At 37.8% G+C, this 72,089-nt stretch overlaps 1 protein-coding gene across 1 annotated transcript; it reads right to left on the bottom strand.

Annotated features, from left to right (window-relative positions):
• Positions 1–45,425: 45,425 nt before the first annotated feature.
• LOC145571122 (uncharacterized) lies at positions 45,426–45,788 on the bottom strand. The gene has a single exon (XM_081630205.1). It carries the CDS (start codon positions 45,786–45,788, stop codon positions 45,426–45,428), a length of 363 nt encoding a protein of 120 aa, XP_081486331.1.
• Positions 45,789–72,089: the final 26,301 nt, after the last annotated feature.

Genomic DNA, 72,089 nt, shown 5'->3' with positions numbered 1-72,089 from the left:
TCCTCGTGACAACTTGACTACAACGTTTTAAAATTCGTGGTTTGTATTTTTGTCTTGTTGTCAATTATTTACTTAGGATAGGCAAAGAATATGGGGATATTCAATGGTGTTCATAGTGGAGCAAATAGAAGGATGTCATTCACCCGCCCCCTTAGCTCTAGCGAAAACCGTGCTTTGCTTGAACCGTCTTAGAGGAGATCAAACGAGAATGGTTTCACAGGAAGTCCACTCCTATTACACATACGTTTTTTTTTATTATTTATTTTAAAATCAGCGCAACTCTGAAAGTTGTGCTGGTCTTACTAGCGCAATCTTCCAGGATGAGCGTGAGTGGCGTGCGCGACTGTTTGTCTTGCGCGCGCTACCTGTTGTCGTAATGTCGCAAGCTAATTGTTTTTGTTGTTGTTTTTTAGATTTGGCTCATGGAGCACTTGCAAATGGTTGATTAGCCACAAAATCTTAAGGCTAACGGAGTGAGAACGTTCCCTGGTCGTCGTATTCTTTACAAACATAAGAATGAAGAAGAATGGACGTCCTTTTTCTATCACGGGGTTAATATACGCTTTGTGATTCCTTTGTGGAACATAAGTAGTATGATTGGGTATAATTTCAATTGTCCCTATAGTAGGCTTTTAGGCCTCTCTAGTACTACTTACATTTTTCCTTGCAGGGTAATGAGAAAATATGGGATGAAGCAAGTTATTCCTCTACAGGAATGTGAATGCTCCCAAGGATGTGAATTTTAAGCTCGAAAGGGTTCCTCGTTGGATGGAATATTGGTCTAGTCTTCCTAAGTGGGTTGTGAAAAATCCCACGGCGAGTATAGTGTTATCTTCCTTTACAAGGCTTGGATGAATGCGGTCGACAAGGGAGAACTAAACAAGGCTCGTCAAAGCCGCCTTGGCTCGCAATCAACCCAAGCCTTCGATGCAATCGGCCACCACTACCCCTCTTAGTGGCCAAAACAAAGGAGTGAGAAGTAAACAAAGGAGTGAGAAGTAAACTGGAGAACCTAAAAGGAAAGTTGCTCCTAAACCCACGCAACAAGGCATAATGATTAAGGAACCTTCATCAAATCCCCGTAAGAAGGCTCCATCAAACACCAAAGACAAGGGAAAGAGAGTTAAAGGGCCCCTAAACCTAAATTAAAGAACAACGTTTGGGTCAAAAAGAAGGGAGAAGTAAAAAGCTCTAAGGTCGCTGAAAGTACTGCAATGGAAACTACTCCTCCTTCAACTGTGACGATTGAGGACATAGTAAAACCTTAGGGTATTACACAATATTAGTAGCATAATTTTTTAAATAAAGTGTAATCACTACTAGTTTTTTTTTTTAATTATTTATTATCTAATGCTATGATGTCTTTTGAATAACATTTTGTTTGGAATAAAAATGAGCTTTTTTTTTTTAGTGTTATGACATAATTAAAAAGGTTGCTTACGTATTCATATTACGAAATCAGGTCTTTGCGTAGTTCTTTGCGAAAATTTTTAAATTTTTTTTTATTAATTTTTTTTAATCTTACTTGTAGAAATTAAATGAAAAATTAACAAAACTTTGTTTAATAATTTAAATCAAAGTTTAATTTTGTTATTTTCAGAGTATACGTAATGTTTGAAACACCCTTGTTTTATCGCTAGTAAAAATTGAAATTTTATTCAAGCGAAAAAATTTTAGGTTCGTAGTTCGTCATCAAATGGCGCACGCAACGTCCAAGGTTGCGCGTGCCTGTCGCGCGCATCTTATTTAGTTCCGCGTGACTTCCGCGCGCAACTCATTTAGTTGCGCGTGACTTCCGTGTGCAACTCATTTAGTTGCGCGCGACACCTGTGTTACGAGTGTTAAATTTTTTTTTTGTTTTTAATTATTGTTACCCCCAAGTGTGAAAGAGTTTTTCGTGATATTCGAAAAAATCTAAACACTTTGAATGGTATATATATATATTTTCTTGTGATTACCCCCCCAACTGTTATGAGCTTTATCGTATGATTCGGTAAAGTTCATAATACTTAGAATCTTTATTTGAATGCTAAGAGACATGATTGTGAATTATGAATGAACGAGTTTATTAGGAATTTTATATGTAATATTTTTTAAGTTGATTAATGTTTATTAGTTGACGAATTTCATCGCCACCAATATCCATTAATCTAACGGCTCCTCCTGATAAAATTTCAATTACACAGTATGGTCCTATCCAATTAGGTTCGAATTTCCCTCTTGGATCGGTTGGTGGACCCCTAAACTCTTTTAATACAAAGTCTCCTTCTTTAATGTTACGCGGTTATACCCGTTTGTTAAAGTGTCACACGATGCGTCGTTGGTAGACTTGTACATGATGCAAAACTTTTAATTGTCGTTCATCAAGGAATAAAAGCTCTTCATACCTTGCTTGTACCCATTCAGATTCTGGTAGCTTACTTTCCCGTACGATGCGTAGGGATGGTATTTCCAGTTCAACTGGTTGAACTGCGTCCATGCCAAAAACTAAGGAGTATGGATTTACTCCTATTGATGTTCGTATGGATGTTTTAAAACCCCATAGAGCGAAGTGTAGTTTGTTCGGCAAGTCTTTGTAATTTTCTGCCATTTTCTTAATGATGCCTGTTATATTTTTATTTGCAGATTCCACTGCTTTAATCATTTGGGGTGTATATGGGGACGAATGATGATGTTTTACTTTATAATGAGCTAAGCAAGTCTCAACTTCTGCTTTGAATTGAGATCCCTAGTCATTAATTAGTTCATGTGGAACTCCATATCTACAAAATATGTTTCGTTCAAGAAACTTTGCGACATGTTTAGAAGTGATGTTAACGTAATAAGCGGCCTCGATCTACTTGGTAAAGTAATTGATGGCTACTAGTACGTACTCGTGTCCTCCTGCTCCTATTGGAGAGATTTTACCAATTATGTCAATTCCCCAAGTCGAAAAGCGCCAAGGGGAAGTGAGGTTATATAGTTCGGATGGTGGGAGGTGTTGTAAATTAGCGAACGTTTGGCTCTCCGGACATTTCTTGACATATTGTATGCAATCATGTTCCATTGTGGACCAAAAGTACCCTTATCATGAGATTATCTTAGCAAGCATTTTTCCATTCATGTGAGGTCCACAAATTCTTTTGTAAGTATCCTCCATAAGGTGCGTGGATTCAGGTTTGTCTATACACAATAAGCTTTGACCATTGGGTCCCTTCTTGCATAATTGACCATTTACTAATCCATATTGGGCTACGAGCGTTCTCAAAGCTCATTGGTCTTTTGATGAAGTATTTGCAGGATATGTGCTATGAGTAATATATTGGAGGATATGATCATACCAAGGATTTTCTCCTTCGATGTCATTTATTTCCTCTATTACGTTGTAAAAAGCTGGTTCGTCTCTTCTATCAACACATAATGGAATCATATTAAAGTGATCTTGATGAGTGTCATTTATAACACTCATTTAGCTTCTTTTAGGATGATTTTTCATTGATTTTACATCTCTTTTATCTCCTTTTCTCTAGTTTTACTTGTATTTTCTCTACTTTGCATTTTCTTTAGTTGTTTTCTTATTTGTTTTTGCTTTTCTTAGTTTATTTTGCATTTTCTTCTTTACTTGTTTGCGTTTCTTTGATTCTAGGAAGTTGACGATGTTCAAGAGGCTCATTGGCATTCTCTCGGGGTATTAAAGGCCAAAGATGCATCCCAATCCCTCCTTTTGAAGCCCAAAAGCAAAGGTGTGCAAGAGTCTTCAAGGCTGCGCTCTCATGCCACGTGGACATGAAAAGACGGTGTTGAATCCCCCGTAATGGCTTCAAGAAATTTCCTTAGCATCATGCATCACCCAGAGCGCACGGGGGCAATTTCGGCCGCACTCAAGGCACATGCCCTGCTCCCAGGGTGCGGCCGCGCACGCAAGAGGAGCGGCTATTTCCGTACTCATTTTGTTGCCAAAGGCCAAAGGCTGCGTAGGTGGATGGCGCGACCACACACTCTCTCCCCTATTTCCGTACCCATTTTGTTGCGGCCCGCTTAGGGGTGAGAGGCCGTGCCTTTTGAGGTCTCTTTTGGACATCTAACTAACTTCTCCTTAGTTAGTTTTACTATATATAGATTTCCTTCATTTCTAGAGAGAGAATCATCTTAGAATATCATAGAATTAAGCTTTAGATTTAGTTTTTGATGAAATTTTAGAGGGAGAAGCTCTTGATTTGGATGGTTGTTCTTAGATTTTAGAGAGAGAAACTTGGTAATATTGATGAATGCTACTTTCAATCTTTTTCCTCTTTGATTTTGATCAAAGTTTTGTAAGAATTCTTTACTCTTTAATGCAGTTTCATGTTTGATTTTTGATTTGATTGAATTACTTGTTTGTTTTGATTTGGTTTTGATAAGTTTGAGCATATTTTGATTACTATGTTGATGATTAAATTTGTGATTAGATTAGCTTTGTTGTTCAAATTTGCAATGAGTAGTGAGTAGATTACTTGTTGGGGATAGGGTGAAGCATGTATGAGAGATAATTCATGGTTAATTGGGGGAATTTGATTGATAATCTTTGTGATTAAATTGGTTAGTGAAATTTGTGCATGTGTTTGATAAGTTAAGGAGTGATCAACCTCAACCATCGTGCTAGATTGCATAATAGGTTTCAATGACACAAACAATTGATTTGGAAGCTATTATTATCGATTGATCTCAATTTGCGATTTTCCTTTGAAGTCATTTGTAGAGAAATCTAGCTTGACCCTAGGAAATAGCCTTTTGAGTGATTTTGATTGCATTTCTTGCTTTCCCTCGCAATGTATGCTTGATCGATTTCTTTCCCAATTAACGTGCTTATCATGAGTGCATGTGAATCCCAACTCCCTAGCATTCTTTTTATCATTTTAGTAACCGTTTAATTGCATTGTTAGGCTTGTTAGACCAACCCTCATTTAACCTTCGGAATAGCTTAGCTTGAGACCGTAGTAAATACCACATTCCCTAAGGTTCAACCCGGACTTACCCCTATACCTAGGGTTGGTTTTGGTTGTAAAATTTTTGTTTTGATCGGGGAACTTAGTCTCCAACGACCTAGGTTTATCCCTCGTCAAAAATGGCACCGTTGTCGGGGAATGGCATGGTTATTTGCTATTGTTGATTGAGTCTATTCCATTTATTTGAAAAAATACAAAAAGATTTTCTTTCTTTTAGGTTACATTTGTAGCCGTGCTACTAATTGTTTCTTTTGAGATTGTATACATAGAGCACGTGGTCGTTCTCTAGTGCCAATTGAAGCATGGGAGAAAATTCAAGAGTGGCATTGAAAGAGCTAGGAGTTCTGGGAGCCTATAGGTATAAGAGTGGGATTGCTCTACCTACGTCACCGGCAACTGACTTCGAGAATAGACCGACCATGATAACTTAGATAGAAAGGCGTCAATATAGTGCTGCAAAGCATGAGAGTCCCCTCAATCATCTTAAGGAATTCGGGAAATATTGCAACACAATCAAGGTGAACGGGATTTCTCAAGAGTTTATTCGCCTTAAGATTTTCCCTTTTTCTCTCATTGGACGTGCATTGGAGTGGTTGGACAAGGAGGTGAAACAAAACTCCTTAAGGACATGGGATGAAGTGACTAAGGAGTTTCTATATCGGTCCTATCCTCAAAAGAAAAGGACCGAAGCGAGAGCTCTTATCCAAGGCTTCAAGTAAAAATCCAATGAAAGTCTTTATGAGGCATGGGAGAGGTATATTTCCTAACTCAAATCCCCTTCCCCCTTCTAGAAACATGTCTAGTGGTTATATGTTTTGTGATTTGTGTAAATCATATGACCATGATGCTTGAAATTGTCCTAATGCTTCTTTTGATGGATGTGATGATTATGTTGGCAATGAGAATGAACATGTGAACTGTGTGTCTAATAACAATGTTGGACCCAGATTTGATAATCAAAGAAATAATGGGAATAGGAACTATCATAATGGGAATTTCGATAATTATAACCATAATGGGGGTTATAGAAACCAAGGAAACCAAAATTTCCGAGGCAACTATAACCACCAAGGTTATGGTGGTCAAAACCAAGGGCAAGGATATGGGAACCATAATCAAAATTATGGTAATCATAACCAAGTTGGCCAAAATCAAGGTCAGGGTAATTGGAGTAACCAAAATAGGGGCAATTTTCAAAACAACAATTAAAGGGGTCCCCCACTCGGTTTTACTCCAAAGGCTCATGGTCAAAATGATAGTTCTTAAGCCCAATCATCTCCTTCAAGAGGAAGTTTGGAGGATGTCATTCAGAATCAAATCAAGGTGTTGAACTCTTACATGTCATCTAGTGATAAGAGGTTTAGTGATATGATGGCTCATAGTAAGATGTTGGAGAATCAAATTTCTCAATCGGAAAATGTTTTGAAAGAACATGCTAGCCCTTCTTCCCTACCATATCAAGGTGTAGATCCTAAGAGTCCAATTAATGCCATAGTGACAAAGACTGGTAGGATTCTTGAGAATGTAGAGCCTAAGAAGAGTGAGTCTAAGGAGAGTCCTAAGGAAGTTTTGGTTGAAGATGAGGAAGGAAAAAGCTCTTTGAATGAGGATGTGGTTGAAAAACCAATTGAAAAAGAAAAAGAGAAAGTGAGAGAAGTTATCAAGCCCAAGCTCCCATTGTAGGATTTTATAGGTACTACGCAACGGAAAAACATGAATCATATTCAATCAAGTACCTAATCCCAAGATCACGTGCATAACACACAAGACACATAATCATACCTTTGAAGTGTGAATTCCACGTAGCAATTTGATTGACAAATCAAGGAGAGAATAAAGCCCCAAGCGTTGCTCCTCTACTTAGTCCACGACCTTCGAACGAGCCGTCCACCAATACTAGATTGGTCGAGTGATTGAGGAAAACCGCGATCACCACCTTTAATGGACGAAGTCGACCACCACGATCCACCACCACCACGAACCACCACATTGGCGCCAAGGGAGGAGAGAGCCTTGAGATAGAGAAGAGTATGAGAGGGGTTGGTCTCATGTTTGCTAATTAAGATTTGATCTCACTGATCAGTTAATTGCATACATCAAACCCAAGGCACCTAGTCTATTTATAATCATATTATAACTAGACTAGGCTTAGGAAGCCCAAAACCCTTCAATCCACTCCATGTGGCCGGCCATACTAGAGGATGAGGCCCATCATGGGCCTTGTCCTCTCGTGCCCGATCTAGACCCTTTGTGTGACCTTATAGGATCCGTCCAATTGGGCTTTGGGCTATTTTACTAGCCCAAATATCGTTAGTACCTCTAGCTATGATAAAACGACGACCCAAATGTACGAACTTAATTATCTCCATAATTTGATCTATTTATATATCTAGTAATTGCACACGACGAAGACATAAATCCTTCAATCTCCCACTTGTCTGAGACAAGTGTGCAATATACAAATTCCTTAAGTCAATATGTGTTGTAGGGAATATTTCAAGCATTATGATAACCCCCAAACTTGAACCCCACTGTGATCATAAACTAAAGTACGATGGCGTTCCAAAGGGAAAGACAAAGAGCAAAAAGAGTCGCCAACAAGTTTTAAGGAACTTGTACCCAAAAGACAATCCAAAGGACCGTCAAATACTCCATAAGGTCTTGAACCAAATAGGGTCCGGGGATGAGGGTACGAATCCAATCTACAAAAGAAAGGACCCGCCCTATAAAATAGGCCTCTACTTTGTTCTGCTCGTATTCATGCGCGCTTTTCGAATAACATACAAACATTATATTAAACCTACCATGTTTATCTATGTTGGTTGAATATTAATGCACAAATAAGACTATTATTGGCGATCACTTGAATTAAAATCACATTAGCCTAAACCAAATTATTAATTATCTTATTAAGCGTGATTTCAAGTACAAATTCCCTTTAAGCATGCATAAAAGGCGTGATCAAGCAATAACAATATATAAAATAGATCAAGCAACATAATAATAAACAATAAATAATAAATAATAATGATGATAATAGCATGATAAGGCATAATAAAGCTTGATAATAATAGCAAGATCCTAGGCATGATACTAACAAGATTAATAACAAATCCTAGCATGTCACTAAACAATAAAGATCAAAGCTTTAAACCTATCATGGTACTAACATGATATTAGAAAGAGTAAAGGCACCCTAAACATGATACTAGAAAGCATAAAATAACATCCTAACATGATACTAGAAATTAATCAATAATAAACATGCTTTCTACATTGAAAGAGAGTAATAAGATTACATACTTTGAAGCCTCGTACCTCTTTCTAATAACAAAATACACAAGTTAGTAAACTTCAATGAAAATAAAAAAAGAATAATTAAAGAATCAAATTGAAATCAAATTAAACAAAGTTTTGACTAGTTTTGGACCAAACCCTCAGAAAATATCAACCTTTCACGTCTAGGGCGAAGGCAACTTCGAACTTGGTTAGATGACTCTAAGTCTAGTGAATGCGGAATATTGTATGTAAAAAGCTAGTTTTGAAAGAGAGGGAGAAATAAAGCAAATATTGCTTAAGAGAGAAAAGAGAGAATTAAGGAAGAGTTAATGAAAATTGATGAGAGTCGATGAAGGTTGATGAATAAAAACAGAGGTTCGGACCCTATTTATAAGAAAACAGTCCGGAAAATCATAGAATTTGATAAGGAATAAAACTCCACGCTGTCGCTAATCAAACCGACCTTGTCGCCAAATATTTATCTTGTCGCCAGGCGACAGAGTCTGTCGCGAGGCGACAAAACTGTCGTTTCGCGACAAGACAGTTTTTTGCGGATTTTGTTTTAATCATATCTTTTGATCCAGAAGTCCAAATAAGTCATATAATATGTCGTTGGAAAGCTCTTGAAGTCTACTTTCTAATGCAATTGGAATAAGATTAAAATATTTTGTAGATAAAAAGATATGGACGAAATAGTGAAAGGGTGTCAGTTTTGGATAGAGTTTCGTATATCTTTGATATCTTTTTCGTTATAGCTCGGATTTATTATTATAATATATCATTGGAAAGATAATTTCAAGATCTATCCAACCATATAAAATTGGATAAAAACAATGAGGCAAGAAAATAATATCTGACTATCTTTGAACAAGTTTAAATTCGAATAGAATTAGGAAAGTTTTAAAAAAGGAAAGTTTATATTTAAATCAAATTCTATGATCTTATCTTTTCAAAAAAGGATAATTAAGATATTTTAGAAACTTATAGAAGATTCTAATCAATCCTAATTAGTTTAAGAATAGGATTAAACCTTTGGACCCTCCTCATGATCATTGGGTCGTAGGTAAAATCCGGTTTGGGCCCAGTTTAGTATTTTGGCCATAACTTCCTCATTATTCATCGGAATTGGGTTTATAATATATCGTTGGAAAGGTCTTTTCAAGCCCCATCCAAATACACCATTATTGGACCCTTATCATGGACCAAAATAAACTGAAATGGACGTTTTTATAAAATAGAGTGGGTTTTCGAAAACAGAAAGAAGGATTTTAATAAAAACTAACCGCAACACTTGACTTTTCACACTTTTACCTCATTCGATTATGGTTCGACGTAAAAGGTATTCATCACTGGGTTTGGTTTTGGGGAGACACAAATGGGTGTCTACATGTGTCGATTTGATAATATAATTGAATCACATGTCGAGATCATATTAATCTACAAATCGTTTCTTGAAATCTGAGTTAGAATTACAAAACCAAATGATTACTGAGTAATGCATTTGAACGCGGCCACGTATTTTCAGAATTCTCCCTCTTCAAGCGGCCATGACACATTTCCTAATTTAATTGGTAGACTCAATCAAATCTTGTGGCAACTAAAGCTCCCACTCAACTCATGAAGTAACCGGGAAACACACTTTATAATCTCTAGTTACGGGGGCAGACATTTGAGTGTACCACAGTTAAATCAATCATTGAATGAAATCAATGTTCCACTCATGTCAAAGGAATCTACTAATATATCCGGAAGCTCTATACTTGAACTTCAAAGTAGGTCAATAGTTCGATCATGCATCATTCATGCATATCCAAGTGATTGACCGAGCATCACTATGCCCCTATAGCCATGAAACTGTGCTATCCAATCAATCTTACATGCTAGTCCATTTATTGAAATCATTTATGTCCACTTTAATGATTTCGAACTAGGAACTTAAATAATATATGAATTTTGTTCACCTGTGGGGTTTCATTCACCATGTCATCTACCGGATGAGCCCATCAATTCATAATTATTTTGGACATTTTATTTAATTTCCAAAACCATAATCAAATAAGAGAAATAATAATTTATGTTTAAACATAATTCTGCAAGTATATGCATTCCTTATGTAATATGTTTTCTTAAAACATATACAACTTGAATTACATGACTTGCTTCAATCCAAGTCTTTAATATGACTCTCATATCTTAGTCTATGGAAGGGGTTTAGTGATTTCTCACTCATAATAAAACTTTGCAGATCATGACATCCCGCTTTTCATTGATCTCATAAATGAGGTGATATCTCATATCTATTTGTTTGGATTTGTAATGTGACCCTAACTCCTTCGTTATGGCAAAGGTGTCCTTTTAATCACAGGACAATTTGATCCAAGCTTCCTCCTTAACTATTCTTATTGTAGCTAAACACACATATCCTGGTATTGGGTATGCAACAGTGCTCTGCTTTGAACTCTTCAAGCTTATTGTTCTTCTCCATTTAAACACAAAATGTATTTAGATCACCATCTAAAGTCATCTTGTCTATTTGGAAACTTACGTCCGTATTCACTTTTGATTACTTATTCACTTTTAACACCATTAGCTAGAAAAATTCCTTTAATTCTTCTCAAGTACTCAAGGATTTGCTCTTTGCAACTTTCAGTATGCTTATTCTGAATTTACTTGAGAACTTGCTACACATGCGCATATGTAACATCTTGCTTTGTACATATCATGGTACATATAATGGACCCTTTTGAAAAAGCATAAGGCACATTATCCATACAACTCAACTCTACTAGCTTTCGAAGGCACCGAGTTTTACTGAGTGTAATACCATGAAACATGGGAAGATATCCTCTCTTAGAGTCTTGCTTCATGAACTTGTCTAGAACCTTATCAACATAAGTCTCTTGATTCATTCCAATCATTCTTCAAGATTCACTTCATGGATCATGATTCCCAATATGTACTCAACATCTCTAAGTCTTTCATATTGAAACAACTCTCTAACCACTGCTTGACTTACTCAAGCATTGATATGTCATTTCATATGAACTGTATGTCATCTACATACATGACCAAGAAGACAAATTGGTCCCACTAAACTTCTTGTCTCTATAAGAATCCTTTTCATTCTTTGAGGAAATCGAACTGTTTGATTGCCTAATCGAAACGAATGTTCCAACTCCCTGATGCTTACTTCAATCCATTAAATGAATTTCTGAAGTTTGCAAAACTTTCTAGGATTTTTGGATTTCAAAATTCTTAGGTTGTATCATATACATGTCATCCATCAAGAACATTTCATGAAGGTGATTTTTGATCTCCATTGCTGAACTTCGTAATTAAAATTAGCAATCACTAGAAGAATCCGAATAGGCTTACACATCTAATAGGTTTGACCCTATTTGTAAGACTATCATGGACTAACACATCTTTACAAACATGGAGTCCGTACTGGATTTCTTGGCCTTAAGCCACTTACTGAGTTGACACTTATCCAAAGCTTGCTTGTAGGGCATGGATTCTAACCATTCCAATAGGAAAATTTTAGAATCCACCTTTTCTCAGAATTTCGACAAACTGTTTGTTTTGATCTTAAGTAACCTACAATAGGTATGAGCAACAATCGAATTATTCTCTTCAACTCTTTGAAGCCTTTCATTCAAGTGGGACGATAGAAGCCTCACTAGTGGAATTAGCTTGCTTCGACATATGGTTTATCAAATTAGATAAATTTATATGCCTTCATCTCTGATGTAGTGTTATCCACATCCATTTGTTGCTCGTCTCGAATCTCATCAAGATCTAACTTTTCTCCCACTTGGCTTTGTAGGAAGAGATTTCTTTCTATAAAGACATTATCGCGAGCAACAAACACTTTGTTTCTACGCAATCGTAGGAATAATACCTCTTAGTTTCCATGAGAAAACCCATGAAGAACTATTTGTCTGATTTAGGGTGCATTATGTCATCTTTGTAAACATTTTACATTGATTTCATAACCCTTAATCCTATTTAGAAAAGATAACTTTTGCAACATTTCCAAATCATAACTCTTATGACATCTTTTCTACTGCTTTGGTTAAGTTTCCTGTTTAGTATATTCGCAATTGTTGTTATAAATGCATATCCTCAAAACGATATTTGTAAATCATTAAAGCTAATCTAGGATCGAACCATGGCAAGCAAAGTTTGATTCCTTATTCATAAACATACATTTTAATTGTAATGTTTCTGGATTGTGAATTAATTCAACAATTCCCTTTTAGATGATCATTGATTTTGAGTTAAATATTTATCACAACAATCATATTGCGGTGTTAAATTGTTCAAGTCCAACTGATTTTACATTTTATTTTGGAATTTTGAACATTTCAATGATTCCATGCTTTACTTCATTAAGTAATTAAGGATATGTTTACTTAAATCATTAGTAAAAGCAATTAAATAGTTAAATCTCTTTACTAATCCTTGAACTTATGGTCCACACACATCATATGTATGAGTTCCAAAAGGTCATTAGCTCCTTTACCCTTTCAACTAAAAGGTAACTTGGTCATCTTACCTTATCAAGCATGACTTCTAATTCTCAAGTGATTCATAATCATATAAGAATAAGAATCCATCCCATGTAACTTTGGATGTGCAAATGGTTTATGTGACCTAACCTTACTTTGTTATAAGTAAGTTTACTTTGAATCATCTAATTTTGCTTTTGTGATCTACTTATATCAATGTCATAAAACAAATTTAACTCGTATCTAGCAAAATGAAAAAAATTTATTACCTTGGTCATGGATCAACACTTGTCCAAGCCAAGTAAAAACAATTCAGTATTCAAACTATACAACCGAAATATTGTCTCATCAAAAACTGGAAATTGTTCTAAAATCATGATAAATATTTAGAAATTAAAACTATGAAGCTATCTCTGGCCACTCGAACATTTCTAGTGTACCTTCAAGCTTCACTTCCTTGCTAACCTCACTTCTTTGCAGTTCCTGTCCAACATTAATAATGTTAAACACTGCAACTTGGTATCACATACCTAAGTGAAAGTTAAAATATTTATAATGTAATACCTGAGGTTGATGCTCCATTCTTCTTGAGGAAGTCAAGGTATTTCTGGCAATTGCGTTTCCAATGCCCCTTCGTCTTGCAGTAAAAGCATTCACTTTCACTTGCAGCCTTGGGTTTTGGATTCGCCTTAGGCTTCTCAAGAGCCTCGGAAATTTGCTTGCCCTTGCTCTTGGCACTAGCCTTTGGCCCCTTTTTCTTGAACCCCTTTCCCTTTTGAATCAAAAGAACTTCCTTCTTAGGGTCCTTAGGGATTTGCTTTTCAGCACTAACCAGCATTGCGTGCAATTGATTCATAGTCTTTGTAGTCACAGTCATGTTAAAATTCATGATAAACTTGTTGAAACTTTCTGAAGTGAGTGGAGAATGATGTCTGTTGCCATCTCATCACTATATGGGTGCCCCAGTTTCTCCATACTTTGAATAAGGCCGATCATTTTGAAAACATGATCATGAACTGTGGCACCCTTCTCCATCCTATAATCCAGAATATCACGATGGAGCTCGTACTGCTCAACTCTTGCTTGTTTCTTAAACAAGGATTTGAGTTCTTGCATGATTGTGTACGCATCCTAATCCTCAAAACGCTTTTGAAGGCTAGGTTCCATGGTAGCAATCATCAAGCAAGTGATAGGCACAACTCAATCATGAGCTTCCTTGTGCTTCTTGACTTCTGCCGTAGTTGCATTTTCTGGTAGAGGTCCAGACAATGGGGTGTCAATGACATCCTCTCTACCTTCAGATTTCAGAAGGAGCCTTAGCATTCTTTCCCAAGTGGAAAAGTTTTCTCCTGTCAACCTATCCTTCTCAAGGAATGGTCGAAGATTATAAATATTGTTATCATTGTGATTACGGCTACCCATCTATGTTAAAATAAGGCAAAGTTTAATAATTATGTTTAATTTAAAATTTAAAGTACCTTAAATGAATAATATAGGTAACTTTAAAACACTTTATTCAGTAATTAAATGATCCCAATTGAATTTTAAGTGATTCTAAGACCCTTTATTCATGCAATAATTGACCGGACTTTTGCCCTACCATCAACCATTACATTTTCAAGGTGAGTAAACTCTTTACTGATTACAACTCTTGTAACTCTTGGTTGAATAATTAACCATCACATGTTTAGTTATTTTCCTTTGCTTCAAGGTTCTAAACTCTTTAGGTAACCTTGTTGAGCATAACCAATTAAAATTGTAAAACTTGATTTACCCCAAGTCTTCCAAGATATAAAATGACACCCAACTTTGGCATGACCTATCATAAATATCAAGGGTTTGTCGGGTTTTTAATTGGAAAAGCAATCTCAATATTACTGGGACCTAGATTCATTTATGTTGTGATTATATAATGAACTTTAGCGCATCATCAATCAACATAAATAAAATCTAACATGCATAATCTACTAATGTAATAAAACATGACATAGCATGGCCCCTTAGTCCTAAGAAAACTAGAAATGAAAAGCTCCCACTTGAATCATCATGGATCTCCATCCACCTTGCTCCTTTGGGCCTTCACTTCATGGGCTTCTTTGGACTAACACTATTTAAATAACTAATCTATTTACATTAAATAAAAGTTACAAAAATACTCAACGGTATGCAAACCGTATATTAGATTACAAAAATACATCACGATGCGCAGATCGTATCTTAGAATCTACGGGCCATACTAGTCTATATATACAACAACATAATATCATATATTATAAAAGTGCCATATAATAAATCACTCAACATGCTTGTCTAAACTACAACATCGAATGTTCATAATTAAGGCAACGCATTTCCTAAAATATCTTATATTTTAATCATAATTAGATAATATCACATATTATTCATGACCAATTATAAAATATCATATATTTTAATTTAGGCATGAGATAGAATCAAATCTTATTTTAATCTAGAAGATAAATCATATTCAATCTTCCATGATTATTCTAACAAATTTAGGAGATTCTATCCTAATTATTAGCCAATCAAATAATTTTAAAATCAATTATCCTAATCTAATTATGGGATAATCACATTATTTAAATAAATTATTATCCTTTTTGAATATGCTCAAAATATCCTAATCAATCTTATCCAAAATTAACCACTTTAATTAAGGAAAATTACCAATTTAACAACTTTAAATATGGATAATATCAAATATAACAACTTTTACAAGATTTGATTTTATCCTAAAACAAAAGATTTTATCCAAAATAAAACCGATTTTATCCGAAAATAATTTTGTAATTATCTTGAAATAAATTTACAAAATCATAATTTTTATTTTTGAAAAACGCAAGCCACCACTGCCGGCCACTGTGGTTGGCTAGCCACGGTGGCTGGCTGCCATAACAGCAGCCACTACCGCAAGGGCAGCAGTGTGGAAATAGCACTGGCAGCCGTGGCAGCAACCGTGCAACGCTTGCACGCTGCTGCCCACAGCCACCACGGACCTCCTGCCCTCCCTCCCTCCCTCTAGACTGACCACCATGTCGGCAGCCGCCGTGGCTGCGCCACCCAGCCACGGTTGCCGACCTTAAAACCTTTTTTTTTAATTTAATTAAAATAACTTTTATAAAAATTAAATCAAATCAGTCCAAAAATTAAAATTAAATCACATTCAACTTTGAAATTAGGGTTCATCATAAAATTAATCCCATTTAATTCTAACTCTTAAAATTAAATCGATGATCATACACAAAACATTTTTATGCATAAATCAATCCGATTAAAATTATGAAACATAAAACAATTCGGATTGAATCAAAAATCAAGCACAAAATCATATTTTAGGGCTATGAATTTTTGAAATAATTCGAATTAGGGTTAGGGTATTTCGAAAATTCGAAACTAGGGTTCTAGGGTTCGAAAATTCTAGGGCTTAATTCGGTCCTCTTCATGGCTATTTTGAGCATAATTAAGTCGCATTTAATCAATTCCAAAAGTTTAATCAAATTAAATATAATAATTGAACCATAATTAAATTAATTTCTCCCTCTTAATTGATTATAAAATTAACATGGACTTCAAATTAATCGTATTAATATGATCAAGCGCATCCATGCAAGAGGCTAACTGATACCACTGTAGGATTTTATAGGTACTACGCAGCGGAAAAACATGAATCATATTCAATCAAGTACCTAATCCCAAGATCACATGCATAACATACAAGACATATAATCATACCTTTGAAGCGTGAATTCCACGTAGCAATTTGATTGACAAATCAGGGAGAGAATAGAGCCCCAAGCGTTGATCCTCTACTTAGTCCACGAGCTTCGAACAAGCCGTCCACCAATACTAGATTGGTCGAGTGATTGAGGAAAACCACGATCACCACCTTTAATGGACTAAGTCGACCACCACGATCCACCACCACCACGAACCACCACACTGGCGCCGAGGGAGGAGAGAGCCGTGAGATAGAGTAGAGTATGAGAGGGATTGGTCTCGTGTTTGCTAATTAAGGTTTGATCTCACTGATCAGTTAATTGCATACATCAAACCCTAGGCACCTAGTCTATTTATAATCATATTATAACTAGACTAGGGTTAGGAAGCCCAAAACCCTTCAATCCACTCCATGTGGCCGGCCATACTAGAGGATAAGGCCCATCATGGGCCTTGTCCTCTCGTGCCCGATCTAGACCCTTTGTGTGACCTTATAGGATCTGTCCAATTGGGCTTTGGGCTATTTTACTAGCTCAAAGGTCGTTAGCATCTCTAGCTATGATAAAACGATGACCCAAATGTACGAATTTAATTATCTCCATAATTTGATCCATTTATATATCTAGTAATTGCACACAACGAACACATAAATCCTTCACCCATACCCCCAAAAATTCAATAGGCACAAGTTACATGAACAATTTGGCAAATTCATAGAGATACTTAGGCAGCTTCATCTTACCCTTCCATTTATTGATGTCATTGACCAAATGCCGAATTATGCAAAATTCCTTAAGGACATCTTGAGTGGAAGAAGAACTTGTGATATGGCGGAAATGGTTAGTTTGACCGAGAATTGTAGTGCAATTATTATGAACAAGATGTCGCCCAAGTTGAAAACCCCGGAAACTTTTCTATCCCTTGTGATATCTATAAGATGCGAATTGATAAGCCTTGTGTGACTTAGGAGCTAGTGATAGCCTTATGCCATATTCGGTTTATCAAAGACTTGAGCTAGGAGAACTTTCACCTACTAACATTACCTTGCAATTAGCCGATAGATCAATTAAGATTCCAAAAGGTAAGGTAGAAGATGTTCCCTTGAGGGTAGGAAAGTTTGTAATTTCGGTTGATTTTGTTGTTCTTGAAATGGATGAGGATTCCAATATTCCTATCATACTTGGTAGACCTTTTCTTTCTACATCGGGTGCCATGATTGATGTTAAAAGTGCTAAGATTTCTCTCAAAGTTGGAGAAGAAGTTATTGAATTTGATTTGAATGAAAGCATGAAATATCCTTCTTATTCACTTGAAAATTGCATGAGAGTTGAAATCTTAGATGATATTGTGAATTCTATGCATGAGCACTTGCTCATCTTTAATGATCCACTTGAGTGTGTTTTGTTGAACAAGGAAAAGATAGGTGAGCATGGCAAGGAAATGGCTTCTTTGAAAGAGTCATTGAAGATGGCATGGAGGAGAGTGATGATCACATTTGCATGGGAATTTCAAACCAAGATGCATTCCAAGTGGCCTCAACCAAGGAAGGAAAGGTGTGCCAATTGTAGAGCTCAAACCTCTACCATCACACCTTTGGTATGAATTCTTAGGTCCCAATTATACTTATCCCGTCATTGTTAGTTCCTCTTTGAGTGAGAGTCAAGCTCAAAAGTTATGTGGTGTTTTTAGAAAGCACCAAGGTGCTTCGGGCTATACAATTGATGACCTCAAAGGTATAAGTCCGGCTTTATATTCACACCATATTACTCTTAAGGAGGGCACGTCACTTAGCATAGAAAGACAACGAAAGCTACACCCTCAAATGGGGGAGGTAGTAAAGAAGGAAATCACTAAGCTATTGGATGCGGGAATCATATTCCCCATCTTTAGCTCTAGATGGCTTTCCCTGGTTCATGTTGTCCCAAAGAAAGGAGGAATGACCGTTGTAAAGAATGAGAAAGGTAAGCTCATTCCTACAAGGACGGTTACGGGATTGCGAATGTGTATAGACTATTGACGTCTAAACAAATCCACCAAAAAGGATAATTTTCCCCTTCCTTTCATTGATAAAATGTTCAAAAGACTAAAAAGCACAAGTATTATTTCTTTCTTGATGGATATTTTGGGTTTTTCCGAATTCCTATTCACCCGGATGACCAAGAGAAAATAACTTTTACTTGTCCATATGGAACTTTTTCCTATAGGAGAATGCCATTTGGGCTTTGCAACGCCCCCACCACTTTCCAACGATATATGATGAGCATATTTGGAGATATGTTGGAAGAGGAAATAGAGGTGTTCATGGATGATTTTTCGGTAGAAGGAGTTTTATTTGAGGCGTGCCTTGAGAATCTTGAGAAATGTTTGGCTCGATGTGAGGAGGTGAATTTGATTTTGAATTGGGAGAAATGTCCTTCATGGTTGAGGAAGGCATTGTCCTTGGTCACAAGATTTCTCACAAGGGCATAGAGGTGGACAAAGCAAAGATTGAAGTGATTAAGAAGCTTCCACCTCCGGTTAATGTGAAAGGAGTGAGATCTTTCTTGGGGCATGCCGGGTTCTATAGAAGATTCATCAAGGATTTCTCTCTTATTGCAAAACCTCTGAATGATCTTCTTCAAAAAGATGCCATATTTGTGTTTGAGGATAGATGCTTGGAGGATTTTAACAAGTTAAAAAAAGCTTTGATCTCTACTCCCATTGTCCAAGCCCCGAGGTGGGATTTGCCTTTTGAATTCATGTGCGATGCTAGTGACACGGCCATTGGAGGAGTATTAGGTTAAAGGGTGGATAAAAAGCTTATGTCATCTACTATATGTCAAAGACCCTCAATGGAGCTCAAAGGAACTATACAACAATGGAGAAGGAGTTCTTAGCAATTGTGCATGCTTTTGAAAAGTTCCGTTGTTACTTGTTGGGTTCCAAGACCATTGTCTTCATGGATCATGCAGCTCTCAAATATCTCTTTGCCAAAAAGGAATCTAAGCCAAGGTTGATCCGTTGGGTGCTCGAGCTTCAAACTCTTAACATTGAGATTAGGGATAAAAAAGAAGCGGAAAATGTTGTGGCGGACCATCTTTCTCGCCTTGAAGATTCTCAAATCCAAGATGATGGTTCTCCAATTGAAGATAGGATTCTTGATGACTCCTTGTATGCCGTTAATGTGAAAGAGCTTCCATGGTTTGCCGACTTGGTAAACTATCTTGCATGTGGGGAGTTTCCGCCCTCATTCTCCAAAAACCAAAAGAAGAAGCTCAAGAGAGAGGCTAGGCACTATTTGTGGGATAATCCCCTCTTGTACAAAAGAAGAATTGATGGCTTGCTAAGACGTTGTGTTCCAAATAAGGAGGTGCCAAGTGTGTTGAAAATGTGTCATTCGGATCTTAGTGCTGGTCATATGGGTGGCCTCATCTCTTTAAGGACACATGGGGTTTTGTCAAGAAATGTGATCGATGTCAACGTACCGGGAACATCTCAAAGCGCAATGAAATGCCTCAACAACCAATCCTTGAGTTGGAAGTATTTGATGTTTGGGAAATTAATTTCATGGGACCGTTTCCTTCTTCTTATGGGAACCAATACATTCTTGTGGCGGTGGATTATGTGTAAAAATGAACTAATTTTTGTAAGAAGTTTTTAGACATAATTTTGATCATAATTTTAGCTTTGTTGAGAGTTTCTCTCTCTAGTTTTAGGGTTAGTTTAGGAGTAGATTTAAAGAGAGAAAGTGAAAGATTTCATTGGGAATTTGAGAGATTGAAGATCCAAGGTGACAATTGTGTTGAAGATCTCCATAATCAATCAATGAGGATTTCTAACTCTATCTCATTTAATTTTTTTTGTTTAAATTCATGTTTGTTTGATTTGATTTTGATGTTTGATCTTGATTAGTGTAGTTGCTCTTTATATTTTGTTGATTCTTGATTTCTTTAGTTTCTTGTTGATTAGATAATGATTCTTGAGTAGTTTCTTTACTAGGGATTGGGAGAAACTTGTATGATTGATTGATTGTGATTAATTTGAGAATTATGTTGATTGATTGTTGAGATTAAAGTGATTAATGTAAGTTTGCATGTCTGTTATTTGATTAGGCCTTGAGAATTATGCTAGATTGCATTGTAATTGCTAATGACACGACCCATTGATTTAGGAATTTAGGAATTGCATTTGTCGATTGGTTTGGATTGTGATTCTCCTAGTTTGTTATTTGTAGAGACCACTAGCTTAACAATTAGGAGATTGCTCTTTGATTCCAATTGATAGCTCTTGTCATTAGTCTTCACAACCATTGATTGGAATGTTCTTCCCAAGTTGTTGCAATTGTCATGATTACTTGTTAATCCCCATTCCCTAGTGTTTTATTTGTTCGATTCTTTGTTTTGGTAGTTGTTAGTGTTCCCTCTTTACCCTTGACTTCGACCTATCTTAGGCGCCCAATTGAAAGAACTTGAACATAACCATTCCTTTTGGTTCGACCCTTGACTTACCTCTATAATTGTATTTAGGTTTGTTAAGTAATTATAAATTTTGTTTGGCTTAGGGAGGATTAGTCAACGACCTAGTTTTCCCCTTGTCAAAATGGTGTCGTTGCCCGGGAAATGGTGTCTATGTTTGAGTGTTTTTGATTGCTTAAATCTAGGTCTTTGTATATACCTTTCTTTTATTTGATTTTTACTTGTTTTGAAAAAAAAAACAGAAAAAAATGGCATGTCTCTTATTTCCTCAATATGACAATGAGCCTTTTTGTGAATATTTCAATAGACTTGTGGGATTTCTTGATTATAGTTGTTGTAATCTTTGGGAGGCTTATGAGATTTGTTATTTTAGTATGAATGATTAAATTAGGGATGAAGTTGAATGCATGCATAATGGTGAATTTAGGGCATTGTCAATTGATGATGCTTGGGATTTCTATGTTTAGTTTGCTTGGGATGTCTGCAGTATGGGTAATCTGACACGGGATAAACCTAGTTCGTTGATTTCTAGATTCTCCGATCAAAACAAAATTTATAAAACCAAACCCAACCCTACGTATAGGGGTGAGTTAGGGTCGAACCCAAGGGAAAGCGGTATTTGCTAAGGTCTCAAGCTAAGCTATTTATAAGTCTTAAAACAATGGGTTGGTCTAAGCTATGCTATCGAATCAACTCAATCAAAACTAGCAAATAGAATTCAAATATCAAAGCACTAGGGAATTTAGGATCCACATGCACTAATGATAAACTTTCTAACACTAGTAGAAAAACATTTATTTGCAGCGGTTAAAAATTATTAATTTGCTGCATTTTGGAGGGGCAGCAAACGCCAGGGCAGCAAATAAATCAATTAATTTGCTGCAGTTGGTTATCCGCAGCAAATCAATTGATCGATTTGCAGCGGTTTTCCCCATTAACCCCTGCAAATAAATATTTTACAACAATTAATTAAATATATATTCAGAGTGTTTTTATTTGTCGAACCTGTTGCTACTCTACTGTTCAACCAAAGAACAAAAAACAAAACTTTTATTTGCACTAGCTGAAAAACAAAAATTGCACCTTAAATTATCACACAAAGAAAAGAATTATATATATTATAATAATTGAATGTTTTACATTAAAAAAGACCATATTATAACTTTCATAAAAAAAAAATACAATTGGATACGTCGGGCCTTTCAGCAGCTTGACACAATATAACTATAGCACAACCGACTTTGAGATATGATGATCAAAGAAGTAATAGATGGTAGTAGCAACAGTGGTGGTAAGTGAGCAGGAGTAGCAGTGGCATCAATTGCGCAACAACAACAATATTGTCAAGCATGTTGTAGCATGAGTACGTCCATTAGGTAGCAGCAGCACAAGCATCGTCCACTATATAGCAGCAGCAGCACAAGCATCGTCAACTATGTTGCAGTACCCTAGTAACAGCACATTAGAAAAGTACAATACATCCATGTCAAAAATAAATAAATAAATAAATTAAAGGACAAAAGCTGACTCTAGTTTTATAATTTTATCAAATATAAACAAGGTATTGTAATCTTTTCCACCTCCCTAAATAACCAAATAACTAAGTTAAAACTTCATCCACTCTACTTTATGATATAAGTCAGGTGACATTATAAAGGCAAGAGAGAGTATGATATTGTTCTGCCAGCAAGATATTTTACACACACAATTATTATTTGGTAAGTGGAGGAGTTGGTAGTGAACCTTAATGATGAGCTGATGATCATCAATTGATTTCCCGTCATAAAAATGAAACTCCATTAACAAACGTTACTGGACACTAAATATATGTACCTTGTAAAGTGCAAATAAATCACATGAGCATGACACCTCAAATACCGAACCTAATGTAAGTGCAAAAGTGACTGAAGATAAATTCACCACTACATAGCCAATCATCTAAAATCAAACCTGAACACTAGTAGTGGGATTCTTGAACTAGGCATCAAAATACAGAGGTAACAAGTGGTTTATGACCTTCCATTTCAGGTCTGCACAAAAAAAGAGATCAAGATCCAGACAATTAGCAACACTAAGATCAAGATCAACACAAATAAAGCTTAATAATCAAATCAAACAAAATTTAAGATCTTTTGCCTCAAGCAGCTAAGTGTTAGATGAGCTTGTCGAGCATTTGTTAATGACTGAACCACTCTAGCAACACTCTCAAAATCACGGTCAACTAGGTCATACTTATCTTCCTGTACGCTTGATGTCACTGGTTGTCGTATTTGGCGTTTGAAGCCCTTAAGCTTATGAAAAGGTGTTAAAAGCCCTGAGTCATTACAGTACTTTGCAACCAGTAAAGCATGCTTTACACAATAAGAGGCTAGTCACTAAGGGGTTAAGGACAAATATGAGGTTAACATGTAACACCATATATAAAATGAACTGATGAAACTTTGCACATTTACACATTAGAGGAGCTCTTAGAGTATACCAAAATTATACCCAAAATCAATAACTATGCAACCAAAATTTGTTACTATGCAAGCATGAATTGACTGACTGCTTTTTACGAAACTAATAACCTCGATCTACATATTTGTTAAGTGGACTAAAGCTTAAATTACAAATAAAAGCCTCAAAGTCATATTCCATTACCCTCCAACTTTGGTGATACTAATTACAAACAAAACAAACCTTTTCAATCACCGCAAAAAAGCGAAAATTTCACAATTTAAAAAACTCCAGCACCCAAATACCATCCAAATTAATTAAGAAATCCAACAAACTAAAAAGAAGCATAAATTTGTTATGATAGTATATTGTTGAAACAACAGGGAAACTAATAAAACAAAATTCTCAAAATAACATTTCTACAATCAGCGCAAATCTAAGACAAACAAGAACACTATCAATTTAGCATAAATAAAGATTAATAATCAAATCAAATTCAATGGTAGATCTAATAATGGTGATGAAAAACCAATATTAAAATCAATTAGCTATAAATAACACAATTGAATTCATCAAATAAACCCTAGATTTTGAAACAAGAGCAAATCAAATTGAATCTTTACCTAGAGAAAGAAATAGATATTACTTGGACCAGATCCATGGAGAATAGCTTTACATAGGAAATATTTGGAGGAGAGGAACTGGAGTACGAGCCTCGAAGCAGCGCCAATAAGGATGTAAGTCGCGACAGCGATGGGTGACGATGGTGGTGGAGAGGAAGTGGAGTACGAGCCTCGAAACAGCGTCGATGAGGGTGAGTGAAGCACCCGTGACGATGAGTGAAGCGCCAGGTAGGATGATTGAGTGAATCAAGGAGAGAGAACATCGAGGTTGAGAGAAGTGTTGATGGTAGAAAGAGGACAGAATAAGCTGGGTAAAGGATGAGGGTTTAGAGATAAAAAGGAGAGATAATTGATTTGCTGCGGTGCAAAGGGTTTAACCCCTGCAAAATAATAGTTTTAATGAAAATAAGTTATAATAAACAAAAATAGCCAATTCTTTTGCACCGAATCGCAATAAACACAGCAAAAAAATAGCAACAAATAAATATTTTTCTCATAGTGTAATTTGTCGGGAATTTGATCAATCAAGCAATGCAAGGGAAAATGATGTTTGCAATCAAAATCGCTCAAAGAGCTATTTCCTAGGGTCAAGCTAGATGTCTCTACAAATGAATTCAAAGGAAAATGGTAAATCAAGATCAATTGATAATAATAGCTTCCAAATTAATTTTTCGTGTCATTGGAAACTATTATGCAATCTAGCATGATCATCAAGGTTAGCTACATATCTTCAAATCAAACACATGCACAAATTTCATCAACCAATTATATCTCATCATCAAATCAATCAAAAACCCCAAATTAGCTAAGATTATCACTAATACGTGCTTCACTACTTCCCTAGCAAAGGAACTACTCACTACTCATTGTAAATTTGAAAAGCATAACAAAAGTAATCATCAATTTCATCATCAACATTGTAATTCAAATATCAACAATCAAAACCAAACAAACAATTGAAATTCAACAATATATCAAAATCAAACATAAAATTGCATTGAAATGGAAAGAATTCTTACAAAACTTTGATTAATATCAAAGAGGAATGAAGATCAAAATGTAGCAATCATCAACACCAAGTTTCTCTCTCTAAAATCTAAGAACAAAGTCTTCAAAATCTTGAGCTTCTCTCTCTAAAATTCTATTCAAAATTTATCAAAAACTAAATCAAAAGCTTATGTTTTCTCTAGAAATAAAGGAATTCTATACATAGTAAAACTAACTGAGGAGAAGTTAGTTAGACGTCCAAAAAAAACCTCAAATGGCGCGGCCTCTTATCCCATTGCGCGGCTCGCAACAAAATGGGTACGGAACAGGGGATAGGAAGTTGTGCGGCCGCTCTTAGCACCTGCGCGGCCGCTCCTCCCTCGCGCGCGGCTGCGCATGGGAGCAGGGGAGATTGCCTTCGTGCGCTTATTGATGCTCCCGTTCATTCCACATGATACATGTTGGGGAGACAGTCACTAGAGGTCTTCACGGTGGGTTTAACACCGACTTTGATGTCCACGCGGCATGAGAGTGCGGCCTTGAAGACTTGGCTTATGCACTCCTTCACCTTTGAGCTTCAAGAGCAGGAACCGGGTTGCTGACGTAGGGAAAACTAGGTCGTTATCTAATCTTCCCTAGAGCTAAACAAATTTAAAATCACTTAACAAACCTAAATACGAGTATAGAGGTAAGTCAAGGGTCGAACCACTAGGAACGGTTATGTTCAAGTATTTCTAATCTATGCCTAAGCTAGATCGAAATCAAGGGTAAAGAGGTAACACTAAACAACTACTAAACAAGTAAAAAAAACAAATGAAACAGTAGGGAATGGGGATCAACAAGTAATCATGACAATTGCAATAATTAGGGAAGAACATGCCAATTAATGGTTGTGAAGACTAATGATAAGAGCTATCAATTGGAATCAAAGAGCTATCTCCTATAAGTAAAGCAAGGGTTCACTATTAATTACTAACAAGTAAAATCAAAACCCAAACCAATCGATAATTGCAATTCCTAAATCAACGGTCGTGTCATTAGCAATCGCAAATAGCGTAATTCTCCAGGCCTAATTGTAGGGAATATTTCAAGCCATTAACCCCAAGCTTGAACCCCACTGTGATCATACACTTAAGTATGGTGGCGTCCAAAGGGAAGGAAGCTAAAGCAAAAGAGTCGCCAACAAGTTTTAGGAACTTGTAAACCGTTCACAAGGTGAAGATTACACCCCTTAACGATCTAGGAGATCGTCAACTCCAAAAGGTCTTGAACCAAATAGGGTTCGGGGATGAAGGTACAAATCTACCTAAAAGAGATTGAACCTGCCCTAAATAGGCCTCTACTTTATTCTTCTCGTATTCATGTGCGCTTTCTGACTAGCATGCAATCAATAGATTAACCCTAAACCTGTTTATCTATGTTGGTTGAATTTAATGCACAAATAAAACTATTATTGGTGATCACTTGAATTATAATCTTATTAACCCTGAAAAAGATTATTAATTATCTTATTAAGCGTGATTACAAGTACAAATTCCCTTTAAACCTGCAAGAGAGGGCGTGATCAAGCAATAACAATAAATAAGCATCAAGCAACATAATAATCATCATAATAATAATAATCATAATAATAATAATATTCTCAATCTCAAAGCATAATAATATTACCAAGATCCTAGGCATGATACTAACAAGATTAATAACAAACTCTAGCATGTCACTAAGCAATAAAAATCAAAGCTTTAGCCCTAGCATGATACTAACATGATATTAGAAAAGAGAATAGGAAGCATCGCAGGAATCATAATTGATATAAGCAAAAACCCTAAATATCATACTAAGGAAAGCATCCTAACATGATACTAGAAAGCAATAAAGACATCCTAACATGATGCTAAGAATTAATAAAATAATTTAAGCATGATTTCTATATCAGAAGACCAATTAAACAATTAAAGTACTTACTTCGATGCCTCGTACCTCTTTCTAATAACAAAATACACACGTTAGTAACTTCAAGGAAAATATAAATCAAAACAATTAAACTAAATAATTGAAATAGAGATTTGGGACCAAACCCTCAGAAATATAACCTTTCACGTCTAGGGCGAAGGCAACTTTGAACTTGGCTAGGTGTGTCTAGATCTCGTGTATGCGGAATTTTGTAAGAGAAAGCTTCTAGCTTTTTAGAGAGAGAGATAATTGTAGAATTGTTGATTGATGATTGTCGATGAATGTTGATTGTAGATTCATAAAAACGGAGGTTCAGGACCCTATTTATAAGAAAACAGTTCGAAAATAAGTAGAATTTGATAAGGAATAAAACTCCACGCTATTGTTGCAAAACCGACCTTGTCGCCTAGCGACAGACTGGATTTCTACGCGGTTTCAACACGGAGTCCACATATGAATCAAAATCGATTTGTAAAGTCCGTATGAAAACTGAAATCGTATCTTTCATAAAATAATATTTTATTCCAAATAAAACTTTATCAAAATATAATTATTAATTGTAATTCTATTAGGATTAAAGAGAGCCATCTAGAGAATTCTAGAAGACTATAATTAATTCTAATAACTTTAGAAATAATAATTAATATTGGGCCCTCCCATAGATCATTGGGCCGCATGTAAAGATCAAACCGGGCCCAGTTTAGTATTTTGGCCATAACTTCCTCATTATTCATCGGAATTGGGCTTATAATATATCGTTGGAAAGCTCTTTGCAAGCCCCATCCAACTACACTATTATTGGACCCTTGTCGTGGACCAAACTAAACTGGATGGACTGTTTTCATAAAATAGAGTTGTTTTCGAAAACAGAAAGAAAGAATTTTAATAAAAACCAACCGCAACACTTGACCTTTCACACTTTTACCTCGTTCGATAATCATTCGACGCAAAAGGTATTCATCACTGAGTTTGGTTTTGGGGAGACACATTTGGGTGTCTACACTAATCAAACTACACACAAGCAAACTTTCATTAATCACTTTAATCTTAACAATCAATCAACACAATTCCAATATTAATCATAATTAATCAATCATACAAGTTTCACCCAATTCCTAGCCAAACAACTACTCAAGAACCATCATCTAATCAATAAGTAACTAAAGAAATCAAGAATCAACAAAATAAAAAGAACAATTACACTAATCAAGATCAAACATCAAAATCAAACCAAAAAAATATGAAATTAAACAAAGCAATAAAATGAGATAGAGTTAGAAATCCTCATTGATTTATTATGGAGATCTCCAATACAATTGTCACCTTGAATCTTCAATCTCTTAAATCCTCAATGAAATTCCTCAATTTCTCTCTCTAAATCTACTCCTAAAACTAACCCTAGATCTAGAGAGAGAAGCTCTCAACCTAAGCTAAAATATGAGATCTAAAATTGGATTCAAGTTGTCCCAAAATTGTTCTTTTAATTTTACCCCAAAAATGGGTATTTATAATTACAAGGTTAAAAGAAAATAAAAGAGAAAGGAAAAATAAAAGAAAATGAAATGAAAATAAAATAAAATAAGAAAACAAAAATAAAGTAAAAAGAAAATATAAAATAAAAGGAAACTAAAAAAAAAATTAAAAGAAAGAAAATGTAAAGAATCGAAGTCAGTGACTTTCAATTTTGGCTGCTCTTATAAGTGGGAATTAATCCCACGCTTCTCACATCACCAATCACGCACCATCACAACCATTTGATCATCAAATTAATTAATATCAATGACCCAAATCATACCCAGCTGTGCGCACGCACAAAGGGGTTGATCACCCTCACAATGAGCGCATGTCTGATCCTTCCATTAGAGTACAATGTTGAGGGTAGTTGCTGCTGCGATTATTGGTGGAACTTGGTGGGGGTAAGTGGTTGTTGTGGCCTTTCGTTGCGGGATGAGGTGGTGAAGTCAGTGGGCTGCCGAAGTTTACTGCTGCGAGAGCTGTGCGGCTTGGGAGGTGCGGTTGTTGTTGGAGGCAATTGGTGGCTGATTCGTGGTTGTTTTGCCTCGGTGGCTGGTGGCGTTGGTTGCGGATGGAGCAGGGGAAGGTGGTGCGAAATGGTGGCAGGGCTGCTCGGGTGTAACATACAGTGAAAGCTTCATGAGTCGTTACAAGTGTAACATCCAGGCTAAGACTTCTAAACGTGAACTCTCCATTCTCAAACAGAAAGAGAATAAAGGCTTCACTGCTTATCTGAGTAGGTGGATAGAAACAGTTGCACTCTTGGTGGATCCTCCCAAAGAGAAGGAGATGGTTTGCCTCTTTATACAGATTTTGACTCATAAGTACAAGCAACATTTGAAGTTTCTGCCTTTGAATACTTTCGAAGCCGTGTACGATATTAAGATTAACATTGAGGACGAGTTGAAAGATTGCAGGTAGCAATAATAACAATAACACTTGAAAAAATAAGAAGAACGATAGTCCTTCATCTTCGTCTTCCAATCCCAACAATGCTACCAACAACATCAACCTCAATGATGTGTTGGCTCTCAATGCTCCTACTTAGAAATTCCAAAGGAAAAGGAGGGTGTATACACCTTTGGGAATGAGCTATGATACTGCTTTCAATCGCCTACATAGTCAAGGATTGATCATGCCTATTAGGCCGTGTCCAGAGCCCAGACCTGAGAATAGAACTGCTAGCTATGATCCCAATGCTCACTACAAGCTTCATTAAGGAAAAGGTCATACTACTAAGCAATGCTGGAAGTTAAAGGATGCAATTCAAGACCTAATTGATGCTAATCAGCTTCTGAAGCCTAATATTAAAACATTTCATCTTTCTGATGCTTTGGCTATCATAAGAGATGAAGTCTCTTTTGATCCGTCACTACTCAATCGATCTGTGGATGAACCTCTACCAGAAGTTGTTTTTATTTCAAGCTATAAAGAAGTAAATGGAATTTGGGATAGTGACGATGAAGACGTCTATCTCAAAGACATAGCATGTCTACCTCTTGGCGCTGTCGACTATGAAGATAATGAGGATGTTTTGGGGGACCTTGAGGTTAAGGTTCTCACCGGGATTGGAAAGTTACAGTAACCTAGCCCACCTTCTTCTCCACCGCAAGCACAACCGATAGTTGATCCCATTGATCCTTCAAGCAACGATTTGATCAAACATCTGCAAAAGACTAAGGTGGAAATGAATGTACGGAAGCTTTTGGCTACCTACCACGAGCATCGAAAGGCTGTGATGAATGCTCTGTTAAACAACACAACAAGGGGCTAGTTAGCTTTCTCACTACCGAGTTACCAAGTACTAGCAATCTAATTTCGTTTTCTCACAAGGGTTTACCCCCGAAAGAAGATCAACACGATAAGGCCTCACACCTTATTGTGGTGTGTAGGCAGATGAATGTTCCCATGAGCCAAATCGATAATGGCTCAGCAATCAATGTATGCACGCTTAGTACTGCGAAAAAGCTTGGCATAAGAGATGAAGAATTGATTCCCTCCACGCAAGGGATTCATGCTTATGATAATACTCGCCGTCAAGCCGTGGGTACTATCATGTTGAATATAACTACTGGAGCCATTGAACGTCGCACTAAGTTTCAAGTGGTGGACATTAAGGCTTCTTCCAATTTGTTGTTAGGGCGCCCTTCGCTTCATGAGCTAAAGGCGATCCCATTGTCGCTACACCAGAAAGTCAAAGCTATAGTGGGAGGAGTTCCAATTACCATTGACACCTCTCTTATGCGTATCCAGGTTATTGACACTCCCATTATCCATGTCGAGCATGATGAGGAAGATAAGGATCTTTGGGGTTTTCTCTAGAGGACGTTCTCATGATCGAAGAAGAGGAGAAGTTTCATCTCGACTTCGATCCTTATTCAAATGTCAATATCAATGTAATCATGAAAAAGCAAGGGCATTTCCCTGGAATGACCCTTGGACTCAAAAAGAAATTGGCTGAACTTTGGGGCTATCCTGGTGCACCCAAGAAAGACACTTTTGGCTTGGGATTCAAGCCAGCAAAAGAAGATATGAAGCAAGCTTTGCTTAAAATGAGGGCTCGCAACAATGCTCGGGCCATGAAAACAGAAATGACAATGGATTCCTATCCCCTCACTCTCAATGGTCAGTACATCAAGGAAGGGGAGGACTATCCATGCCGTGAATTTCCTGAGCCTTTCGTCCACAACGGGAGGCGCGAGCCGGGATTCGAAGTATTTTTGGATTGTGACTTCATTGATGAAGCTGATTTGTTCCCAACAGCTAGGAAACCAACCAGTCTAAGCTCTGACGATATGGGCATCAATCTTCTTTTCGGGCTCGAAAAGAATGAACTCAAGCACATCAATCATGATAACTTTGCGCTCATTCAAAATGTCATGTCAAGCAAAGACTTCTACCCCTCTAAATTGATAGTTCCAACTGAAGGACTTTTGAAGGGATGGCGCAAGACGGTGAAGATCACTATGCCAAGTGGAGAAAAGCTTGAAGTCACCACTGGAGAAGGCCCTGTGTTTGATGAATCTGAATCGTCCGAGTCCGAGTTTAAGTCTGTTAATGAGCCTGTACGATCTAAGACCGACCCCTTTTCTGCTATTGAGTCTATTTCTATAGTTCCTCCTAGTGTCGCGTCTCTTGTCGAGTCTCCCTCGTCCATCTCTAATAATTCCGGCGAGGTCACAACTGACCTTGCCCTCTTTACTATAATGTTTGATGAATTCAATAAGATGAGTACCTTTGCCTATGATGCGTGTCATTCTCCTAACTCTGATTAATATTGCTTTTCTAATGATAAAAATGGCAAAGAGATAATAAAAGCAATGGAAGAACATGATAATAACACTGCAATAATTGAAGATACATAAATAATTAATATTTCCAATGATACTACTCTCAAAGAAGTTAAAATTGGATTAACACTAAGTCAAGACGAACGCAAAGAGCTAATTAACTTTCTTAGTGAATTTGTTGGAGTATTTGCTTGGTTCTACCAAGGCATGCCAAGTATTGGCATGAATATAGCTCAACACACGATACCACTCATTCCAGGTATGAATCCTGTCAAGTAAAAGCTACGCCGCATGAAACCGGATGTGGCTCTCAAAATAAAAGAAGAAATCAGAAAAAAGATGGATGCGGGTTACATCAAAGTGTCCAAGTATCAAGAATGGATAGCCAACGTGGTCCCAGTTCTAAAGAAATATGAAAAGGTTAGAATGTGTGTTGATTACAGGGATCTCAACAAGGCAAGCCTAAAGGATGGGTTCCTCTACCTCACATCGACATTCTGGTTAACAATATAGAAAATCATGCACTCCTATCCTTCATGGATGGATACGCTTGATATAACAAAGTATTGAGGCTGAGGAAGACATGGAGAAAACCACATTCATTACGCAATAGGAAACATATTGCTATACGGTAATGTCATTCAGGTTGATAAACGCGGGTGCCACTTACCAAATAGCGGCAACAACATTGTTATACACGACATGATGCATAAAGAAGTGGAGGTCTATGTTGAAGTTATGATCGTCAAATAAAAAGATCGACCAGGACACATCGTTGCACTCTGCAATTTCATTGAACGACTCCGCAGATACAACATGAGATTGAATCCAGCAAAATGTGTATTTGGAGTTACATCAGGAAAACTCCTTAGTTATGTGATCAGTTCTCGAGGGATTAAAATAGGTCCCACAAAAGTCAAGGCAATTATGGCCATGCCACCACCTAAAACTAAGAAGGAGATTCAAGGTTTCATCAGAAGATTGCAATACATAAGTAGGTTCATATCTAAACTCACTGCGATATGTGAACCTATATAAAAAAACTAAAGAAGAATGTTCCAGTCACATGGGATGATGACTGCCAAAAAGCTTTCGACAAGATTAAAGAGTACTTGGCAAATCCACCTGTTCTATCACCAGCAATACCTAACTTCCCTCTTCGACTCTACCTTATGGTCACAAGAGAAACGATGGGAGCAATGCTAGCACAAGAGATCGAGAGCAAAGAAAATGCAATATACTATTTGAGCTAGAAGATTCAAGTCTATGAAAGTCGGTAAACACCACTCGAAAAGTTATGTACTGTCTTGCGCTTGCGTGGGCCGCACAAAAACTAAGGCATTTCGTGCTCACTAATACAGTGCATGTTGTGTCAAAGATGGATCCTCTCAAGTACTTGTTTAAGAAAGCAACTCTCAATGGTAGATTATCAAGGTGGATAGTCAACCTTGCTCAGTTTGACTTGAAATTTGTACCATAAAAGGCCATTAAAGGTTCTACAATTTCTAACTTCTTAGCAGATTACCCACTAGAAGAAGTTAATAAAGAAGAAGAAGAGTATCATTTCCCTGATGAAGATCTACTCATGACTGAAGATGATAGCAGGACACTCTATTTCGATGGAGCCTCAAACCAAAGAGGGTTGTGGTGTAGGAGTTTTGCTCGTATCACCCAATGAAGAGCACATCCCAATCTCCATGAAACTTGATTTCGATGTCACCAACAATGCCGCTGAATATGAAGCGTGCATCTTGGGTTTGGAAACAGTTGTTGCCTTGGGAATAAAGAAGTTGAGAATCTACGGCAACTCGTCACTCATCATCAACCAGATCTCCAAGAGATGGAAAGTGAGAAGTGAAAGTCTCGCTACGTATCAAGCTCATCAGGAAACTCTCACGGAACAACTAGATGAAGTGGAATACACATACTTGCCTAGAGAAGAGAATTAGTTTGCCAACGCACTAGCTAAGTTGGCATCAATGGTGCAAATTTCAAGAGACACAATTAGAATGCCATTGACCATAGAAAGAAGATATGAGTCGGCTTATGTTCATGCAATTGATGAGGAACAAGAATCACAAGAAGAAGATTAAGAGCCATGGTATACAGACATCCTTAACTATATGACGAAGGGAGAATACCCTCCTAACATAGATAAAGGGGCACGCCATGCTTTGAGGCTCCTAGCCTCACAGTATGTGCTCATCAGGGGAGAACTCCATAAAAGGACCATGCAAGGGAGAAACCTCTTATAAATAGCTAAGAAAGAAGCATACAGAACCATGGAAAACCTTCATGCCAGAATACATGGAACGCATATGAATGCTAAGATGTTAGTCCAAAAGATTCAACGACAAGGTTATTATTGGACTACCATGGAGAGAGATTACCACAAATATGTCAAGAAGTGTATGAAGTGTCCAGTCTACACAAATTTGCAGCACGTTCCACCTTCGCTTCTCTACACATACACTTCTCCATGGCCTTTCTCTACTTGGGGAATCGACATCATTGGGAAGATAACACCACCAAGACAAGGGGGACATGAGTTCATCCTTGTAGCAACCGACTACTTCACCAAATGGGTCGAAGCTGCTTCATATGCTAAACTCACAGCAAAACATGTAGCTCAATTCATCAAGAAAAACATCATATGCCGCTATGGTGTACCGCACAAAACGATTAGTGATAATGGAACGCATTTCCAAGCCGAGTGCGCAGAACTATTACATAAATATCATATCAAACACCACAGATCATCACCCTACAGACCACAAACGAATGGTGTGGTTGAATCGACCAATAAGAATGTGAAGACTATCATCAAAAAAATGAAGGAAAATTATAAAGATTAGCCGAGCAAGCTACATTTCGCTCTTTGGGGTTATCGAACTTCCATTCGTACATCAACGGGGGGCACCCCCTTCTCTCTAGTCTATGGAGTTGAAGCCGTAAAACCAATAGAGTTGGAAATCCCTTCTCTGCGAATCGCGTTAGAAAGCCAACTAGATGAAGTCGACTAGATTAGAGCGAAATATAATGAATTAGTCTTACTCGACGAAAAATGCTTAGCAGCTTTGCATCATGTCCAAACCTACCAACAGCGTACGGCTCAACATTTCAATAATAAAGTCAAGACTAGGAATATTAAAGAAGGCGATTTAGCGCTTAAGGCACTCCGAAAAAATGTGTTAGATCCAAGAGGAAAATTTAGACCAAATTGGTCAGGTCCATACATTGTCAAGTCCATTTTACCTGGCGGAGCGGCACAATTAGTAGACATGGATGGCAACGGTTTCCATTATTTAACCAATTTGGATCAACTCAAGAAATTTTACCTTAATTTCATGGGTTCAAGACCCAAAAGAGCTACGTTTGGCCTGATTCCTTTTAAAGGATACATAGGCAACCCCTCAAGGGGGGTCTGGCCACTTTAAAAATAAAAATCCCTTCATCGTCAACCAAAAACAGTGTACAAAGCAGCAAAATGTAAAAAACCGAGAAAAATCGCACAGCAATGAGTACCGCGCCACAGCAGCATACACCGTGTCACGGCATTAACCACCGTGATGCATCAAAATACAACGTGACGCGGCAAACTCTGCCGTGACACAACAGTCTGTTTGTGGGTGATAAGTGGTCTTCATGACCACATTTATGACCCATTTTCCCTATATTAAAGTCATTTCTTGTTTCTTTTTCCCTCTTTTCCCTAATTTTGATATTATTTGCTTAGTTTCCCTCTTTTTGTAGCTTTTAGCCTTTATTATGTAATTTCAGGTGTTTTACTCCCCTTCTTCTTTCTTTACGTCTTTCCTCCTCTATTCTTGCTTATATTTGTGTATGAGCATTTGTTCAAGTTGAACAGGAAGCTTGCATTACCTTCCCCGAGGCTTCGCTTATACCTCAGAATGCTTTGGAGTAAGAGGAGTTTGGGGCTTGAAGCATTTTTTAAGAGCTGGATCAGTCGCTAGGAGCGGTCTCTCACCTATGTAGGAGGCCCACTCCTCTCGAGCATTTTTCTTGCATTTTCAGAAGTTTAGAGGAGCGGTCGCTTAACTCTGAAGGAGCGCCCGCTCTCATTTGTAGGTGTGCCCGCTCCTATCAGGGGGAGCGCCCACTCCCATGGGTTTGTATTATTGTCCCGACCCTCTAGAGCGCCCGCTCCCCTTGGTATTCCGTGCATTTTTGTTTCATTTTTAGACTTAATTTTGGGTAATGTGAGAGGGGTACAAATACCCTTAATGATGTAATTAGAGGATACATTCAGTTTTTGGCCCTAATCTAGTGAGAGAAACAATTGGTAATCTAGAGAGAGAAAGTAGTTTAATCTTCAATTTCATCTTTGTAATCAAATTTCTTCAAGGTTTCCTTTAATTCAGTTAAAGAATTTCATGTTTTCTTCCTTAATTCAGCTTGTATGGTATTAATTTGTTACTCTACTTTGGTATTTGGTTTAATTGTTCTTGGTAATATTGATTTCCCCTTTTTATTCATTGATTAATCTTGGTTGATTGCTTTTACTTGAATTTGGAATTATGTTTAGCTTGATTAAGTTTGAATGCTTGCTTAAAGTAGATGCAATGGCTCTCTTCTTCCCTCTAACTTAGATTTTAGCTAGGGAAGGGGTGTAAATTGTGATTGGTTAGGAACATATTGATAATTAATTGGATTAGGTCTTGATTTTATGAATTTGTGTTTAATTTGGTTGGAGTTATTGATGTGCACCTTTAATTCCAATGTTTGATGTTCTAAACTAGATGCATGGGAATGATCTAGTTTAGGTTAGGTCTAATTCATCAATTTACTTGAGTAGTTGCATGGGAATGAGTAATTTGAGTAGAGTTTCTATTCCTTGGCATGGATCCATGTTAATTATCATAGTTGTCTTAGTTGATCATGATTAGAACCCCCTCTACCTAGTGATTTGATCATATTTCTCTAAATTTTAGTGTTTCATTCCTTATTTTAGTGTTTCTAGTTTGAACATTCTTAATTAGCTTGCTTTAATCTTTGTAGTAGTTAATTTGATCATTGATATTCACAAAACCAATCAAAATACCCATTTCACTTGCAATAGATTCTTGATTTCACTTGATTGTGCAATACTTCGTTTCCTTGAGGATCGACCCTTTTACTTCCGCTAACTAGCTTATTAGTGCATAGAGAACTAATAAGACACAATTCACCTTCATCCCAAACAATCTTACCACGTTCTCCCAATAGTTTCTAATTCACCTCTAGTGAACATCTCAATGATTCCTCGAAGGAATCGGAAAAGAAGAGATCTTAGGGCTACTCGACATCTTGACTATGCACACCGCTCTATAGGCTTGACTCATATCTCCCTCCAACGACTTGTGACTCAACTAAAAATGTCAAAAGGTCTTGGAAAGGGTTGTAATGTAAAGGCGAAAAAGGTGAAGGTATTGAAATTTGGTGGTATACCTAAATTATCACTAGTGGAAAAAAGGCCATCCGTAACGGGCAAAAAGGGCCCATCCGTAACGGGCAGCATCCATTACGTATGCGGCCGTTACGGATGGCCATTATTATTCGTAACGGGCACCGTCCGTTACGAATAACTACTTATTCGTAACGGGCACTTACAATGTCTATTACGAATAAGTAGTTATTCGTAACGGGCGTTTCAGGTGCCCGTTACGAATAACCCATTATTTGTAACGAGCACTTGAAACGCCCGTTACGAATAACTACTTATTCGTAACGGACATTGTAAGTGACCGTTACGAATAAGTAGTTATTCGTAACGGGCAATTACAATGTCCGTTACGAATAATCTCCGAATAAGACAAAAAATTAGGGGCATTTGTAACTAGCATTTCAAGTGCTAGTTACAAATACCCCTATTCTTCTTTCCATTTATCATCCAAATTATTATAATAATTTTTAACAAATCCAAATATTTCAATTATCAAATATAACATATACACCAAATTGGCTTTCAGATAAAATTTTTCTTGATTGAACCAACCGACATAGCTACGTAGATTAAAGGAAAATTCAAGAAAATAAGTTAGAGCCTTCTTAAATGAAGACTAAGGTCAAAGGTTCAAGAAAAAGTATGCTGCCAATTACTTTGTTGGCAAAATTCTTGTTTAAGAGCTTCATCAAGCTTTTCGTGAATAACAGTTCTCGGAGTCTCATTTCCACATATGCTAGAATCTTCTGCTTCCTTAATACATCATGTTTCTTGAGCCATAGTCACCACTTCCTTTTCAACTAAACCTAAGGAATTGGTTGAAAAAAATGGTCAATGATCATTCATATATAATACAGCATTATGTTCACAAAGACATAACACGGCAAACAGGTAAACTCGTAAAAATGGAAAAAGTAAATACATAAATCAAGAGTTTTAGAATTCTCACTTAATGGAAAAAAATAATTATTACATAGCTTTTCCAATCGAAATAGAATATCCTTTTGTGGGGTACTATTCAAAACAACATTTTATTATCATGTTTCAAGTGAAATTCATACTCATCAACAACGGCAAAAAAATAACCAAGTTTAGAGCTTGTTTAAGGGTAATTTTCAATTTATTAATTCATTTAAAAATAACCCAATAGATAAATAAGTTAATTTTGATCGGCTCTAAAACTGAATCTTCAATTTTTACCCTTTTCACTTTTCTGCCCCATACTTTTTATCTTTTTTGGCAAAATATTTAGCAAGGATTTTAAAAGATAAGTTATAAGTATACAAACACAACTAGCAATAATCTTTACATTAGGAGTACCCCTCGACCCTCTTGAGGAGGACATCCTAATGCTTTTAATCTTACCTTTAAAAAAAAACCTACAGTAGCAATAATCTTCCCATATTTATTCAGAACAGTATGAAACGACACTACTAGTAAGATAATGATCAGCAACATTCCCATCTCGTATAATATTAGACCATGGAATACAATCAAAAACAGAACTAGAAGATAAAACGCCTTCTAAGAGAAAATCAGATCAGTTAAAAAAAAAAACGACAGCCATATTAGCAGCATCCACCATATTCTCCCATCCACATTGCCTCCAAAGATCTTGTAAAGCTAGGCAAAAATAATAAGGTATTGCCTTACTAGCATAAAAGAATGAGATTAGAACTTTTTACCATTTGCATCTGCTGGACGAATGTTATGCAAATCAGTTAAAGGTGGACTACACATCAGTTTAATAACTTGTTAAACTTTGATTTTCCAACAGCAACCAATGCATACAACATCAAGAATCCAATCCCATTTGCACAAAAAACCTTGAAATCCCCACTTGCACAAAAAACCTCGCATTTCGAATTAGTGAAAAGCACTAACCTTGATCAATCAAACAAAATCACATTCCAGATTTCACATGTGTTCAATGACTTTTATCACACGAACTTCTAACTTAGCTTAAAATGATCAATCATCATTTCTACCACCTATACCTCAAAAACTTACATGTACAAGATGCTCATTACATACCTTAAGCTTAGCTATCCTTTCGACAAAATCAATACAATATAGTTCTATAATACCACCATTTAATCATCCATTTTAATATTAATTAATTTCCCCATAATTTTATAAGATCTGAGATCTTAACAATCCAGAAATGAACAACCCATTTCGAATTATTTATTGCACAAATTAAACACTTATTCGTTTTTAACTATAATTATATACCAAATCTACTAAAAATGATTAAATAATTTAAGTATGTACCACCAATTTTATCATTAATCAAATAACCCACAATTCTTAATATAAAAAAACTCAAGATCTGAGATCTTAAACCCTAGAAAAAAAGTCCATTTCAAATAAAAAATTCTACAACTCAATCATTTACTCATTTCATTAAAATCATCACAACATGAATCAAACCCAACAAGATCCAATCCACAAAAACAATAAAACTCCGTTTAAGATCTGGAAATTTCCAAATTCAAGGGCAAATCACAGATAAAAAAAAGGGGATTAAATCGAAAAATGACGAGATAAATGAAATTATACCTGGGTAGAGAAGATGCTGCAAGAACACCAACGAACTTCAACACTAAGAGCAGTAAGAGTCACAATAAGAGCAGCAGTTTGAATAGTCATATGAAGAGATCCAGTTCTTAGCACCTTTAAACGGTTGAGAAGGACCAAATTCAGTACGACAAGACATAAGTCCAGGCATTTCGACTTCAGCAAGCTCGATTTCATATCTTTAACCTTGTACTCTCTTCCAGAGGTGGTCTTCTCGACTGACAATGGGGTCGACGCCATTGTTGTTGAGCTCAAAGAACAAGAAGAGAGTGAAGAAGGAGATATGAGCAGTGACTACTGAGTAGAGAGAGTCAGTGATTTGAGGAGAGAGAAAGAGAAGATGAGTGAGGAAGAAGAGAAATGCGGAAAGAGAGTGATTTGAGGAGAGAGAAAGAGGAGTGAGGAAGAAATGCGGCTTGGGAAATGGCCTGGAACAGATCTTTAACCCTAAAGAGTTATTTAGTTGTAACGTGCTTTAAATTTGTCCGTTACAATTATTAACTATTCGTAACGGGCATTTATTTGCTCGTTATAATTATTAATTATTCGTAACGGACATTTGTTTGTCCGTTACAAATAAGTTTTTTCCGTAACGACCAAATATTTTGCCCGTTACAATTACTCTTTTCGTAACGGATTTTATCATGCCCGTTACAAATGACAATTTTTCCACTAGTGTATGAAGCAAAAGGTGATCAATCCTCAACACCATAATCAAGCATTCACTAAACAAAAACACCTACACCCCCGAGATTATTCAAAGCAAAAATCACAAACATATATACAAAAAGCGTAAGAACACTTCCCCCCAAGCTTAAATTGAGCATTGTCCCCAATGCTCTAAATAGGGAGAAATACAGTTACATCAAAATGTTTTCGAAATTTTTCATTTTTCACATTTTGTTTTTCATTTTCGCCAAAGCATTTTTAATGTGCTTTGCATTTTCTCATCTTTTCATTTTTTCTCTTTTTTTTCACTTTATTGCATTGTCCTCGCCTCTTTTAACTATGGACGACCTTTTCAACTAGGCATTTGCCTTTATTCACAAAATATACACAAAACAAACTTGCTTACATTATAAGAACCAATATTCAAACTCATCCACCACAATCTCCAACAATAATGATCAATTGCTTCACAAAAACCAAGAATGGGAATAAAAAAAGAAACAAAAGGCTCAAAATCTAAAGATATGGCTTGAAAAGAAAGGTTTATGGCTCAAATGTTTAGCAAGTAGGCAAATGGAAACCCAAAATAAAGAAATAAAATCTATCCTAGAAAAAGAAAAATTACCACCGCACCCGAAAAGATACCTTTGTCCTTCGTAAATGGTTCGGTTGCGATCTCGGGAGATAAGAGTCAAGTTCTAGATAAAGCGTGCAATAGTCAAGGATCCATGTGCCACTTATGCAAAATATGTAGAAGAGTAGAAAAGAATGAAACCTCACATTGTTGTAGCAATAACTCACTATTAGTTTCAAATCCCACCAAAGGGAGAAACACCTTCTTACCACAAACAATAAGAATCCGGCTTCAAGGTCCCAAAAGTTCTAAAGACACTACCTTAGCATACTCTATCCTAAAATCAACTAAACAAACTCTCAAACCGTGCACACCGTTACCTTTTAAGAAGAAAAGCATTCAACTATACAAGCCCAAAAGTATTATGTCCAAAGCAAGAACAAAACAAAACACATTGCAAATTTTCCTTAAAAGAAACAAAAATCCTTATGGAGTTTTTCACAATAAAAGAACATGGAAATGCATAAATCAAACCAACAATACTAACACATGTCCAACAACTCACCAACCATTAGAGGAAGATCAAGGAATGATATTACTAGATTTAGGTGGGTGTAACTACCCGCAAATGACCCAACTAAACCTTTCAAGGCCAATTTCCTCTAGACATTAGTACATAACTAACCTTAAGTAACACCCAAAGAATGTTACATAAAGTGGTAAAAGTGTTATTATAGACAATAGGTAACACTTTAGTGGGTGATACATCTGCCCATGTTACCTGTGGTCTTATGTAACACTTTGGATAATGTATAGTAACACTTGTAAAAGTGTTACTATAAACTCTCTTATGTAACACTTTTTGATATATTTGTATCATTTTTAAAGTGTTACTTTTTATTTCTTATGTAACACTGACTTAACTATAGTAACACTTTTCGATCGTATAGTAACACTTTATCCAATATTATGTATCACTTTTGCAAACTAATGTAACACCTCGTTGATTATTAGGTATCATTTTCAATCATCTAATTACATTTAGTATCACTATATTCGATATTATGTATCACTTTTTGCAAACTCATGTAACACCTTGTTAATTAATACTAGTAACATTTTGTTATTCACTAGTAAAAAGTGTAATGAGCACTAGTTCAAAAACGACCAAGGGTTCCGGTTTTAAATCGATGCCTTTTTTGGGGTTTTCCCATGACAGAGGTTATGGGTATTGGTTTAAGGGCCAAACCGGTGCCCGTATCGTCAATAAAGGGCACCAGTTTTTCCCTTGAAGTGGTACCCTTTATGCCAAAAAAAGGTAATATTGATAAACAAACCATTATATATATAAAAATAGATAATTTTATTAATATATAAATGCTTGTAATATGACAATTTCAACAAATAAAATTTTCAATGTGCAAAACAATAACAGCTCCAAAACAGAGAAGCAGCACATCAAAATCAGAGCAGCAGCAGCTCGGAAGCAGAACAGCAGTAGCTCGAAAGCAGAACAACAGCAACAGGTAACAGCAGCAGCAGCAACAAGCATCAAAACCTAAGGATATATACTTTTTATGAAGAAGTGGGCAACAATTTACTTCTCCTGCATTAATTCAACTATAAGGAAACATCTTAATATTGCAGTATAAGTTGGAAGAATAGACAATATTACAATTTATAACTCTTTATCATTCTAAAATTTTGATCTGAATAATGCAAAAAATTAAAAACACAAATAAAATAACATAAAAATAAAAAAAATCACTTGTTAAGTATATACTTGTGGTACTGTTTGTGCCTTCAATAGAAACACACTGAGATGATACTTGCTATACATGTTCACTAGAGGTGTCGACTTCATGAATGATTCTTGAGGTATATGTTTTCTTACGCAAGCTATACTTATGACTTATAAAACAAGTAAAAAGAGAATTCAGAGCATTATTGAATTTGCTAATAAAAAACTGACATGGTGATGTGCTAATGATTGTCATCAAATTAAATGTTGAATAACATACTTAGACATATACAACTAAGTCTTTGTCATAGGGGAGCATAACTTCATTAATAATTATACACCAAAAATAAGGGAAAAGTATGAGAACCAAGTCCTAGTCTGATGTTCATTCAGAGAGGGTAAATTTACAATATATCTGGCCTATAGTCAATAACCACAGAGAGAAGAATGTAGTGTACCTTGATACTAGTATATGATAGGATTGGTGACTCTTAGTTATATAAGGTGACTCAAACTAATGTTAAAAAGAGACAGTCAATTACTAAGAGCACATTGTGACATTTATGCGTAATCTTCCTATGACACATGCTATCAAATGAAGGTGGAACAAAAGCTAAAAAAGAAAATATGAGACTAATGTGAAAATATATAGCGTCTCTCGGTAGTCAGGCCTTGAGTTAATTAGATAGGGGTTACTATTACATGATATCAAATGACTTTAACGAGTGATTTATACACAAAGATGTAACATTAGAAAGTCATGGGGTGAGTTATTTTTATTTTTATTTTATTTTTAAAAAAAGGAGTAAATCAACTATTCTGTTAGCTCCACCAATTCCCCTGTTGAAATACACCCATATCAACAATCCAACAATCCTACCAACTAATAGAGAATTGTTCTGTGTTACCTTCACTTTCTCTTGCTTCAAACACTTAGAATTGGGTACATTTGTTGTGGGGATTGGCAAAGAAGTGGCAGTACTTGTGCTAATTGCAGCCATAGTTGCAGGTGTGGCACTTGTCACAATAGAAAATCTATTTTGTGAGTTGCAACAGCTATACTGGGATCAGAGACCATTTTCGTGTCCACGAACTGGGATTGAACAGCTGAACTAGACTCAACATGAATAGTTTCTTCTGTGTTTGCAGCTAGCATTTTCTTCATCCTTATTCTCTACTGAATCTGCAGAGTATAGGAGCAAAATATTTGATTAATTCATAGTTCAAGGTCATCATCATGGCATATGGTTTTAGATTTTAACTTCTCATAACAATGCAGGTTACACAGCAAAAGATTTACTTTCTACATTCCCAAACAGCGGCATATCAGATGAACTGAAACAAGTTTAAAGCCAATTGCAATGAACCCACTTGATGTGCACAATCTCACAATCCAAAAGATGATGATAATCTCATTATCTAAGGTATGAATTCCATGTTCAAGTAGAAACATATACTGGCGAAATATGAGCTATTCACCAAAAACAACAAGAGAACTGAAGTAAAAGTAAAAGAAAAAGCAAAACTTCTAGTGATCAGTAATCCCTTAGAGGAAATATCAAGCTTTTGTTAAAGTACACTTACTAATTTTGTACTCATAAGGTTGACATCTTACTCTAATCCTATAGATAATAAAGAGAACCATGGTGGCAAATCAACTACAAGAACAAATACCAGTTAGAAGACATCAAACTATAATAGTCTGAAAACATAATATAAGATCCTCAATTATATAATATAACCTATAAATTAATGAACTTAATTACCTATAAATTAATGAACTTAATTAGAACAATACCCAATTCAATGGAATAAATTATTCCATTAAATTGAGGGATCACTTACAGAAGCAAAATAAGCTAATCCAAAACTATAAAACTCTCTGCAAAATAAAAAGGCTAATTGAATCGACAATTAGTTATAAATTATACTTATTAAAATTAAAAAATTACAACCCCAATACTTCAAATTATATCATTCTCTTAAAAAATAAGACATAGATTTCTACCTAACAAACCCAGATTAATACGGAGTACTAAACAAAACCTTTAAAAAATGAACTACACTATGATGCACTCTAACAGCAGAGCACAATTACCCTGCCACCTGATTCAACCCAATTTAATGGATGAGAATCAGATTGGTTAGCTCAGAGGTAATCCAGAGAGGATGAAAGGAAACCTCGAGAGTAATAACCAATAAGAACAAATATGCAGAAAATTAAGAGAGAGGATTATAGAGAGAGAATGAGAGAGGATTTGTATTAATTCTTGATAATGAAATTACATCCACTAATTGGCTTAATATAGCCTTCATTACAAGTGCATGAACCAAAATAACAACCTCATAACAAACTAATCAAAAAGGAATCTAATACAAAAAGGAATCTGATTAGTTATTCTTTCTCTAGGCTAATTCTCTATCTCTTCCAGCTCATTGTCCAGCTCAGCAACAGCTAAAATCAATGGAACAGTACCCACAGTACCCGCAGCATCATTCTTTCCCAGTTTATTTTCTAACTGACTTATGCTTACATCAATGCCTCCCCCTTCAGAGGATCCTTGACCCCAAGGATTAAATTCTGGAAACTAATTTTCAATGCTCTCAGCATCCTCCCAAGTGGCATCTTCCAGAGCTGAGTTTGACCATTGAATTAACCACTACACTACAGCATGGTTCCCTCTTTAATTGACCTTTTCTCAATCATAGCAATAGGATGCTTAGGCAAGATAAACTCAGAATTAGGAAACATGGAAAAATCAGTAGGTGGTGAAACATGACCTCTATACTTTTTAATCTCGGAAACATGAAAGGTAGGGTGGATTTTAGCAGAAGTAGGAAGCTGGAGAGTGTAGGCAACTGCACCTACTTTCTTGATTATTTGATACGGACCAAAATACTTAGCTGCAAGTTTTTGGTTAGGCCTGGACACTACAGACTGTTGTCTGTATGGTTGTAGCTTAAGATACACCCATGCTCCCACATCAAATGTCCTATCACTTCTGTGCTTATCAGCTTGCTGCTTCATTTGATTTTGAGCTTTACTCAGATTCTACTTGATCATAGCTATAATCTCTTCTCTATGCTATAAGCTTCTGTCCACATCTTCCACATTACTCATTCCTTGCAGGTAAGGAATGTGAGTAGGTGGTGGTTGACCATAGAGGACCTCATATGGGGTGGTCTGAATAGCAGATTGGTATGTAGTATTATACCAGAATTCTGCTAAGGGAAGCCATCTAGCCCATTCTTGAGGTGTGTCAGTACACATACACCTAAGATAGGTTTCCAAGCATCTATTCAACACCTCAGATTGCCCATCAGTTTGTGGGTGAAAAGAGGTAGAAAGCTTGTGTTGTATGCCCTGTAACTTCATCAATTCCATCCAGAAATTGCTGATAAAAACCTTGTCTCTGTCAGAAATGATGGACTTTGGGAATCCATGTAGCTTATAGATATAGTCTAAATAAGCTTGAGCCACTTTCATAGCAGTGAAGGGGTGAGATAGGGGAATAAAGTGAGCATATTTACTCAACCTATCAATAACACCCAAGATCACATCCTTACCTAGTGATTTAGGCAAACCCTTAATAAAATCCATGGTGATTTCTTCCCAAACCTTTTCTGGAATTAGAAGTGGCTGTAGTAACCCAGGTGAGACACTAGGGTCATATTTGCATCTCTGGCAAACATCACACTGTCTAATATAGTCTGTAACACTCATCTTCATGCCAGACCAATAGAATAAGCTTTTGATTCTTCTTAGAGTTGCTTCTATACCAGAATTTCCTCCCATAGATGAGCTATGCAACCAAGCCATGATCTTGTTCTTTAAACTAGGATCATGCCCCACCACTAATTTCCCCTTTTTGGTGAGTTGCTGCTGCTGCCATTTATAATGCTTGTGAGAGTTTGGATCCTTCTCCAAATCAGAGATGATTTGCTGCATATTAGGATCTTCTTGCCATAACTTCTGTAATTCATCTAGCAGAGTAGAATGAACTGTAGAGATTAACATAGGCATCAGTTGAGAGCTAGGGATTCTAGATAGAGCATCAGCAACCATGTTCTCACTCCCTTGCTTGTATTCAATAGTGTAATCCATTCCAACTAATTTAGACAACCACTTTTGCTGGAATGGTGTCACTATTTTGTGATCCAGCAAATACTTAAGACTTTGCTGGTCTGTCTTGATGACAAAGGGCAAGAGCATAAGGTAATGCTGCCATTTCTTCACAGCATAGACAATTGCTAACAATTTTCTCTCATAAGCTGACAGAGCCAAGTTCTTTTCAAACAAAGCTTTGTTAATAAAAGCAATTGGATGCCCTTTCTGCATCAGAACAGCACCTATACCGGAACCAGAAGCATCTGTCTCAATGACAAATGGCAGCTGGAAGTCAGGCAAAGCCAAAACTAGTGGGGAAGCCATGACTTATTTTAAATGTTCAAAAGCTGTGGTGGCCTCAGAATTCCAAATAAAAGCATCCTTCCTGAGTAAATTAGTCAATGGTCTGCAAAGCTTCCCATAATCCTTGACAAATCTTCTGTAATACCCAGTAAGACCCAGAAAACCTCTCAATTGCTTAAGTGTCTTAGGTTGGGGCCAATCAACTATGGCCTGAATTTTATCGGGTTTAGTAGATACACCTTGTTTAGAGATTACATGCCCTAAATAAGTGATCTCAGTTGCACCAAAAGTACATATCTTCAAATTTGCTTGCAAAGAGTGAGATCTCATAATCTCAAGTACAAGCTGCAGATGCTTCAAATGCTCAGTCCAGGTAGGACTATAGACCAGAATATCATCAAAGAAAACCAAAATGAATTTCCTGAGATATTGCTGGAACACATGGTTCATTAATGCCTGAAAAGTTGAGGGTGCATTGGTTAAGCCAAATGGCATTACCAAGTATTCAAAATGACCAAAATGGGTCTTAAAAGCAGTTTTGTGAATGTGATCAGGATGCATTCTGATTTGGTGGTATCCAGACTTTAAGACAATCTTGGAATAAAATGCTAACCCTTGTAATTCATCCAACAACTCTTCACTAATGGGAATAGGAAATTTATCCTTGATAGTAGCCTTGTTCAAAGCCCTGTAATCCACACACATTCTCCACCCACCATCTTTCTTCTTGACCAACATAATGGGAGCAGCAAATGGGCTATTGCTATCCCTGATAACTCCTTGATCAGCCAACTCCTTCACCAACTCTTCTATTACAATTTTCTGAGTAGCTGGGTATCTATATGGCCTGAGATTGATAGCTGTAGTGCCATCTTTCAAGGGAATCTGATGGTCAAATTGCAGTCTAACTGGTGGCAACCCTTCTGAAGCGTTGAAAACATCTGAAAATATGTCAAGGAGATCAGAAATTTCAGGTGATTTCTTAGCTGGTTCTTGAAAATTCAGGCTTGGACTCTAGTCTACAGTATGGTGAGTCAGTTGTAGCATTGACAGCTCCCTTGTTCTCTGCAGTAACTTATTAAGTTACTCAGTAGGAATGCCCTTTAATTTCTTAGCAGTTGCACCTCTCAACTTGACTTTCTTCCCTTCCTGCTTGAATTCCATGGTTAAATTTTTGAAATCCCAAAGAATGGGGCCAAGTGTTGAGAACCATTGAATTCCAAGCACAATATCACTCCCACTCAAAGGAAGTAACAACATGTCAGCCTTGAATTTGTATCCCTGCATTCTCCACTCAAATCCTTTAATCATTGCTTCACACTTGAGCTGGTTCCCATCTGCCACCTTGACCCACATAGGTGGAACTTTCTCCACCTTGCACTGTAATTTAAGTGCAGTAGCAGTGTCAATGAAATTGTGAGTGCTCCCACTATCTAGCAAAATATGCAAGGGTTTCTTGCTGAATTGTCCCATCATTCTCATGTTGTGAAAACTGTAGTATCCATCTAGTGCTTGTAAAGATATCTGAGCACAAGTCATTTCATCTCCACTAGGATCCTCATTTTCACCATCCTCAACATCCTCATTAGTATCCTCAATCTGAATGTGATACAGTTGTGGCTTCTTTCCTCTACAGTTATGCCCTATCTCAAACTTCTCATCACACCAGAAACATAACCCCTTAGCTCTTTTATCATTCATCTCAGCAGCTGTCATAGTTTTTCTATTTGTGTTAGGGTAGGTTCTAGGTTTGAAAGTGGTGTTCAAGGGTCCTTTCCATGACTGGTTTGTGTTTAGGTTTGTGTTTAAAGTTTTTGGGGTTGATAGTAGGGGAGGGAGGTGTTTGACAGGTGGTTTATTCTTCCTGGATTTCTGAGCTGCCTCTTGCAACTTAGCCAGGCCATGAGCTTGTTGTATAAATGTAGGAACAAACATCCTCACAGCCAGCTGAATCTCCTCCTCCAAGCCACCCATATAGCAACTTAATAAGTAATTCTAAGACAGATCAAATCTGCTAGCAAGAGCATCAAAAGCATCATGATATTCCTGAATGGAACCAGTCTACTTGAGAGCTTTAAGGTCAGACATGGGATCATCAAACAGTTCCCCAAAACGGCTAGGTATGTCCTGCACATACTTATCCCAGCTAGTAGATGGATTATTTTTTATATAATTTTGATGTCAGAGAAGGGCTCTACCCTCAAGGTGAATGGCAGCCAACTTCACTCTCTTAGCATCCTGTATATTATCTAATTCAAAGAATTGATTACATTTATACTGCCACGATTTCAAATCATCACCATTGAATTTAGGGAATTCAATCTTAGTGAGTCTGGTAGAATACAGAAACTAAGAAGAGTTATGATCACTATTTCTAGAATCTAACTGTCCAGATTTCTCAAAGGTTTTATCAGAAGATTTATTGGGTGATTTATTGGGTGATTTCTCAAAGGTTTTATCAGGTTTTATCAAAGCTTAGTAACTTGTACAGACAGGCCTACCATCATATCATGCAATTCAGAATTAGATTTTGTATTTTGAGAAATACTTAATGAATTATTATGGTTATTTTCCAGCACATTTTTGTTCTGTTCTTCAATCAAGGACTTGAGTGTTACCTCCAGTTTCTGCAGATCAGCAGAGGTGACAGATTCAGAATCATCACTAGAATGTTCCGTGTTCTTCTTAGGTGGCATTCTAATCTAAGGATCAGAAAGCTCTGCTACCAATGATGCACTCTAACAGAAGAGCACAATTACCCTGCCACCTGATTCAACCCAATTTAATGGATGAGAATCAAATTGGTTAGCTCAGAGGTAATCTAGAGAGGATGAAAGGAAACCTCGAGAATAATAACCAATAAGAAAAAATATGCAGAAAATTAAGAGAAAGGGTTATAGAGAGAGAATGAGAGAGGATTTGTATTAATTCTTGATAATGAAATTACATCCACTAATTGGCTTAATATAGCCTTCATTACAAGTGCATGAACCAAAATAACAACCTTATAACAAACTAATCAAAAAGGAATCTAATACAAAAAGGAATCTGATTAGTTATTCTCTCTCTAGGCTAATTCTCTATCTCTTCCAGCTCATTGTCCAGCTCAGCAATAGCTAAAATAAATGGAACAGTACCCCACAGTACCCGCAGCATCATTCTTTCCAAGTTTATTCTCCAACTGACTTATGCTTGCATCACACTCAATAGATATGATAATAAATCAATAAATAAAAAAGAAAAATTAAAGAATAATCAATGCCTAGTTTAACAAGACAACAAACTTAATTTGGGTATAACTCACCAAAAATCAAAGAAATTTAAAAGTACAGAAATACCCAAAACCATAAAAAAAATTACTGAATCAGAATAATCAATCAAAATTGTAAATAAAAATTAAAATACAAAGCAAGAACTATAATTTGTACTGGTTCAATTAAATCAAATAAATTAATTCTAATCAAACCTAGTTAAAGACTTAAAAATAACATGGATTGGGTAACGAAGAGGGTGGCTGATAAAAATTAAGTAATTGAGCGCCGAAAGTAACTTGGCAGCGTTAAACGATGATCGGCAAGGCGGTTTGGAGAAACCTAGGCGGTTATGACGAGAATGTGTTTTCCAAATTTTTTTTTCCCTTCTAAATGTTTCAGAATGGTTATTAGTGATGACTTTTTTTTTTTTTTTTTTTTTTTTTTTATGCAAAATGGTTCTGAGTTTATGACTCTATGAGTAAATTAAAAAATTAAAAAATAAATTTGTAATAGATATAATGGGACCGGGGAAGTAACACCTCACAAATGTTACCTTAAAAAGATACAAATGATACATATTATAAAAGTGATACCTCAAAATGCTACATTTTTTCATAGTGTACATTATGTGTTACATAAAATAAAAGTGTTACTTAAGTGTTACCAATATATTAAGCAAATTAACAAAGTAAAAAGTGTTACCAACAAGTGTTCCTTTAGGTTAATTTTGTAGAATTCTATCTCGCTTTCCATATGTTAGCAATTGTGGTGCCAAACTTCCTTGATTCTTTACCCAAACCAATGCACCAAAGTATATCAATTTATGTACCTAGCATAAAGGCACATAAACATTTTCATGAGAAAAAATCTATTCTAAAAAGAAAAGAAAATGAAAGCAATAAAACACTAATCAAGATCAAACATCAAAATAAAATCAAACGAACATGAAATTAAAGAAGCAATAAAATAAGATAGAGTTAGAACTGCTCATTGATAATAGAGAAGATCTTCAATACAATTGATAAGTGGTCTTCATGACCACTTTTATGACCCATTTTCCCCTATAATAAAGTCCTTTCTCGTTCCTTTTTCCCTCTTTTTCCCTAGTTTTGATATTATTTGCTTAGTTTCCCTCTCGTGGTAGCTTTTAGCCTTTATTATGTAATTTCGGGTGTTTTACTCCTCTTTTTCTTTCTTTACCTCTTTCTACATCTATTCTTGCTTATATTTGTGTATGAGTGTTTGTTCAGGTTGAACGGGAAGCTTGCATTACCTTCCCAGAGGCTTTGCTTATACCTCAAAATGCTTTGGAGTGAGAGGATTTTGGGGCTTGAAGCATTTTTGGAAAGCTGGATCAATTGCTTGGAGCGGTCGCTCACCTCTATAGGAGTGGCCGCTCCTCTCAAGCATTTTTCTTGCATTTTCAGCAGTTTAGTGGAGCGGTCGCTCACCTCTTAAGGAGCGCCCGCTCTCATCTGTAGGAGCGCCCGCTCCTATGGGTTCGTATTATTGTCCTGACCCTCTAGAGTGCCCGCTCCCCCTCGATTGATCAGCCGCTCCCCTAGGTATTCCATGCATTTTTATTTCATTTTTAGACTTAATTTTGGGTAATGTGAGAGGGGTATAAATACCCTTAATGATGTAATTAGAGGATTCATTCAGTTTTTGGCCCTAATCTAGTGAGAGAAACAATTGGTAATCTAGAGAGAGAAAGTAGTTCAATCTTCAATTTCATCTTTGTAACCAAATTTCTTTAAGGTTTCCTTTAATTCAATTAATGAATTTCATGTTTTCTTCCTTAGTTCAGCTTGAATGGTATTAATCTCTTACTCTACTTTGGTATTTGGTTTAATTGTTCTTGGTAATATTGATTTCCCTTTTTATTCATTAATTAATCTTGGTTGATTGCTTTTCCTTGAATTTGGAATTATGTTTAGCTTGATTAAGTTTGAATGCTTGCTTAGAGTAGATGCAATGGCTCTCTTCTTCCCTCTAACTTAGATTTTAGCTAGGGAAGGGGTGTAAATTGTGATTGGTTAGGAACATATTGATAATTAATTGGATTAGGCCTTGATTTGATGAATTTGTGTTTAATTTGGTTGGAGTTATTGATGTGCACCTTTAATTCCAATGTTTGATGTTCTAAATTAGATGCATGGGAATGATCTAGTTTAGGTTAAGTCTAATTCATCAATTTACTTGAGTAGTTTCATGGGAATGAGTAATTTGAGTAAAGTTTCTATTCCTTGGCATGAATCCATGTTAATTATCATAGTTGTCTTAGTTGATCATGATTAGAACCCCCTCTCCCTAGTGATTTGGTCATATTTCTCTCAATTCGAGTGTTTCATTCCTTATTTTAGTGTTTCTAGTTTGAACTTCTTAATTAGCTTGTTTTAATCTTTGTAGTAGTTAATTTAATCATTGATATTCACAAAACCAATCAAAATTCCCCTTGCTACTTGCAATAAATTCTTGATTTCACTTGATTGTGCAATACTTCATTTACTTGAGGATCGACCCTTTTACTTTGTAGAGTATTCTTGAATGGAAATATATTTGAGTAGTATGTGCTAAGTTTGTCATGTTTGGGCTACATTGCATATTGAATAATGTTTGGATGAAATTTCACTTGCAATTGTTCATACTAATATTGCTGAATTTGATATGTAAATGTGATAATTGTATGACATTGTACAAAGTGAAGTATTTTGATGGTGGATTGATTTCTTTTGTTGGTGAAATTTGGTTTGATATGTTGCTTTGATAATCTGATAGTGTTCATGTCTCTTTATCACTTTGATTTTGATTAAGAACGATCTTAGAAGTTTCGAACTTACTCCCATGTTCACAATTTTCCTTATATTGTTTATGGAGTAGTTCTTATGACACCATGTCATGCCTTTATTGGGTAATTGATTTGAATTTAGTTAATAGATATTATGAGATGAATTTTTGAAGTTGGATGTTTGGTTGATTGTTGGTACTTTTTCCTACGGAGCATTTTTGGATTAGTTGACTATTGTTGCTAAAGTCATGTGTCGCCGACTTAGAGATATTCTGCCAGGTTCTTCTTCCCAAGCACCATCCTCATCTACTTCAACTCCTGACCGTCCCCAACCATACACGATTCAATTTGGTTCTCAATTTCAACACAATTGTTTTGATGAACTTTCTAAGCGCCAAGTCCGCTCTACAAGATTCTACGATAAATCATGTTGTCAAACATTAGGTTTTGATGCGGATATCCAAGACATGGCTGAATCTTTAGGTTGGGATTCGATCCTCTCTATCTTGGTTCCTTCGAAAATCACCAATACTCCTTCCGCCAACCCTAGGCCTCCTTGCACTTATCGAGAGCTTACTTTGGAAGTCCTTTCTTCTTTTCAACTTCAAATTACTATGAGGCGTGGTGTGAAGGAGCTCGACCTTCATTTTCGAATCTTTAACAAGCAACGGAAGGTCACTCTTAAGGAGCTAAACAATATGTTTGGGTGGGATCCAGAAAGCCCCGTCCATAGGGTGAATGACCGAACGTGGGAAGGGTATGTGGAGCAAGATTGGTGGGACACCATCCCCCAAGGGACCACAAAATTCGTTCCCGCTCTGCTAAGGCGTCAGAAATCATCTATCCGGCGCTTCGGTATTTTCATTGGATGATGGTATATGCTCTTTTCTCACGGCAAGAGCTTGGGAAGATAAATCAAGAAGAGCTCACAATGCTATGGTTGGTCACCAATGGTTACATCAATTATGATTACAAAGTCAATTTTGGTTCCATCCTTTCCGATTGCTTCAATGATACAAAGTTGGGAACTTCTCTTACCGACGACATTCAATGCGGATCACTTGGATTGCCTTTAAGCTTGGGTTTGGAGAGGAGTTGGCCAAGCTCACTCCGATCGATGAGTTCCCTTACTTGAACCTTGCCGCTCTCAAGCAAGCCGGGATGTTCCGTGAGGTGATTCTTCGGGAGAATCTAGATGCACGAATTCGGATAAGGGGTTCGGAAGAGCTCACAATGCTTCGGAATCTAGATAAATCAAGAAGAGCTCACAATGCTTCGGAAGGGAACTTTCCAACTCGCCAGAGAATGTGAATCAATGGAAAGTTCCCCGTAGCACCTTTGTGAAAGGAATGGTGTCCTTCGAACAAGTGTATTATTCCGATAGGGGGTTCGGAATTATTAGAAAGCTAATTTTTTAGTGAGGTCAAGTGATCGGAATGCATGGGTGGAGGCCGCTTCCGATCAGTAATATTAATGTATAATTAATATTACAGATTAATCTTGACTGAACCCTTCGGGTCACACCCAAGCAACTAACGAGCCAAAGCGACGAATTAATTCAGAAGTAATTAATGAGTCGACCGAGTAATTAATATTAGACGTCGAAAATTCGAGCTTGGAGCGTCGAAACCGAGCATCGGAATCAAATCTCAAATGTTGAGCCAAAATTTAGGATTTGGTGAGACGGGAAAATGCTTCAAGTAACAAGTAAAACCCTAGCCACGCGAAAGGCTAGGGAAGCGCGCCCAATAGGAGCGTGCCACGTGGCAGCGGACATGGCTGCACGCCATGTGGCAGCTACGTTGGCAGCGGCCAAGTGGCAGCGTGCCACGTTGGCAATGCGCCACAGTTGCAGCAACATGTGGCAAAAAGGGCCGTGGACCCGGGTGACGGGTCATGGACACGGGCCAAAAGAAAGTGGCCCAACCGAACACAACTTGGGGCTCGAGGTTGGGTGACACATGGTTAGCTCACAATGTATGTGAGTTGCCTTGGGGACCAAGTGAGAAAGTGGTCCTCACCTAACCATGTGACACTTGTTACTTGTTCCTTGGTTTATTTAACTAAGGGTTGAATTCATCAATCTTTCCATGTGGGATCTTTTTTATGAAAAAGTCCCACATTGAAAGATGAGTGGAATTCACAAGGAAGCTTTCCTTATAAATAGCCAAGGCATGGCTTGGGATTATTCACTAGAGTAAAAGTTGGAAAAGGCATCACTATTTATGATAACCTTTGAACTCAAGAGTTGAAAAAGGCATTACCATTGTGAAAACCTTTGAACTCAATTACTCGGGTTTAGGTCGGGCCTTGCTAACTCCAAGGCATTGGACCCTTGTCGGTGTTTGAGTTGTGGGTGGACTTCCGTTGGAGGTCGTCGTAATTTCGAGGCTACCTTTCGAAGTAAGAGTTCCTTGAGGTCGGGCGAAGCACGCGTCAAAGGTATAATTATTGTCTTAATCTTGTCATTAAGTTAATTATGTTTATGGTTTTATTTATTGCGAGTGCGGTCTTGTTTTTGGGTTTGTTTCCGCGGTGAGTCGGACTCACCAAACCCTAACACTTTGATGAGCTCCATTTGTCTCATAGGGAGCAAGTTCCTCAAGCTTCTCGTCGTTGACAACAACAACGGCAGCAACAACAACAACAACAACAACACCGTTAACAAGATCATCATTAACAACAATTTGAGCATCAACAATTCAAATTTGGTGAAGGGTCCCAATCTCTGCACATCCCCTCCTTTAGTGTGGGAGGTATGACTTCTTCCACTTCCCCTTTCAATATTGAAAACGCTTTTCAAAATTTAAGCTTGCAAGTTAACCGGTTAGCGGAGGCCGCCGATGTCACGGGATTTACAATGCCAACATTTATGATTGGCATGTAAACCAAGGGCACTTCGACCCTCCCGTGAACTATCCTTATTTTCCACCCCAACAAGGGATTCTTATGGGGAACCGCATATTGACGGAATTCCCCGTTAATCGGTTTGGCCTTATTTGCAAGGGCCATCTTCTCAAGGTGGCCCTCGTGTGGATTACCCCACTTCGGAGGGGTATGACTACCGGACACCAGGTGGTTGTGATTATCGTGTGGACCCCAATTACCCCATGTACACCTCGGAGCCCCTAGTGATGCCACCTACTTTTTGACCCTCTTCTGGATTAGCAACAAGGGTTATACCGAAATCGTTGTTTTTCACCGGGTTATACCGGTGGATGGGACCCCTATGGCCCTCCTATCGACGTCGACTACGAATGACATCCGAGTGGAGAAGGATCTAGCTCCCATATGGATGACTAGAGCCTTCGGGCCTCGTTTTTTCCCTTCTCCCTTCTCCCCTTTTATCATTTATGTTCCAACTGAGGACAGTTTTCCATTCAAGTTGGGGGGGGGTGTTTCATTATGTTTTTATTCTAAGGGCATGTTTTATGGGGTAAATTCATTGCCAATGAGCGCCCATTGCAAGTTTTTCTCATCTTTGTTGACGTTCACTTCCTTTTTCTCTTTTAAAGATAATGTTTTCAGGATGTTTTCTTTGTTTTGGCTCCCAAAGCGAAAAATCTAAAATCCCTTTTAATCTAAAACCTTTTTCTTTTCTTTGTTTTTCTCTTTAGTAGTTTTATACTTTGCTTTTTATTTTGATCTTTTTGTATATAACTCTTGCTACTTACCAAATATTTTCCGAGTTGTTTGGATTATGTCATTTGTGTAGGGCTTATCGATGCAATTTCCGGAGATATAAGCAACGGAGCTTCATTTATTATGGAATTGTGATCTTATACGCTCGTGGTAACAAATTTCCTTCTTAACTCTTTGAATATTTGGATTGGTTGTTTTAGTGTAGGATAGTATAGGAAGAAGTTGAATGGTTCGAGGATGTTTGCATTTGGTTCTAAGGAACCTAGGATTGTTGATGTTGATATCGAACGATCACTTGTTTGTCGATTGGGATTTACTTGATTTCTTATGCCTTGTTTGTGAACCATTTTGACTTCTTCATTTTTGTTTAGTTTTATTTTTCCTCTTTCTTGTGGCAAACATGACTCAGGCAATATCGAATGAATATGTTTTGGAATATGCTTATGCATTTAAAATTAATTGATTTGATATTGAACCTTAGAATGCTTGTTTCTTCCTAGTTGATGTTGTAATGCACGGTTTGAGAGTGCTTATGGTTGAGTTAGACAATTTTTAAGCTAAGGTAGCAAGGTTAAGAACTCTTGAAGACGTTTGAACCCTTAGTTCACGGGAAAGTGGTAAGCTGGAGTTGCTCCCTTTAATGGATTTGAAACCCTCTAGTTGTTATTTGCTATTTTCCATCCCTTGTGAGGTTTAACTTGTTCTAGCCTTCATCATTTTTGTTGAGCGGCATTTTAGGATCCTCAGCTATGCATGTCTTAATCCTTGTGTTGTCCTCTAGCTCCCGAGATCATGACCATGCAACTTTAAGGAAGGAAAAGGGCACCTTTTCTCATTTTATTTTATTTTTCTTTATATTTAGTTACAAATTTGATTTTCTATTTTTGCATCAACTTTCTTGGTAACCAATTTGAGCCTAATGTTTCCCTTTCTTGTTTGAACAGCATTAAAAACCGTACGGCCTATGTTCTACTAACCCTTTTAGTTAGTGAAGCATTTGGCATGTGAGGTTTGAGATTTGAGCATGTTGATTATGAAACAAAAATCTCTTTAAGCATTGGTTAAAAAGAGAAGCATTGAAATTTGAACTTGATTTGAATGTGCAAGAAAATTTTTAAAAGAAGAATGCAATTCAAGAAAATCAAATGAAGTTTCATAGAAAAGCCGTCCATAGTTAAAAAAAGGCAAGGCCACCTAATAAAGTTCATAAAAAGAAAAAAAAAAAGAAAAAATGAAGGAATTAAAAAAAAAAAAAGAAAAATGCTTTGAAGTTCTTTACCCTTGAATAATTGTAGTGATGTTATGAAATGTCCATTGAAGGTTGTTTGTTTGTGATTTGGTGGTTTTCTTAAGTATTTTTTTTAGGGATGGCTACTCTTTTTCTTCACTTAAGAATTGCCTCCAAGTTTTCAAATTATTTCCCCACCTTTACCTTTAGCCATGACATTACATCCCTAGTAAAGACCCTTTGACTTTAGAGGGGTGAGGTCCCCGGTAGAGGGAGATGTGATTTGGGTATTTATACCCCGCCAAGTGGCCCAATGAGGTGTGACATGTGTCGCCCCAAGAGGCGTCCAAATGTTCTCCCCAGATCCTGACACGTGTCATACAGATATGGCACCTGGGAAATGGTTGCCTTCAAGGCCCAAATCTATAATGTAGCCGCAAAACGGTGCTGCCCTAATTCTTAGGTAATCAAACCCTAGGAAATGGCACCCTTTTCTAGGACCCTATAAATTTATTGCTCTTGAAAACAGAGAACACCCGATCTCGGAATCCGAGAAGATACTTACTTTCCGCACGTTTTTCTCCGAATCCGTACTAACTTAATCTTCAGAGGCGGACCTCCGACCATTCGAAGCTCCGTTTGTTTTGCAGGTACAAGCCCCCTTGTCGGATCCAGTCTTCGAGTTGTAACTCTCCCAAGGGACATAAAAACACCTGAAACATTTGGCGCCGTCTGTGGGGAGAGTACCTCAAAGATGGTTTCACAAGAACCTGTACCGCCTCCAGAAAACAACCGGCCTACGGTTGAAGCAGAGGTCAATTCGGACCATGACTCTGGTGACGATGGAGACATTGAAACCTATGTGGCTCATGATGGGTCATTCATCTCTAGACGCATCCGTCACAAGGACAGACGGGAGCGGAATGCTAATAAGGCGGGTACAAGCAGGCCACCTGGATAGACAAGTAAGCCCTCAAGGCAGCCGACTGATCCATCTCAGGCGGCAAGATCAGTCCTAGTCACCCGAGATGAGCTCATGAAATTCATGAGCAGCTTCAAGGGTGAAATCAAAGACTTGATCACCAAGCGGGGGGCTACTCCTAGAAGGGAACAGTCGACCAAGAAATCAGCTCAGGCTGGAAAGCAGAAGTCGGTCAGGGACCGTCAGACGACTCCTCAACCTGCTCTAAAAGAGAAGGCTCGATCCCATATCGACCTCTCAAGACTCCGTTTCCCAGAAACGGTAACAAGAAAAGCCAACCGGCATGTACAGCCGGATGGTAGCAAAAAGACATTCTCTGATGCTCGGCAATACATCGAACAAAAGAAGAACCAACAGCTGTCAGAGTCGGCATCCACGTCGACTTATCATGATAGCTTCCAGAATACCTCTATGAGGAATTCTAAATCTATGCATGGGACCCCGTCAAGTGGCCCTCTCGTCCAGTCGGGACCCCATGTAATCAACTCGGCGCAGTATATGGCCTAGCCATTATACAGGCCACCTGCTTTTCCCTACATTCAGCCTGCCTTCTTCGGAGGATAGGCGACATATAACTACCAGCCTATGGACTGGCAGCTTCGGCTACAAAACCTTGGGGAACAACCCTCTGCGTTCTCTAGGGAAATAGTTGAGGCCGAACAATCGGCCAAGGTTAAAAATGTGTTAGTTGGGACCTAAGATGTACCGCCAACCTAGAAGACCACCTTATAGCATACACCCACCTCATGTACTTATAGGGGTTGGATGATGCCGCATGGTGTCGTTGCTTTCTAGCTAACCCGAAGGGCATAACCCAACAGTGGTTCGACAATCTGCCGGCTGGTTGTATCAATAGCTTCAAGACGCTTGCGTTTTTGTTTGCTTCTAACTTCTCTATGAACATCCCTACAAAGAACACGAGCCTTGATTTAGGAAATGTGCAGCAAGGGGATAGAGAAGGGTTGCGCTCCTACGTCAGGCGGTTCAATCTGGTGAGAATCCAGATCCAAAGACTGTCTGACGAGGTGGCTTATACAGACTTTTTCAAAGGTCTGAAGGACAGGTCGACTTTCAACTTTGAAATCGTCCGCAAGAAAATCTTCACCCTCCAAGGAGACCTGATGGGGCGGAAGCCTACATACAGGCGACCAAACACTGCTCCTCAAATAAGCAGTCGAACTCCAAGAAGTCTAACAGGTAGAAGGAGAGTCGGCCTGCTCGGCCGTATCTAAAAACTGAAGAGAGCAAAAAGAAAAATGAGATATGGGCGGTTGATAACTCTGATCAGCAGACCTAGAAGAAGAAAAAAGAGTGGAAACCGTACGTTCTAAGGTACGAGTTCCACAAGGACAGCTACTCCATCCTCATAGAGATAAAGGATCGGGTGACTCTTGAGAAGCCGACTCCAATGAAAGGTTCCGCTGAAAATCGGAACAAAAACAAGCACTGCCATTACCATGAGGATGTCGGCCATGACACCAACGATTGCTTTAGCCTCAAGCGGACGCTTGACCGTCTGGCCGACAAGGGAGCGCTGAAGTCCTATGTGAAGTCCAAAGTGACTTCCAAGGCGTATCCGGGGCAGTCTAGCAAAAAGACTCCCTAGCCTACTGGTAGTTCCGAAACCAATGATGAGCCGGTCTACACAATAGCAGGCCGATTTGCCGGTGATGGCCCGACCATACATGGCACTAAGGACCATCTTAGAAAGATGGTTCACTCTGTGGAAGAAGGACAGGCGGCTAGCACATCTGCCTTCCCCGAAGTCATCTTCACCGCAAAGGACAGATGCAAAGTCCGTCGGCCGCATGATGACCCTGTGGTCATAGAATGCAAAGTGGCAAACCAAAAATTTGGCCGCATATTGATTGACACAGGAAGCTCCTCAGACATCATCAGCCGCAAATGTCTATCCAACCTGAAATACAGGCCGAATAGCATGATGGATGTCTCCCATCCCCTTGTTGGGTTTGGGGGAGGAGTTGTGCACCCAGTCGGACAGATAGATTTGCATGTCCTCCTGGGAGAGAAAGGAAGCGGTCGGCACATGACCATCTGGTTTTTGGTGGTTGAAGAGCTGACCGCCTACAATCTCATTCTTGGCCGACCCACTCTTAATGAGTGCAAGGCCGTCATCATCCCTTCCTTCTTGCTGGTCAAGTATGAGAAGGATGATGGAATTGTTGGCTCCCTGAGCGGGGATCAGAAGACGGCTCGGGAGTGCTATCTCTCAGATGTCAAACCTGCGGCTGCTGCAGCCGGCAAGGGCAAAGAGCCGATAGTCCTTGATGAAATCAAGGATGACCATCCGACCCCACCAGCCGCCAAGAAAAGAAAAACTGATCAATTGGTGGTGGTCAAGAAAGAAAAGCAATAGCAATCACTGACTGGGGAACAGTCAAATGACCTCCGTCCCCAGGCGGCTGGAGAGCACATTGATATTCCTCTGGACGACAGTCGGCCAAAGCAAACTGTTAAGGTGGAGACGGCTGCTTTAGCTAAGTTGGGTGCAAGCTTTCAACATATGCTGAAAGAATTCAAGGACATTTTTGCCTTTGAAGTGGAAGAAATTCCAGGCATCAGCCCGGATCTTGCTGTCCACAAACTTGCCGTGGATCCAAAAAAAGAAGCCCATTCGGCAAAAGAAAAGAAATCACGGCGAGGAAAGAAGTCAGGCGGTAGCTGTCGAAGTAAAAATGCTGTTAGACGCTGGGTTCATTCGGTAATGTAACCATGACTAGGTTGCGAATGTTGTGCTGGTAAAGAAGTCGAATGGTACCTGGTGCATGTGCGTTGATTACACTGACTTGAACAGAGCATGTCCGAAGGACAATTATCCACTCCCTAAGATCGACAGCCTGGTCGACTCTACAGCCGGACATGCCCTGATGAGTTTCATGGATGCCTACTCAGGCTTCCACTAGATTCCCTTGTGGAAAAAAGATCAAGAAAAGACGGCACTCGTCACTGATCAGGGGTTATACTGTGATGTCGTTTGGCTTGAAGAATGCGCCTGCTACTTTCCAACGAATGAATAATACAGTCTTCATTAATCAGATTGGGAGGAATGTAGAGGCGTATATTGATGACATGATAGTCAAATCCAAGCAGCAGGCAGATCACCTTGCTGATCTTCGAGAAACATTCGCCACCCTCAGGCGGCACAAGGTCATGCTTAACCCCAAGAAGTGTGTCTTTGGTGTTGAGTCTGGGAAGTTTCTCGGATTCTTGATTGACCACAGGGGGATAGAGAAAATACAGGCGATCATCGACATGCAGTCACCCCGCACTGTTAAGGAAGTACAAAAGCTAACAGGTTGCCTGGTGGCCCTGGGGAGATTCCTCAGCCTATTAGGCGACAAGTGCCTCTACTTCTTCCAGGTGATCAGGAAGAATACCAGATTTGAATGGGGGGATGATGCTGAGGCGGCCTTTCAAAAATTAAAAGCACATCTGAACTCTTTGCTAAGGCTGGTTAGCCCTCTGCCTAAAGAGACGCTCTATATGTATCTGGCTGTCTCAGATCAAGCGTTGTTCTCTTAGCTGAAAGAGACGACATCCAGCTTTGGTCTACTTCATTAGCCACGTTCTTAGGAACGTAGAACTTTGGTACCCCATAGTCGAAAAATTTGGTCTTGCTCTTTACATGGCTGTCAGAAGTTAAAGCCCTACTTTTTGGCACATCCGGTTGTAGTCTACACTGACCAACCGATCAAGCGGCCAATGACGACCCTAGAATCATCAAGATGAATGCTCAAATGGGCTATTAAGTTACAAGGACTGGAAATCACTTTTGAACCAAGGAAAGCAATAAAGGGGCAGGCATTCGCCGACTTTATTGTCGAAATGACAAGGCCGGCTAAGCCGAATAATACTGATCAGGTTTGGAAAGTGTATGTGAACGGGAGCTCCACTATAAACGGCTGTGGTGCAAGCTTAATTTGTCAGTCTCCTGAGGGGGACAAGTATGAGTATGCACTACAGTTCAAGTTCTAGGCCTCAAATAACGTGGCTGAATATCAAGCCCTGCTAGCCAGCATCCGCCTGTGCAAGGCGGCAGGGGAAACAAATATTAACACCTGCTTTGACTCCCAGTTGGTCGTAAGCAAATACCATGGTGACTATGAAGCCACCCATCCGGCCATGATCAAATATTTGCAGGCGGTTAAAGTTGAAGCTGGGACACTTGAAGAATTTCATCTAAGTCAAGTGTCTAGGTCTGAAAACAACCAGGCGGATGCTCTGTCAAAATTGGCATCCTTCGCCTCCTGTGATACGCCTCGGTCAGTCTTATGGGAAGTCATGGAAAAAGGAGTATATCTGATGAAGAGCCCATAGGATTACTTGACCGAAGCTCTACCTGGATGGATGGCATCCGGGCATATCTGACAGACGACACGCTCCCTGATTTACCCCAAGAGGCGGCCGTGCTGAAGAAGCGAGTTGCAAACTTCGAGATGAGGCAAGGGGAGCTCTTCAAAGCAGGTTTTTTTGAAGCCTCTATTGAAGTGTGTTACCCCAGAAAAGGGGAAAGAAGTTCTTGAAGAATTGAATGCGGGATACTGCGCCTCTCACATAGATGGCAGATCCTTGGCCCTCAAGCCAGGCGGCACTGACCTGACGGAAATCCACAGCCCAGTACTATTTGCTAAATGGGGCATAGACATTCTAGGGCCTTATATGGCTGCTCCAGGCGGCAAGCGCTACATCTTAGTGGCTGTGGATTACTTTACCAAATGGGTAGAGGAAGAGGCGGTCAAAAACATCAAGACAAAGGACGTCATCTCCTTCATCTGGAAGAATATCATCACCCGGTTCGAGGTGCCTATGTCTATGGTTTTTAACAATGGTCCTCAGTTTGAGACGCCTCAACTAAAGGCTTGGTTGGGAGATCAAGGGATCTCAAGCTATTTTGCATCAGTCGGCCGACCCCAAGCAAACTGCCAGGTCGAAGCCTTCAACAAGTTAATCTCAAACGGCATAAAAAAGAAGATTGAAAGAGCTGGCGGCCTTTAGGCGGATGAGTTACCACACGTCCTATGGGCTATCAGAACAAAAGCGAAAAGGGCAACTAGAGAAACCCCATTTATCATGGTGTACGGGGCAGAGGCCGTCTTGCCCATCGAACACTATGAGCCGACTCTTCGAATCATGTTATATGATGAAGAGGCAAACTGGGAGGCCATGCGGCTGGCATTGGACTCACTTCCAGAGCGGAGGGGCAATGCCGCCTTGCGTCATGAGATCTATCGTCTGAGAATGACTCGGGCCTATAACAGAAGAGTACACAAGCGACCCCTAAAGGTTTGGGATTTTGTGCTATGGAAAATGGAGGCATTCGGTAGGGCAAATGAGAAAGGAAAGCTAACCCTAAATTGGGAAGGCCCCTACCGAATCTATGAAGAAGTAAGAGGCGGCACCTACCGTCTACAGACACCAGACGGAAGGCAGCTACCCAGAACATGGAATGAAGATAACTTGAAAAGTACTACTTATGAAATTTTGTAATTTTTCACTTGTTAATGAAAATTTGCCTTCATTTCCAAACTAGTCTTTTAACATGTTATTAGAGCGCCGCCTGCACAATGTGCAGAAGGACCAAGTTTAAAGATTTTATTAGAGCGCCGCCTGCACAATGTGCACACGGACTAAGCTCAAAGATTTTATTAGAGCGTCGCCTGCATAATGTGCAGACAGACTAAGCTCAAAGGTTTTATTAGAGCGCCGTCTGCACAATGTGCAGATGGACCCAGCTCAAAGATTTTATTACAGCGCCGCCTGCACAATGTGCAGACGAACCAAGCTCAAGCTTCTTGACATAACTGAACATCGTCTGCACAATGTGCAGACGGACAATGTTCAAACTATATAAGGTACCGCCTACACAATGTGCAGGTGGCCTTATTTGCTTAACAACTTTGTTTAATTATCTTATAAAGGGACCGTCTGCCCCAACAGCAGACGCCCCAAACCTTGCTAAAAAATGACGACTGCACAAAAGCAATCGCCCCTATTATTATTCACCTTTAACAAGTTAAGTCCCATAGACTTAGCGGCTATTTACTCTTCAAAAAAGAGGCCAATGGCCGGATACATTCTATTCAAATAACCGTCTGCTCTAACATGAGTATGACTGTCTGCTCCAACATGAGTCAGATAACCGACGACGTCCATTTAGGCGAATTCGACAAAGAGAAGCATCTCCCATTTAGGTGGCACATTTCTCTATGAACAAAAAACAAGTGGCCCTACCGTATGCGTTAAGGCAACCCTCGCAGTCATTTGATTTAATCTAACTTGAAATCTAAAAAGCATTGAGCTTTTTCGGACTGTTCTAGCACAGACGGAAAGCGGCTACTGTTTCATTTTAGAGGCTATACCAATTCTTCTGCCTGATGTTACTCTGGGGCAATCTAGACAGACAAATTATTATTGTAAATTATAAGCTAAGTCCGAAAACTTAGCGTCTTAAATAAATCCTCAAGAGGCCTTTAGCCGAAAGCATTCAAACTATTGACCGTCTCCTCTACATGGCCGTCTGTCACGTGGTTTGGGGCAATCACCAAGGCGCCCTAATGGAGACTTTAGAATAGACTGTAGAACTCTCCGAATGGTACCAGGAACCATCCGTCCTATATGTCCGACTAGTTTGTTTGGTTCTTGCCATGGTGTCCTGCAGGGGCACCGACACTATCGGATTTGGGGAAGTTCTCAAATCGGAGTCCTCAAACGAGTATTCGGCACTCCTAGTTCTAGATTTAGCCGTCCCCGGTGACCGGCTGATCGCTAACCTAGGCCGTGTCGGGTGCGTTTGGGAAATCATTTTTGAAAAAGAAAAATGCAAAAATAAAATAAAGGTCTGGAAGTAGAGGCGCTTAAGAAGGTTACCTTAAGAAAAATGCAAAAATAAGGTTACCTTATAAGAAGGTACTAGAGGCGCTTGGTCTGGAAGTCTGCTAAAAGAGGCGGACGAATAGTCGAGTGTCGGATGCTGTCAAGAAGAAGTCAAGTCTTTGAAAGTCAAAGATTCAAGATCTCTCAAGTTTCACGTAAGTGTGAATCGAAAGGGAAGTCAACCCCTATTTATAGAAGGGGTGAAAACCTAGGGTAAAACCCTAGATTCCCCAAATAAGAAAAAATGAAAATTCGGCCAATGATAGGCCGATACCTGTCACAGGCATCACGTGGCGAGCCACGTCATCCCTTTGAGGGGCAAATGATTTGGGTATTTATACCCCGCCAAGTGGCCCAATGAGCGTGTGACACGTGTCGCCCCAAGAGGCGTCCAGATGGACTCCCCAGATCCCGACACGTGTCATACAGATATGGCACCTTGGAAATGGTTGCCTTCAAAGCTTAAATCCCAATGTAGTCGTAAAACGACGCTGCCCTAATTCCTAGGTCATTAAACCCTAGAAAAGGGCACCCTTTTCTAGGACCATATAAATAGGGAGATTCCCCCAATAATGGGGGGAAGGTCTTAATCATTAGGACATTTATTGCTCTCGAAAACAGAGAACACCCGATCTCGGAATCCGAGAAGATACTTACGTTCCGCACGTTTTTCTCCGAATCCGTACTAACTTAATCTTCAGAGGCGGACCTCTGACCATTCGGAGCTCCGTTTGTTTTGTAGGTACAAGCGCCCTTGTCGGATCCAGTCTTTGAGTTGTAACTCTCCCAGGGACATAAAAACACCCGAAATAAAATGGATTTCAACCCTATGGAGAGGGTTTGCATAGTTGGGATGTCGGGATGACCATATGTTTCCATAAAATATATCTTCTTTCTGTTCCTTCGTGGAATCATGAGGAGCTAATTAAAGGATGATTTGAAGCTAGTAGGGAGAACGCAGACTGTTTTTGATAGGGCTAGGGCGGAGAATGAAATTATTAGTTCTCTATGCTTAGCTTAGGTTTGTCTCATTCAACCATGAGCATCTTAGAACGTGTTTTCCCTCATTTGATTGAGAAAGGTAAGCATTCTTTGGCGCTTACCTTTTCTTTTGAGTCCGAGTGAAGCATTTTCCACCCTAAAACTTGATATGTTTTTTCCTATGCCTTGCCATGTTGTGTTAGCCTTTGTAATGTTTGTTGTTTCTCTTTTCTCTTTAGTCTTGCTCGAGGACAAGAAAGGGCTTAGTTGGGGGGCGTTTGATAAGTGGTCGTCATTACCACTTTTATGACCCATTTTCCCCTATATTAAAGTCCTTTCTCGTTCCTTTTTCCTTCTTTTTCCCTAGTTTTGATATTATTTGCTTAGTTTCCTTCTTTAACTCTCTTCTCCAAGTAATTTCCTTAATTCTTTTTTACAATAATTCTTTCTACATTCTCCTACCATAATTCTTTCATTCATGAGCCTATAAATATCCCCTTCATACCTCTCATATTCTTCACACCAAAACTTAATTCTCTTCTTCTCTCTTATTCTTCTTTTCCCTAAACCTTTTCATACTTTTCTTCTCCTCTTTTCATACAAATATTATCCCATATACCTTTGAAGCTAGTTTTCGGGCACTTCTGGTAAGTTTTTGGGGTACTGATGTTATAAAAGATTGTTCCTATAAAAAAATCCTTGAGGTTAGGCTCAAGAAACACCCAATTTGGAGTTATATTGAAGGAGTTATGGCCTCTGCAAGTTCTGCCTATTCTTTCCAATGAAAATTCAATTCTCTTTAATCCTATTCTTTTATCTTCTTCATGGTTAGTTTTCTAAAATACAAATACCTATTTCAAAGCTATAATTTTATATTAAAGTATTATTTTAAAAGAGTTTTATAGTCCATGTACATTAGAGTTGAGTTTATATTGTGATAACCTTATGCTTATGTTATTTGCAAGGTGTAATCATGATTGAACTTTGAAAGTGCGAAGTGTTGATTGATATTTGGAATCAAGGTTTTAATAAAAGTATTTTGAATAATTGAGTTTTAAATCGTGTTTTGAATGGTTTGAATTACTTATCATGTTTAAATAAAGGAATTGATTTGAAAAGTTTGTTGAATTAAATCAAAGGGTTTTCAAAGGAAGAGATTTGGGTGAGGAATTGGATTTAGAAGGAATTGGATTTTTAAAGGAATTGGTTTTATTAATTATTTTGATTGTTGAATCATTGGAATTGATTTTGGAATTGATTTTGGAATAATGATTTTGGAATTATTGGATTAATTATTGGAATTGGTTTTGAAAGCATGTTTGCAAATAAATTGAATTTACATTATCTTGCACTTATCGTACTTAGCATATTTTGCTAATCCGTATTTCCTATTTGTTTTGGTTCGACCTGTTTACTATAATGGTAAGCAGCGTTGACTATTTTCAGGTGGAGTTATGAATGAGCATATGTGAGTCTCGGGATTTGCTTTACCTAGTATAGGAATGTTGATCTCGTTTTTATTTTGAGTACTCATAACAATGTTACTATTTATATAAGTATTAATAACAGAAAGTTGAGTTTCCGCTGCAAGCTTTGTTATTGAGTTAAGTATTTTGAGTAGCCTTGCGTAATCATGCGGCAGGTAACACTCCTAAGTCTATCTCTACGGTATAATTATACGTATTATATTAGTATTTCCGTAGAGGGAGATATGGGGGTGTTACAAATTGGTATTAGATTTTCCGGTCCTAAAAGATTAAAATTTGGAATAAATTAAAAATTGTGGGTAGACTTAAGAGGGCATATAGGATAAAGTTTCGCATTTGTGTGTGAAGGTCAAAAGCATTAATTTTAAATAAAAACAATTTTCATATTTGTGGAAAGATGAGTGAGAAAAGGATGCTCGGGTTCTGTACGGAGGCCTATAATGGGTACGACTCTCTGTCTAGGAAAGGCTCGCCTCGACGCTGTAGGTAACTTTCCTGGGAGACGCGGGTTTGATCGTCCTATATCATGACTCAAGTACATTATTATTATTTTTGAAAACAATAAGAATTGAAACTATTTGAAACTTGAGTCGTGTGATTGTGTGTGCATTAGAGTTGGTGTTAAAACACCTTAGAGTATGGTCATAAGGTCCGAATTTATTTTTTGAGTTATTACCCATGGTTGGGTGATCTTGAGTATGCTTGGTTTATTATTGAGTTATGAATTGCTTAGTGCAATGGGAATTTATGAGTTGAGTTGCTTATGTGAAATACCATTGAATTGATAATTTAAATAATTGATGATATGAGGAATAAATTATTTTATTTGTATTATTTGAAAGGTGATGGGAGGTTCGAAAATTATGGTGTTTTGATGCTCATAGTTAAGTCATCTTAAGTTATATTTGTTGATTTATATGTATTACTTCATATATAAGGAATTCATTGAGTTTTGATTTGAATAGCTTATGTGGAATAACATTAATGTGTTTACTAAATTAATTTATTTATATGTTTAAATAGATGTTGGATGAAGTAAAGAATTAGATTCTTTAATATTTATTACTTGAAAGGTGAAGGGATTAGTACATGTTAATGATTTTGTGACTAAATTAACCACCATTGTTCTATCTCTTATTGAGAAGTTTGACCTTGAAGTGTTTACTCAACCACCATGGCTAGTTCTATTATCTCTAACCCATTTACCTAAAGCTAAAATGTATAAACCTTTCTTTGAGAATGAGAAGCACCATCATGAGGGAAAGTGGCTAGCAACCTTGACTCGATTCAAAAGTGATTTGTATTACCTTAAACATGACTATATATGAATCTAAGAGGAGAGTTGTGGAACCACCAAAGTTGGGGAGAACCAAACCTTGAAAGAATTCGACCAACTTCATTACTTGAACTTCGAACTACCCTTTTATCTATCCAAGACTTCGCAAAGAGTTTGTTTCCTCCATTGATTCATACCACCTTTTGGAAGGCATAAGAATTATCCTTCTCCTTCTTCTACTCCAAGTTATGAGACTCCTACCTCATGTAGACGTCCAAGCCCAAAAGCCAATTTTCACATTACAAAAGGCCCAAAGTTCATGATGCTTTAATTCATATTCATTTAAAGATTACCAAGCCTAAAGAATCATCCACCTTCTCCGATCCAAAGGTCCAATGTTATTTCTTCTAACCCGATTTGTGGATTTGCTAGCCCACACTGTAGCCCAATTTATAACCTAATTCAAAGCTCAAGCCATACTCCAAATTACAGTGATTACAACCCAGTTTACCCAACTAAAAATCCTACTACACTTGGGCTAGTTATTGAAGTTTCGAGTGGATGGTAAGGCAAACTTTGATGATCCAGATTATGATCTTTCCAATAAAGACTTTGATTATGAGAATTTTAATTAAGTGGTTGAATTACTTTTATATGTTTTCAATAAATGTCTTAAGTACAGTGATTATTGCTCGATTTTTCTATATTTTGGAATGAATTAAGTGTTTTCATGGTGTATTCCTTTAATTTTCAAGAATGGTATGAATAACAAAGAATTTTGTCTTTAAGAGCGAGAAATAAGAGATTTGGTTCCAAAGTTGGTAAGGTCCTTACAAAGTTAACCAACATAGCTGAAAACATCACACAAGTGGTGAACTAGGGAAACCGTCATTCTAACTCTAATTCTTACAGTGAAACCTTTAAAAGGATAGCCGCAGCTAAACCACCTGTGTACTTGGGAAAGAAGGACCCAGCTAGTCTTGAAAACTTGATCAGGGAGTTTGACAAGCTGTTTGACGCCATTAATTGCTTAAGTTAGTTGAGAGTGAATAATGGCGCTTATTGTCTAAGGGAGGAAGCTGACTTGTGGTGGACGTAAAGGAAGGATGAGTTATTAAATAGGCCTAACTTTGGGTGGGTTAAGTTAAGGAAGTCTTGAGGGAGAAGTTTTACCCATCCTACCTGAGAAAGCAGAAGTGTATGGAGTTTACCAACCTGAGAATGGGGAACATGACTATCCGTGAGTACTACAATAAGTTCATTGAGTTGATGAGATTTTTAACTGAAGTTGTCCCAACTGAAGCCATCAAAACTCAGAGATTTGAGCAAGGCCTAACCTTGACCCTCCAAGGGAAGCTAGGGGGAGTTACTTTTGAGACCCTAGATAAAGTTTATGGCTATATAGCCCACCTGTACGGAATCAAAGGAAGGGAGTTTGAGAGCCTAGGGGAGAGAAAAGAACGAGTTTCGAGTCTCACGGAGGTGAAACACAAGCCAAATGGGAATTTTCAAGGGAATGGAGGTTTTAATGGAAGAAAGGGGAACATAGGGAACTTTGGGAAGGGAAATGATGGACAAGAAACCAATGTTCGAGGAAATGGGGATTAGGAAAATAGAGAGAAACCCAAGAGATTGTATTTTTGTAGAAGGTGTGAGAAGAACCACCCTAGGAAGGATTGTGAAGGTAACCTAGTGACTTGTCATTATTGTCAAAAGCTAGGACACCGTTAATTTGAGTGCTTCAAGAAGGAATCTGATGTCAAGGTAGGGGAAGTTCAAGAAAGTAAGAACCCATTCAAACCATATCAGTCAAATGGACCATAAGTTAGAACCAGTAGCAATGGAGAGGATGTTCCTAAGGGGGTGTTCCTAAAGATGTTCCTAAGGGGCGTGTTTTCGTAATGAATAATTGTGAACATGAAAGCTCTGAATAACTTGATATGTTCTCTATGTTTTTCGAATTTTAATGCGTTAAAGCTTTTTGAATCCTTCTATGCGACTCTCATTAATAAAAGTTAAATTATGATAGCATTTGAATTTTCAAGGTTCATGTAAAGTTTTCATGAGAAACATAATTGTTCAATTCTGAGTGCATGTTGAAGTTTTACGAAATTTTAATTCCAAGGTGGAAAATACATATTTGCTTATATCAAGTGGAAATTGGAAATAATTATTTTCATGTGCAAATCATGAGATTGTGTGTATAGATAATATTTACATGGTTTATATGACAGAATATATGCATTTCAAGATGGAAAATTTGTCAAAAACAACCTTTTAAAGTGTCTATTTTATCAAAAACAACCTTTTAAAATTTTTTTTGCAACTTCAGACCACATTAAAATTTTTTTTTACCAAAGACAACCTAATGCTAGTTTTCGGCGTT

The sequence above is a fragment of the Chenopodium album genome, chromosome 12 (genome assembly GCF_948465745.1).
Source record: "Chenopodium album chromosome 12, dcCheAlbu1.1, whole genome shotgun sequence".
Lineage (NCBI taxonomy): Eukaryota > Viridiplantae > Streptophyta > Magnoliopsida > Caryophyllales > Amaranthaceae > Chenopodium > Chenopodium album.
This window is presented reverse-complemented; position numbering and strand designations above follow the sequence as displayed.

Excerpts from the sequence above, each read along its gene's own strand:
- LOC145571122 (XM_081630205.1), bottom strand. The coding sequence starts at position 45,788 with ATGAAGCAGCAAGCTGATAAGCACAGAAGTGATAGGACATTTGATGTG.